The 52,608-nt window shown below is 39.1% G+C and overlaps 2 protein-coding genes across 2 annotated transcripts; one reads left to right on the top strand and one right to left on the bottom strand.

Annotated features, from left to right (window-relative positions):
- Positions 1–924: 924 nt before the first annotated feature.
- Positions 925–15,152, top strand: MTERF2 (mitochondrial transcription termination factor 2). The gene is made up of 2 exons (XM_022599974.3): positions 925–1,024; positions 8,058–15,152. The coding sequence occupies exon 2, from the start codon at positions 8,086–8,088 to the stop codon at positions 9,271–9,273; it is 1,188 nt and encodes a 395-aa protein (XP_022455682.1). The 5' UTR covers positions 925–1,024; positions 8,058–8,085; the 3' UTR covers positions 9,274–15,152.
- TMEM263 (transmembrane protein 263) lies at positions 13,399–29,532 on the bottom strand. The gene is made up of 3 exons (XM_022599940.2): positions 29,325–29,532; positions 19,819–19,888; positions 13,399–16,723 (listed from the first exon to the last, which is right to left on the bottom strand). The coding sequence occupies exons 2-3, from the start codon at positions 19,880–19,882 to the stop codon at positions 16,437–16,439; spliced, it is 351 nt and encodes a 116-aa protein (XP_022455648.1). The 5' UTR covers positions 19,883–19,888; positions 29,325–29,532; the 3' UTR covers positions 13,399–16,436.
- Positions 29,533–52,608: the final 23,076 nt, after the last annotated feature.

The raw sequence follows: 52,608 nt of genomic DNA, 5'->3' as shown, positions 1-52,608 counted from the left end.
CTTGGTTTGTCATTGAGTTTCAGTTGACAGATACTGATTTTGTTTCTGTGGACGAAGTTCTTTGCTGGGTACAGGGGATAAAGTAGAAGAGCACGCAGACCCTGCTTTCCAGGTGCTTGCAATCTGGTGCAGGTTGTTCATAGACTGCAGGGTGCTCATGAACCCTGCTAAAGTCTTTTGCAAGATGTGAGTATGGGTCCTTTTCTGGAAAAGAGAGGGAGTGTGGCTCACACCGTGTTCTCTGGTGGGTCTGTGATTCAAAGGTATGAAGAAACATTTTAGCAGAAAAGCTAGTATCTAGCATAACGCCTGACACACAGAATGAGCCAAACAAACAAAAACAAAAAAAACTGGTTGAATGAATGAAGAACTTACAGGAGTATAAGTGCCACAGTAGGGTCAAGAGCAGGGTGCTGTGGAAGAGCACACATGAAAGTCACCTGCCCAGGAATGCCTCCTAGAGTCAGCAGTGCCAGCCAGGTGAAAGGTAGGGAAGCAATTCATTGGAACATGGCAGTAAACGTTTCTGCCCTCATGGAGGGTGAGACAGAAACCACTCATGAACAGCTGCAGCTATGACAAGTGGCACATAGGAACAGTCCATGGTGATAAGAGAGCCTGTCAGGGGGACAGGAAGCCTCATCTATTCATGAAGGGCAGGGAACTTTCCCTGAGAAAGTGACACTTAGACCTAGGAGTTAGAAGCATTGCGGGCATGGGGGGTAGCCCTCAGTCTTCAGAGACCCAGTGATGGGAACAGGTAAAGCACCAGGGGCAGAAAGGAAGCTGGTGCAGCTGGTGTAGGCAGAGGGGGACAGGAGATTTGGGTGGTGACAAAGCCTAAGACAAAGAGGCCTTGCAGGCCATGGTAAGGCTTTTTTACTTTGTGTCTTTATCCTAAAGTGCCATCGAAAAGTTATTGCAGGGAGGTGACAAGATCACATTTTGAGAAGAAGCTGGAAAGCAGCCCAAGTGGATTAAGAAGCCCCGGACGAGGACAAGATCTCTGGGGAGAAACTCGAAGGTAAGAAGAGGAGAGGGCCTAGAACCAAGCCTTGAAGATGAGCCTGCAGAGGAGACAACTAAAGGACAGTCAGGAGTGTAGGAAGGAAGGAGGAGAACCAGGGGAGTGGGAGGTTTTGGAAGTCAGGTATGAGTATTTCACAGAGAAAGTGGTCACCTATGCTGAAAACTGCCAGTGTCAAAAGAGGGAGGAACTAAAACTACTCATTGGCTTTAATCACATGAAAGTTGTCTTTATGGGAAGTTGTATACCTAGGAAGAGAGGAAATGGAAAGAAAGAAGGAGCTGCAAGAATTAACCTGAGGGGAAGAGAAAAATGGGATTTTAGTTGGAGGGGCAGTGAGAGAAAGAGCCACTGAGGTGAAGGGTGGGAACCTCAGAGAGGAGGATGCAGCTGAAGGAGTGAATACATGAGAAAGAAGGGCTCTAGACACTTCAGGCCAGAGAGGCTGGGATCAGCACAGGAGCAGGAATTACCCTGCATGATGAAAGATGTCATTGTAGGGAAGGGGAGATAGCAGAAGGTTTATGTTTGGAATGATGAATTGCACTCCTTTCTTTGTACAAGTTAGAGGCAAGGATATTGGTTGAGAGTGAAGGACAGAATGGGTGTCAGGGGAAGCTGGAGGTCTGAGTTGAGAAGATTTGACATAGTTGTTGGGGGATGTGGAAGAGTGAGTTGACCAGAGATTGTTTTAGGATGGTCTGGCAGAGGGAGCCAAGTATACAGCAAAGGCCGGAAATTAGCCACCTGGCTCATTCAGGGAATGGCAAAAATAGTAGGGGAGTGAGGACAGAGGCTAGCTAGAAACAGAAACTACATTAAATACAGTATAACAAAGGAGGCATCACAAATCATGGGGAAGGAAAGGATTGTTCAAACATGGTGCTTAGAGATAGCTAACCTATTGATAAAATCTATTTACATTCTTAGCTCACAATCAGAAATTTCAAATGAATTAAAGGAGCTAGCTTTTAAAATTCAAACAAAGGTCAGGTGCCTTCAATGTGGCAGAGGAGTAAGACGTGGAGATCACCTTCCTCCCCACAAATACATCAAAACTACATCTACATGTGGAACAGCTCCTACAGAACACCTACTGAATGCTGGCAGAAGACCTCAGACTTCCCAAAAGGCAAGAAACTCCCCACATACCTGGGTAGGGCAAAAGAAAAAAGGAAAAACAGAGACAAAAGAACAGGGATGGGATCTGCACCTCGGGGAGGGAGCTGTAAAGGAGGAAAAGTTTCCACACACTAGGAAGCCCCTTCACTGGTGGAGACGGGGGGTGGGCATGGGGGGGAGCTTCGGAGCCACAGAGGAGAGCACAGCAATAGGGGTGCAGAGGACAAAGAGGAGAGATTCCCGCACAGAGGATCGGTGCCGACTCTCACCAGCCTGGGAGGGTTGTCCACTCACCCGCCGGGGCGGGCGGGGGCTGGGAGCTGAGGCTCGAGCTTTGGCGTTCAGATCCCAGGGAGAGGACTGGGGTTGGCTGCGTGAACACAGCCTGAAGGGGGCTAGTGTGCCACAGCTAGCCGGCAGGGAGTCTGGGAAAAAGTCTGGAACTGCCTAAGAGGCAAGAGACCATTGTTTTAGGGTGCGCGAAGAGAGGGGATTCAGAGCACCGCCTAAATGAGCTCCAGAGATGGGCGCGAGTCGCAGCTATCAGCACGGACGTCAGAGACAGGCATGAAACGCTGGGCTGCTACTACAGCCACCAAGAATCCTGCGTGCGAGCACAGGTCACTATCCACACCTCCCTTCCCGGGAGCCTGTGCAGCCCACCACTGCCAGGGTCCAGTGATCCAGGGCCAACTTCCCTGGGAGAACACATGGCACGCTTCAGGCTGTTGCAATGTCACGCCGGCCTCTGCTGCTGCAGGCCCGCCCCACATTCCATACCCCTCCCTCCCCCCCAGCCTGAGTGAGCCAGAGCCCCCTAAGCAGCTGCTCCTTTAACCCCGTCCTGAGTGAAGGACAGACGCCCTCAGGCGACCTACACACAGAGGCGGGGCCAAATCCAAAGCTGAACCCCAGGAGCTGTGCAAACAAACGAGAGAAAGGGAAGTCTCTGCCAGCAGCCTCAGGAGCAGTGGATTAAATCTCAAGTGCACATGGAACATTCTCCAGGGTAGATCATATCTTGGGTCACAAATCAAGCCTTGGTATATTTAAGAAAATTGAAATCGTATCAAGTATCTTTTCTGACCACAACGCTGAGACTAGATATCAATTACAGGAAAAAATCTGTAAAAGATACAAACACATGGGAGGCTAAATAACATACTACTAAATAATGAAGAGATCACTGAAGAAATCAAAGAGAACATCAAAAAAATACCTAGAAATAAATGACAATGAAAACATAATGACCCAAGACCTGTGGGATCCAGCAAAAGCAGTTCTAAGAGGGAAGGTTATAGCAATACAATCCTACCTCAAGAAACAAGAAATGGGACTTCCCTGGTAGCGCAGTGGTTAAGAATCTGCCTGCCAATCCAGGGGACACGGGTTTGAGCCCTGGTTCAGGAAGACCCCACATGCTGCAGAGCAAATAAGCCTGTGCGCCACAACTACTAAGCCTGCTCTCTAGAGCCCGCAAGCTACAACTACTGAATCCCACGCGCCTAGAGTCCATGCTTCATGACCAGAGAAGCCACCGCAATGAGAAGCCTGCCCACCGCAATGAAGAGTAGCCCCCGCTTGCCACACTGGAAAAAGCCGGCACGCAGCGAAGACCCAAAGCAGCCAAAAACAGAGAAAGAAACAAGAAACATCTCAAATAAACAACCTAACCTTACACCTAAAGCAATTGGAGAAAGAAAAACAAAAAACCCCCAAAGTTAGCAAAAGGAAAGAAATCATACAGATCAGATCAGAAATAAATGAAAAAGAAATGAAGGAAACGATAGCAAAGATCAATAAAACTAAAAGCTGGTTCTTTGAGAAAATAACCAAAATTGATAAACCATTAGCCAGATTCATCAAGAAAAAAAGGGAGAAGACTCAGATCAACAGAATTAGAAATGAAAAAGGAGAAGTAAAAACTGACAATGCAGAAATACAAAGGATCATGAGAGATTACTATAAACAATTATATGCCAATAAAATGGACAACCTGGAAGAAATGGACAAATTCTTAGAAAAGCACAGCCTTCTGAGACTGAACCAGGAAGAAATAGAAAATATAAACAGACCTATCACAAGCACTGAAATTGAAACTGTGATTTAAAATCTTCCAGCAGACAAAAGCCTGGGACCAGATGGCTTCACAGGCGAATTCTATCAAACATTTAGAGAAGAGCTGACACCTATCCTTCTCAAACTCTTCCAAAATATAGCAGAGGGAGGAACACTCCCAAACTCATTCTACAAAGCCACCATCACCCTGGTATGAAAACCAGACAAAGATATCACAAAGAAAGAAAACTACAGGCCAATATCACTGATGAACGTAGATGCAAAAATCCTCAACAAAATACCAGCAAACAGAATCCAACAGCACATTTAAAGGATCATACACCATGATCAAGTGGGATTGCAATGCTTCTTCAATATATGCAAATCAGTCAATGTGATAAATCATATTAACAGAATCCAACAGCACATTTAAAGGATCATACACCATGATCAAGTGGGATTGCAACGATTCTTCAATATATGCAAATCAGTCAATGTGATAAATCATATTAACAAATTGAAGGAGAAAAGCCATATGATCATCTCAATAGATGCAGAAGAAGTTTTCGACAAAATTCAACACCCATTTTTTGATAAAAACTCTCCAGAAAGTAGCCATATAGGGAACTTACCTCAACATAATAAAGGCCATTTATGACAAACGCACAGCCAGCGTCGTTCTCAATGGTAAAAACTGAAACCATTTCCACTAATATCAGGAACAAGACAAGGTTGCCCACTGTCACCACTATTATTCAACATAGTTTTGGAAGTTTTAGCCACAGCAATCAGAGAAGAAAAAGAAGTAAAAGGAATCCAAATCGGAAAGGAAGAAGTAAAACTGTCACTGTTTGCAGATGACATGATACTATACATACAGAATCCTAAAGATGCCACCAGAAAACTACTAGAGCTAATCAATGAATCTGGTGAAGTAGCACGATACAAAAGTAATGCACAGAAATCTCTTTCATTCCTATACCCTAATGATGAAAAATCTGAAAGAGAAATTAAGGAAACTCTCCCATTTACCACTGCAACAAAAAGAATGAAATACATAGGAATAAACCTACCTAAGGAGACAAAAGATCTGTATGCAGAAAACTATAAGACACTGATGAAAGAAATTAAAGATGACCAAACAGATGGAGAGATATACCATGTTCTTGGATTGGAAGAATCAACATTGTGAAAATGACTCTACTACCCACAGCAATCTACAGATTCAGTGCAATCCCTATCAAACTGCCACTGGCATTTTTCACAGCACTAGAACAAAAAAATTTCACAATTTGTATGGAAACATGAAAGACCCCGAATAGCCAAAGCAACCTTGAGAAAGACAAACAGAGCTGGAAGAATCAGGCTCCCTGACTTCAAACTATACTACAAAGCTACAGTAATGAAGACAGTATGGTACTGGCACAAAAACAGAAATATAGATCACTGGAACAGGATAGAAAGCCCAGAGATAAACCCACGCACATATGGTCACCTTATCTTTGATAAAGGGGGCAAGAATATACAATGGAGAAAAGACAGCCTCTTCAGTAAGTGGTGCTGGGAAAACTGGACAGCTACGTGTAAAAGAATGAAATTAGAACACTCCCTAAAACCATACACAAAAATAAACTCAAAATGGATTAAAGACCTAAATGTAAGGCCAGACACTATAAAACTCTCAGAGGAAAACATAGGCAGAACAATCTGTGACATAAATCACAGCAAGATCCTTTTTGACCCACCTCCTAGAGAAACGGAAATAAAAACAAAAATTAAAAAATGGGACTTAATAAAACTTAAAAGCTTTTGCACAGCAAAGGAAACCATAAAGAAGACGAAAAGACAGCCCTCAGAATGGGAGAAAATATTTGCAAACGAAGCAGCTGGCAAAGGATTAATCTCCAAAATATACAAGCAGCTCATGTAGCTCAGTATCAAAAAAACAAACAGCCCAATCCAAAAATGGGCAGAAGACCTAAATAGACATTTCTCCAAAGAAGATATACAGATTGCCTTCAAACACATGAAAGGATGCTTAACATCACTAATCATGAGAGAAATGCAAATCAAAACTACAATGAGGTATCACCTCACACCAGTCAGAATGGCCATCATCAAAAAATCTACAAACAATAAATGCTGGAGAGGGTGTGGAAAAAAGGGAACCCTCTTGCACTGTTGGTGGGAATGTAAATTGATACAGCCGCTATGGAGAACAGTATGGAGGTTCCTTAAAAAACTAAAAATAGAAGTACCATACGTCCCAGCAATCCCACTACTGGGCATATACCCTGAGAAAACCATAATTCAGAAAGAGTCATGTACCACAATGTTCATTTCAGCGCTATTTACAATAGCAAGGACATGGAAGCAACCTAAGTGTCCACTGACAGATGAATGGATAAAGAAGATGTGGCACATATATACAATGGAATATTACTCAGCCATAAAAAGAAATGAAACTGAGTTATTTGTAGCGAGGTGGATGGACCCAGAGACTGTCATACACAGTGAAGTAAGTCAGAAAGAGAAAAACAAATACCATATGCTAACACATATACATGGAATCTAAAAAAAAAGAAAAAAAATGGTTCTGAAGAACCTAGGGGCAGGACAGGAATGAAGACACAGACATAGAAAATGGACTTGAGGAAACGGGGAGTGGGAAGGGTAAGCTGGGATGAAGTGAGAGAGTGGCATGGACTTATATACACTACCAAATGTAAAATAGATAGCTAGTAGGAAGCAGCTGCATAGCACAGGGAGATCAGTCTGGTGCTTTTTGCCCACCTAGAGGGGTGGGATAGGGAGGGTGGGAGGGAGATGCCAGAGGGAGGAGATATGGGGATGTATGTATAGGTATAGCTGATTCACTTTGTTATACAGTAGAAACTAACACACCATTGTAAAGCAATTATACTGTAATAAAGATGTTAAAAAAAAAAACAGGGACTGAAAAATAAATTTCAAACAAAAATATAGAAGCAAATAGGGATGAATTTTTATCTTCTCATCTGATGCATAAAAGCAGTAGGAATCCTAAAGGAAAGGGAAACTTCCCTGATCCTTTGACCAATTAAAATTAACCGATTTGTCCTGACACATGGTACACAATGTATGAAGCTTGAAGACATTATGCTAAGTGAAATAAGCCATGGTCACCATTCCACAGCTAACCTGATTTTCTATGGCTTCACTAGGGCAGTCACATGGCATTCCTCATTTTACCTGGCTGAGACGTATTTTAATTCTAGATTTATAAAAAAGTTTTTCACATAATTCTCATAAAAAAGCATATATTTATTCACTCATTTTAGAGGAAACAAATTCACTGACTTATTTTGATAATAGTTATTTAGCAAAAGAATATTTACTCTAAAATATAAAATTAGAGTTGACACCCCTCCTTAAAAAGTATTTGCTTCAGCTAAACATCAGCTTGAAAATGTAAAATGTTAAAACAAAAAAAAGTGGGTGTGTGTAAATAGCGTATGTGTCCTAAACCTGAACGTATCAGAGTTGAAAGGGAATGTGTGTCAAAATAACATTTGAGGTTTGTGAATCTTTGAACTCCTTGTGGTTTTGCTACTGGTCTGTAAAATGGAACTAACTACTGCACGAGGTTGTTGCAAAACTCAGACAATGTATTTATAAAGTTTAAGGTGTGAAGCAGTGTATTACAGTTACCTCATCAATTATTTAAGAGACTCTATTTAATATACTCCACAAGAGTTGTCTAATTTAAGTCCGTTTTATTTCCATGCTTACTACTTACAGCTCAAATTTGTGTTTGTATTCTGAAAGTCAACACCCTTTATGTTAAAAACCTGTATTTTCTTTGATATAGGTATGATGAGTACCTTCTGAGTCTCAGGATGGTGGGAATTAGCCAGTGGATTGCAGGCATGTTGTGGAAGTTGCTGATGAGATCCCAGCCCTGCAGGCCCTGTTCTTTCAGAAAGATGCTATCAGCTCCAAAATACACACCTTTTCTAGCATCCTTCACCTATACAACTGATAATCAGTCAAATAGAGAAAATAAAAAGACAGTAGAAAAGCTCTATAAATTGTCAGTTGACATCAGGAAAATTCGAAGATTAAAAGGATGGGTACTTCTGGAGGATGAAACGTATGTTGAAGAAATTGCAAATATTTTACAACAGCTAGGTGCCAATGAGACTGCTGTAGCCAGTATCTTGGAACACTGCCCAGAAGCAATTATCTGCAGTCCACCTGCTGTTAACACCCAGAGAGAACTCTGGCAGTCAGTTTGCAAGAACGAGAAAGAGTTAGTTAAGTTAATAGAACAGTTTCCAGAATCTTTCTTTACTGTTCAAGACCAAGAAAACCGGAAGCTGAATGTTCAATTCTTTCAAGAGTTGGGATTCAAAAATGTGGTCATTAGTAGGTTTTTGACAACTGCACCTAATATTTTTCACACTCCTATTGAGAAGAATAAGCAAATGATAAATGTTCTTCAAGAGAGTTATCTAAATTTAGGTGGCTCTGAGGTCAACATGAAAGTTTGGCTACTAAAATTATTAAGCCAAAACCCATTTATTTTGTTAAATTCTTCTGCATCTATAAAGGAAACACTAGAATTTCTCCAGGAGCAGGGTTTTACAAACTTTGAAATTCTCCAACTTCTCTCCAAACTCAAAGGATTTCTGTTTCAACTTTGCCCAAGAAGTATACAGAACAGTATGTCCTTCTCTAAAAATGCTTTTAAATGTACTGATCATGACCTGAAGCAATTAGTTTTGAAATGTCCTGCCCTTTTATATTATTCCGTTCCAGTTTTGGAAGAGAGAATTCAGGGATTATTGAAAGAAGGAATTTCCATAGCTCAGATAAGAGAGACGCCAAAGGTTCTTGAACTAACGCCACAAATAGTACAGTACAGGGTAAGGAAACTGAATTCCTTAGGCTATAGAATAAAGGATGGATATCTAGCATATCTAAATGGAACAAAAAAAGAGTTTGAGGCTAACTTTGGTAAGATTCAGGCCAAAAAAGGAAGGCCATTATTTAATCCTGTGGCACCATTAAATATTGAAGAGTAACTTGCTGACTGATGCTTCTTTCTATCAGTGCTGAGTAAAACCGAGTAGCAAAAACTTAAGTGATTCAGGCATATTGTGGGCACCAGTAATTTTAAGAACCTACTTAGCTTCTGAGTTGTGTTTAAATGACCTCTAAGTAGAAAATCTCTCACTCAATTGCTGTACTTAAAAATATAAATTGCATTTATTTTAAATAAAGTTTGTAATTTTGACCTTGAGCTATTTTAAAAAATTATTAAATGGTCTATCAGTGTGATATTTTATAAGTGAGTAATTTCTAAGAAACTGACAAGTGCACTCCATTCAAAGTATGGATACATTTTTACTCATATAGCACATTTCACCTGGGATGCAGACCCAGCCTTCTTTCTCACCACCAGCTCTGAAACATCACTCTACTATGGTGTGAATTCTGTAGCTTAGTGTTTAGTGAAACATTAGCAAACTTCTAATACATTTTTGTGGAGAAAGTTGATTTCATCTCCAGGTTGGAATAAGGGAATATCTTTGAGAACCAAGTATTGCCCATCAAAAGGAATAATTAGAGCTTATTTGTGTGGTTTAAAATTGACTATTTTATCTCATGAAACACTTTTATGTGCATTTATTACTTTCCCCTTTTTATAGATGAGGAAACAAGCTTAGAGAGCCATCCAGCTGCCACATGCCAGAGCCCAGATTTACTAAGATCTCTCTTCTGTTCAAACCTTGTGAACAGAAAAAGGATTGCTTATGAGTTGGCATAAGAAAAGTCACTCCTACCTGACGTGCTAAAAGAGTACCAACTACAAATTTAGGGATTTTTATGAAAACATCTCTGTAAAATTCCTTAAATTTGAAATGATCTAATTTGTATAAACTTTCTGAAAATCCAGGTCTGACTGTAAAATATGAAAGGTAAAGTGTGTGATGGTTGGTACTGATTTTAGTTAGGTTTCAAGTTTCTATTTCTAAACTTTGTTCCAAGATAAATATTATGCAAATAAAGACTGGCTCACTTTCAGCTGAGGAGTTTGAACTCTAACAAATACACAAACAATTGACTCTTGACACTCAAACATCTGCGCTATGTGTGCGTGGCCTTAAGTGATGAAAAAATTATGAAAAACGCAGGCCACATCTTCACTCTATTCCTTCATTCAGCAAATGCAGGTAACTCTCACTCTCCCAATCTGTTAAGTTCCTTAGTTAGGAAAGCGAAAGGTATCTCTGTGCAGCACCTACTAAGTGCTGGGCACATTGTGCTTTACAACTCTAAGAGCTGAGTACCACTGTTTATTGTTCTAACAGATGAGGACATTCAGGCACAGAGAAGGTAAGTCACTTACTCAAAGTCACACAGAAATGTCTGTTAAAGAGAAAGCATGGCAGCCAGTATAGTCGGGGCAGAGTTAAGTGATGGGAAGAGTGACACAAGATGAGCATCACAGGTCCATCTAAGGAACAGGATCTCATTCTAAATGTGATGGGAAACCCTTTGGCAGATTTTAGTTTATGCTGACGAAATTATCAGCAGTGTTTTCACCCTCAAAAGTATCTCAGTTTGGAATACATTACACATTATATGGTCACCTTGGTAGTTCTATGTTAGATGTCAATTTTGAGATGCCTACAAGAATCTGAGCAGAGATTTCAAATAGAAAAATGGTGAAGTCTGAAGTAGTGAGAAATCAGGACTGGAGATACAGATAATCAGGGATCATCTGCATATCTATGGTATTTAAAGCTATAGCTCTGGGTGAGACTGCCAGAAAGAAGATAGATTTGGAGTAGTGGCTGACCAAGCCTAGAAAGGATTGACCAGAGTAAGTCTGCCAAGAAAAGAGGGCATTTTCAATAATATTGAATACCATGGGGAGGTCAACTAAGATAAGGAGAAGTGACTAGTGGATCTGGCTAAAGGGAAATCATTGGTTGGCCCTATCAAGAGTGATTCTGGGGGATTCCCTGGTGGTGCACTGGTTAAGAATCTGCCTGCCAATGCAGGGGACACAGGTTTGAGCCCTGGTCCAGGAAGATCCCACATGCTGCGGAGCAACTAAGCCCGTGCGCCACAACTACTGAGCCTGCCACGAGCTCATGAGCCACAACTACTGGAGCCCACGTGCCTAGAGCCCATGCTCTGCAACAAAAGCCACCGCAATGAGAAGCCCACATACTGCAACAAAAGAGTAGCCCCCACTCACCGCAACTAGAGAAAGCCCACGCACAGCAACGAAGAGCCAATTCAGCCAAAAATAAATAAATTAAAAAAAAAAAAGTAATTCTGGTGGAATGAGAAAGGTAAGAAGGCAGCTAGAGTGGGTTGAAAGAATAGGAGATGAGGGCTTCCCTGGTGGTGCAGTGGCTAAGAATCCGCCTGCCAATGCAGGAGACATGGGTCAGAGCCCTGGTCCAGAAAGATCCCACATGCTGCGGAGCAACTAAGCCCATGCGCCACAACTACTGAGCCTGCGCTCTAGAGCCTACAAGCCACAACTACTGAGCCGATATGTCACAACTACTGAAGCCTGCGTGCCTAGAGCCCATGCTCTGCAACCAGAGAAGCCACTGCAATGAAACCTGCACACTGCAACGAAGAGTAGCTCCCGCTCGCCGCAACCAGAGGAAGACCGCACGTATCAACAAAAACCCAACGCAGCCTAAATAAATATATTTAAAAAAAAAAAAAAAGAATAGAGGAAGAGTCAGAGACTAGTTTTTCAAGAAGTTTTGCTGCAAAAGGAAGCAGAAAAATGGAGATTATGAGATTAATTTTTCTTTAAAGAAATAGTGGAAAATGTTTATATGCCGATGGATATGACCCAAGGAGAGAGAGATGGATGAGATGGAAAATCAATTAATTTTAAGGATTAATATCCTTGAGGAAGTGAAGGTGGACTGACTTCGGATAAGAGCAGAGCTACTAGTCCTGGTCCACAGAGCATGGGAACAGATGCAGGCAGGTTGATAGAGTGTGCATTGTGAGAGGCAGGAGTCTTGCTGTCTGGTTGCCTCTTTTTACAGAGAGATTTAGAATGGGAGGAGGGGAGTATAGCAGGAGAGATGGAAAGAGGAGGTATGAAATAGTCACTTTGAGGAGTAGGAAAGTAAACAAACACGAAGGTACATAAGAAAATTTAGCAGAGTTGAGTGGCCATGTGTGCTTTGTGGCCATTAAGAGCTTTGTCAGTATAGCAGCAAATGGGGCAGTTATGGTTACAGAAATGCATTTGTAGCTTACTCTAACTTGAAAAGTTTAAACTAAAATAAATCCACATTCATGGTCAAACATGCAGTATACTGACCTGTCCTTTAGACCAAATCCTAGTCCGTTATCTTTTAGCCCTTGTACCTCTGCCTTTTTCTATTCTTGCATTCTTACTCAGATCTTCCTACAAATAAAATTTTAGATTTTCAAAATCAACGTAACAGGGGGAGATATCCTTACATAAAACACTAGAGTCAAATTTCATTTCCTCTGTGAAAAAAAGGCTATAACAAAATACATGATTTCCTTTAAACAGTTTATGTATAAATTCATATCTGTGGCAAAATGTAATTAGCTGCCAAAGTAAATATGATCACCCAGAAGACTTCCAGTGAGCTCAAATCAGACAGCCTGGTAAATCAAGCATACAGGCAGCACTAATGCCAGCAGCGGAATGAAGGACTAGCTACTGAGTTGTCCCCTTTGTTTCTGGACATAAGACGGAGAGGTTCTGACTTACACAAATTCAAAAGTGTTACGGGAAATTCAACTAACACTGGAACTGTGCTTGCTCCATATTTGTAAAAAGGGAATAAAGATACTTTTCCTCATAAGGTCCTCATACTGATTAAATCAGAGAATTTATGGACAGTACCTGGTAGGTAAGTAGATGCCCAGTAAATATCAATTTTCTTCCTTCCTCCAACTGGTTCCCATCCCTTGGAGTCACTTCTGGCCAGTAAGAGGTCTAAGTTGGTTCCACAGCTGCTTAGGACAGAGGGAAGTGTGCTCCCTACTTTATAATTCCTCCATCAGTTCCCAAATTTTAGACTGCAAAAGAATCACCTGCAGAGGTTGTTAAACTGCAGTCTTGGATCCCACCCTGCAGAGATTCAGCAAATTGCAGTCAAACCCAGAAATCTGCATTTTTAATCTTTGAGTTGTTTAAAATATATTTATTTCATTGTTGTGTTGGCATCAAAATTCATATTTGGAGATGTTCTGTCATGTTTGTGCATTAGTATCAAAAAATTTAAAAACTGGCTACAGTACTTTCTGAATTTCTGTATAACTAAAATTTTAAGACTACCCTGTTTAAAAATTTCCTTTATTTCCTTAGATCTTTATGAAACAGTTCATCTTTTGCAGATCATAGTGCTTTATTAAAGATTCATGTCTTCTTTTCCCATTCCTTTAATACAAAAAAATTTATTCAATCATCAGTTATTTTCATCTGACATTTCACTAAGTACAGGATTCATAACGTCAACATTATTAGATCAGTCATTCAGGTGGGTCACACAAGTTTATCCTCATTGTGCTGAATACCCACTCAAAAGATAAGCTGAATAACAGATGCCTCCAGGTGTATACAACAACAACCTTATTAGCTTCTTGAAGTGAACTAGTACTGTTTAACAGGTCAGATTGCTAGTCTACGAAATAAACAGAAAAAGACTCAAGTGTACAGCTTTACGTATCATCAAATGTCAAGTTCATTTCAACAAGAACGTCTACAACTAACTTCATTTGTACAAGTTCTCTGCTATCATTGCAAAGCCTCTCCTGAACAAAGTTATAATTTAAAATTTAAAACAAACTTGATGAGATAAAATGTACCAGGTGGCTTTTCTGTAGCAGAAATTAATTACAACCATTTTTCCTCAAGCAATTTTAAAGACAAGCAAAGTTGAAAATAAATATTCAAGCATACAGTAAACTGAAGTCTATATTTAGAAATTCAGGTACAAAGCACAGCAGAGCCGATGAAGATAAGAAGATAATTTAGAAATATAAGCTAGCAATGAAGCAATAATTTCTTTCAAATAGCAGGAAACAAATTCTCCAATACCATTACTTAGATCATTATTTAGCGTTCATCCATTAATTTTGTTTTTTTTTTTTAAATCCCCTTGCTAATTATGACATTTGACCAGATATACCAACAAATATACCTTTAATCATACTGGATGAAATAAACAACAATTTAATTTTTGATTAACTCCCTAATGACTTTCCAGTGTTGTATATGGTAGAAAGGTTCAAGAACCTTTGTGGATTTACTTCAATCTCTGCTGGTATTTATGAAAGCTTTTAAAAGCTAAGTTTTGTTCTTACCCATTTGTTGATCCACATTATTAATGTAAAACTCTTAGTGGGTTGCAAACAAACCCTTAAGCTTTGGGTGTTGGAGTGATCTAAGTTCTCAGGAATGCTGTTTTGACTTACTCCAGAGCATCACCTCCTTTCTTCCCCTTGCTTGTTAAAAAAAAAAAAAAAAAAGTCTGCAGAATGGTGGCAGATTTCCAAACTTAAGTGAAGGAAAATTAAGATTTTTCAGGCTGGGATTAAACCCTTGGTTAAGAGAAATGCCACTTTTAAAATTTTTATGAAACTGAACATGAAACAAAAAAAGGATGAATTCGGGCTTCCCTGGTGGTGCAGTGGTTGGGAGTCCGCCTGCCGATGCAGGGGACACGGGTTCGTGCCCTGGTCCGAGAAGATCCCACATGCCGCGGAGCGGCTTGGCTCGTGAGCCATGGCCGCTGAGCCTGCGCGTCCCGAGCCTGCGCGTCCGGAGCCTGTGCTCTGCAACAGGAGAGGCCGCGGCAGTGAGAGGCCCGCGTACCGCAAAAAAAAAAAAAAAAAAAAGATGAATTCCAGCTAAGTCATATTCTTTTAGAATGAATGAGACATGATGAGACGTTCATGAGACACAACACACTTATCATCCGTAACCAAAAAATTCAATTTCCTGCCTGAAGTTGACTTGGAAAGTGGTACAAAGTTTACAGCTGCTTTAAAGGAGTGTAAGATGACATTTTAAAAGCCTGTCAAACAGAAAGCAGTTACATGTATTTTACATTCAAAACTAATCTATGGAGCCCATTCCGTTCAATTTAAGAGTCAGCCCCCACACATCTGTGGCTGCTTTCACTGTGTTTTTTGAAAGGGGTACTGCTAGTAATTTAAGCCATCCTGGAGACAAAATAGGTGTGAAGAATTTTTTATATCTTGGATGCTTTAGGTAATTCTTAAGAACTTAAAATGATTTATGTTTTCCTCCTTAATATGAAACTCTTTTATTAACACAGCTTCTGACCAGCAAAGAAATGTTCCTTAGGCACTGTGAGGTTTATTAATGATGGAGCATGAACCCAGGTTGAAGTGTACAATTGGGTTATAACTACTGACAGTTATCAAACACTATCCTAATCTGCTGAGAGCAAGAAATGCCTTTATGTCACTAATCCTGAGACTCTTGAGGGAAAACTAATTTCACAAACAACTTTTGAAAGAATCCATATATAATAATAATCCTAAGAACTGCACATATTCAGGGTATTAGAAAAGATGTTTTCTTTTGTAAGGCATCAATGATTAAATTAATATAATGCCTATCTAACAAAAGATGGTTAATACTCATAAAACCATGAATCTTTTCTTTTAAACTTCTCTAGTTTCTGCTACTTTTACCATCTTAAATAAGAAAAGAATGCCTCTTCGTCTAATCAACTATGGTTATTAAAAAAGCTAAGACATCTGAAACTATTAGGCACATCAAAGGTACGTTTATGTAGGTCAAGGTTCCCTTCTTAAGGGGCAGATGAGTTACCTGGCACATTATACATATGGAACTGTAAAGATCATCCACTAAATTCAACTTTCACATTTTTAGTTAAACTGAAAGACTTATGTAGTAAATATTCAAATATACCTTATCTTTAGTTACAACTGAATAAGTGTAACATTTTACCAGATAAAAAGCTGGAATTTAAGTATGAGAAACCTTCATACACTGTGCTAGTATTGGTCTCTTCCTTTTAGACAAAAGCCAGTCAGTCATCAATACTTTCAACACAGCAGTTAGAAGATAAACGTCCAAAACAGGTGACTTGGTTGTAGTCTGTAATTTAGCAATTCAATGCCACTGGCATCATAATGCTGTGGAGAGCAAGTGTATCTCCATATTTTAGTCAGATTTGTCTTTCTTCTTTCCTGTTAAGGGCACTTTGTTTACAACAGCAGAGCCAACAGCTGTAACACCTCCAGCCACAGCAGACATGCCCCCTTTCACCAGCCCTATTCCCATGGAAGGCACAGTTGTAACAGCTGTTTTGGTCACCTCCAGACTCTTTCCACCAATCCAAGCCACACCACCAATGGTGGCACCAACGGCTCCCTTTGTAACACTGAAGATACCCCCAGTCACACGGGACAGCATGCCTGGTTGCTGCTGTGGGTGATCTTTCATTGAACCTAGTAAGAGAAAATATCATAAGACAGTCAAATGTAAGTCTTTATAAGAACAGTACAAATCACTGAGTAACCTTCCTAACAACCAGCAGATTGTACTGAAAAGGTCAACCACATAAATACATATCTGATCAAGACATCAAGAGCTCTTCCCTCAAGGGTATAGTTGTACATGTTTTTAAAACATCTTGGTCCAATGCTAAGTCTTAGTATCTATGAGAAGAAATCCTTTAGAGACTAGACAACTTTAATAAAATGGAAGACTATTTTAAATGTCTCCTTGATTTATAGTTTTACTTTTAATAAAAACATCTTTATTTTATATCCTAAAAGGAGCATGAAAAAATAAAAAGATATATATATTTAGCCCTTATTTCCTTGATAGAATTCAATCAGTCATTACTGAAACAACCTTCTTCATTTAAAGCACTGGTTCTCAGGTACGGTCTGGAACCCTTGAGTATCCCGAGTATCCCCAGGACCATTTCGGGGTAAAAACTGCTTTCATAATAATATTAACATGTCATTTGTCTTTCACTTTCATTCTGTCACCAGTCTAAAACAGAATTTTCCAGAAGCTAAATGATGGGCAGTAACACAACAGACTAAACACAGAAGACTAAACTGTGAGAATATAGCTCTCTTCTATTAATCCAAATATTAAAGAGATTTGCAAAAATTTTAAAACCATGTCAGAAATTCTCTGGTGGTCCAGTGGTTAGGACTCTGCACTTTCACTGCCAAGGGCCTGGATTTGATCCCTGATCGGGAAACTAAGATCCCACAAGCCACACGGTATGGCCACAAACAAACAAATCACCCTGCTCACAATTTTTTTTTTGTATTGGAAAATAGTTTCATATTTTTCAAAAAATATGTTAATTATGTTAATATGTAATGGGCCTACTGAGTTCTTTTCATAATAAAATATTTAATTTCTGTTTTTATTGTTAATATGGCAAATATCAACAAAGACATAAGCTCTTTGGAATCCTCAATTTTTTTTAAAGTAGAAAGCATCCTGAGACAAAATAATTTGAGAACCACTAACTTAAATATATTTGGGTTTCTATTCTATGTGCTCCTTAATAATGTATTTAAAGAGCTAATATTATATGTAAAAATAGGAAAATTATTCATCACTTAAAATCCTGTTACCTACATATAATCTTTTTTGTAACATGGAGAAACCAGAGCTATGGTTAATACTTCCACTGCCTCAGTAATTTTTATAAAAGAGAGTATGTGATTTAAGTATCTAGTTTGTAAAAACTCTTCATATACTCCCAGAAAAGGTAACATCAGTATGAGATATTCAGATTTATTGTCATGAGTCTTTTCTCTTTGGTTTCTTTGTTTGTTTAATAGAGGCACTCAAACTGGCATGTAACCCCAAACTCCAAAATAAAATGACTAGCAGGAAGATTTCATAAAAATTTGCTTCTGCCAGCCTCAAACACACACAGACCTTTTCTCCTTCATAATCTAATGACTCAGGCGGCAACAACACATAAGCAATAGTGTTATTTTTTTAAACTTCATGAAAAAATACTTGGTAACTATATAGTTCAGGCTATAACCACTAAAAAGGTATAATCTCACACAAGAAAGGTAAATTCTTGGGTACGTAATTTCAACTAAGACACCCAAAGCTACTATAACCTAGCAGAATGTGGTTATCAGAGAAGGTAACATTGGAAAACCAACAATATTTGAAAGAGAAAAAAAATCTGAAAATTGAGTTTCTTTAAAAACACAGACACAAATTTACCTTGAGTAAGATTTTCTTTTCACTGTTTGGAGATTTTACATCCTTTCACAGGAAGAAAGTCTCATTGATTAGTCAAAATAGCTCACTGATGAAGATATAGCAATGGCTAAATTTATAAAACCAACTGTTTAATTGAAACTGAGTAATAAACATAGTTAATATAAAAATTTTTAAATAGCTGAAATAAAAGGCTTAAGACATAGATAAGCATTTGAATATATTATAAAATTATGATGGAAAGGATTACATAAGTGGTCATTCTTTTGTAATCAAGGTTAGTAACACTAGGAAAAGGGGAAAATCTTGATTTGAGGATAAAGCAGATAACTACCTCATGCTGAGTATTATCCTGCTATGCCAAATTTGGTGTACATGCATTTAATGAAGGCAATTTTTCTTAGTGAAATCAGATACATACTAATGCTGTTGATCTCTTAATTACAGTGTACTCTTTTTTAAAAATTACAGTGTACTCTTAATTACCACCATATAAATTATCCACTTTGCAGACTACTTTTAACAGGTTGCCAATATAAAGACATCCCTGAGGCTGTTCTCTTAACAATCATGCTCCTGGACAGCCTTTATCTCTTTCCTGACTTCTTTCTCATAAGTCCTTCCTAACTTTCTCACTGAGCCCTAACTTTTCTTTTCAAAACTCTAGACTACTAGTCCTTAAAAATAAAGGGAGAAAATAAAGAAAACAGCTACTCTGTTTCTGTACATAGTGAGGACATGCATGTGTGCATTTAGTGTTTCCAAAGATTTTTGAAGGTAAGAATAAAATGATTCCTGATGTCACAATTTTCACACCAAAAAATAAATTAAGCAGACACTAAAACCATGTATTAAAAAAGGAAGAGTTACCCATTATAGTGTAATGAATAGCAGGAGTTTAACAACAAATCTCAAGTGCCTCTTGAAGTGAGTTTTCGTATGCATGACATAACCTAGTCCATCCTTCCTCTGCACCTCACCCAACTCTTTACAAGTGAAAGGATACTCGTGAAATGGTCTTAAAAGAGTAGCAGAAAAATATTGATAGACCTTATATAAAAGTTACATTATGTCCCCATTTACCAATATCTATGCTTTCTTATTAAAAGCTAAAAATGTTTAAGTATTTTTGGAACACATTTACTGACAAGGAAAACAGGTTATGTTACTTTAAAGTTAATGAAAACAATCAGAAGTTTAATTCACTAGGATTTTTTTCATTCTTACTGACAAGGAAAACAGGTTATGTTACTTTAAAGTTAATGAAAACAATCAGAAGTTTAATTCACTAGGATTTTTTTCATTCTTAGTATCACAGATGCATACTTACCTTCTGGTGGTTCATCACTAAGGTATGATGGGATTTCTTGTTGATTTTTATCTGTCTGATTCATGATCTCCTAAAAAACACACACATTTCATTTTAATTTCAACATCTGAGACTACCTCTTTTTATATGCTTGATCAAAACTTAATCAACTTTATTCAGATAAACAACATTTTACTTATTTTTTTTTATTTTGGCTGAGCCGCACAACCGGGGATTGAACCCCGGGCCACAGCAGTGAAAGTGCAGGATCCTAATTACTAGACCACCAGCAAACCCCTGATAAACAACATTTTTAAAACAACCATAACAAGACTACTTCACCTTGTCTGTCTTCTACCTTGTGGTGTTTGAGAAATACTTTCAATTATACTAGTGCACAACATAAATCTTATCTCAAATCAAGCAAAGATTGGCAGGCATGGTACAAGCTTTCCTATGTTGTTACTGCTGCTTCAACTGAAACTGAAAATTACCAACTGAAAGAAAGTTGGAAGGTGGGGATTAGCAGACAAAAATTTTAAGTGCCTCCTCCTACGGAATTTATTTCACAACAGACTCAAAGAAAAACCTATACTATGAACTAAAAAACATGTTCTATCTGAAAATTTCCTCAAAAACATGACATTCTTCTCCTATAAAGATGACAGCACCAATATGAATCACTAAGAGAAGGATTTTGATTACTTTTTTTTTTCCCCCCCGGTACGCAGGCCTCTCACTGTTGTGGCCTCTCCCGTTGCGGAGCAACAGGCTCCAGACGCGCAGGCTCAGCGGCCATGGCTCACAGGCGCAGCCACTCCACGGCATGTGGGATCTTCCCAGACCGGGGCACGAACCCGTGTCCCCTGCATTGGCAGGCGGACTCTCAACCACTGCGCCACCAGGGAAGCCCATGATTACTTTTTAATTGTTACTTTTAGAACTCGTATGAACAGAAATAGCAAAAGAATTCAAAATCCACTATAAAATATATATATATATATATATACTATAGACTACGTCTAAGTACAAGTAATAATGGAAACTGAGAAATAAAATAAGCTATGTTGGGATGAAGAACACATAAACTTTCTTTTCCCAATCTCCTTACTTTCTTAAAACATTTGATTTTATATTCCATTGACTTAAGTAAAGACTAAAACAAGTCAAGATTGGTCTAAAAGCTTTCTTGCTTGGCCAGAAAACTAGGGTTGTGATCCCAGTAGTCAACTAAGTATTTCTTAGTCATAAAACCATGAAGCCTAAATTATTGTATCTGTACATATAAAATACAACAGATTTTAAAGGATATTGTAAAATCCTGCCATCTGCAAAACAACATGGATGAACCTTGAGGACATTATGCTAAGTGAAATAAGTCAGACACAGAAAGACAAATACTATATTATGTCACTTATATATATGGAATCTAAAAAGGCCAAGCTCATAGAAAGGTGGTTACACGGGGTGGGGGGTGTGGGGTAGGGGAAATAAGACGTTGGTCAAAGGGTACAAGCTTCCTGTTACAAGAGGAATAAGTTCTGAGGACCTAATGCACAGCATGATGACTGTAGTTAAAACTACTGTATTGTATACTTGAAAGTTGCTACAAGTAGATCTTAAAATGTTCTCACCATAACAACAAAAGTAATTATATGAGTTGAAGGATGTGTTAACTAACCTTAATCTGGTAAACATTCTGCAATATATATGTGTATCAAACCATTACATTATACACCTTAAACTTACACAATGCTGTATGTCAATTATATCTCAATAAAGCTGGGGGAAAAAAGAATATTGTGAAAACTACCAATGTACTTTAATACGCTGATTAAAAATTTATTGAGTACATACTAAGGGTCATGTTTTAGGTGCATAGGATATAGCTGTGATCAATACAGACCAAAAAAATCTCTGCCATCATGAACATTCCATATTGGCTAGTGGGGAAGACAATAAATACATATTCAAAGAATATACTGTTTATCAGATGGTGTTAAATGCTATGGAGAAAAAGGCATGAAGGGGAAGAGGATGTGATATTTTAAATGGGAGAGTCTGTGAAGGCCTCATTGTGGTGACATCCCAAAGGAGGTTAAGGATATAAGATATCCTTTCTGCCTTGAGGGCTCTTGGGTCAAGAGCCCTCAAGACAGAAAAAACAGTAAATGCAAAGGTCCTGAGGTAGAAGCTTACTACAGACAAGAAGGAATAGCCAGAAAAATGTGGCAGGGGCTGCAGCAAAAGGCAGTAGAAGAAGAGGTCAAGGAGTGAGGTCTGGATGACATAGGCCCATACAGGCCATCGTGGCAATTAGCTTTTTAACTCTGAGATGGGGAGCCAGTGAAAGGCACTGACCAGAGGGGTAATGTGTTCTGATTTACACTTTTTAAAGATCATTCTGGCTGTGTGGGGAGAACAAGCAATCAGAAAGCAAGAACAGAGACAGAAGGACCAATTGGGAGACTTAATGTTTTCAAGGCTCACACGTATTGCAACGTTTATCAGAACTAAATTTAAGTGGTCAAAGAAGGGTCAGGGAAGTTCCCCTTTCCTTTATGACTCCTACTGCTTTCAGCACCAGATGATCAGATAAAAAGTCATGCATATTTCCTTCTATATTTCAATAATTCAGGCAAAAAACACTGGTGGCAAATGAGGGTGGCAGAGGTAGCAGTGTGAGAAGTGGGATTTTTCAAAGGTAATTTAACTTCATGTAATTCAACTTGAAACATCTTTAAAACCTAAACCCTGTGTAACATGGGACCTCACTGCACCCCACAGCATCCAGCAGCATACGTCCTGTGCTTAAATAAATATCTTTTAGTTGCTCTAGTGAAAACCCTGACTCAGACCACTGATCAAGAGCACCTAATCTTATGCTGGTCTGGTTTGTCAATTTAGCATTATCATCCCATATACAGTTAAGATTTTAAAAGTAACAGTAAAGATATGTAATCTCTGACAAAAAAAACCCCAAAACCTGAGAGTATCAGCTGATGCATTACTGGGAGAAAGAGTTCCTGATTGATTTGCCTTAATTTTAAAACTCCCTTAAGCCAGAAATTAAATTAATTAAATTTATTTCCATTCATATTTATATTTCTTTAATTTATCATCATGGTAAGATCATGAGAAATTATACAGCGTAGTGTTTAAAGTTCTGGAATCAGAGAGCCTGCAGCTGAATCCCAACTTGACTATAAACTATATGGCTGAGGACAAATAACTTCATCAGATCCTTGCTGTTCAAGAAATAGAAATTAAAGATATTCTAGCCCTAACTCTAAGATGAGAATACTATTTAACAATTCAAAACAAAACATGCAGAAGCTCCTGGCAGAATGGCCAGAAGTGTGTGTGTCCCTTCCTGAAGAATAACTATTTTGGAGTCACTTTCTTCCCCAATGGACTGTTAATTCCAAAAGGAGAGACACTTTGTCTACCTTACTCAGCACTGTGATCCCAGTATCTGTATACCAAGAGATCATCTGGCTGATCAACTAATCAATAGATATCACAGTATTCTGTACAGAAATATAGGGATACTATATACACACATACATCTTACATATTTTAGCTGGAGTTTTAAAACAGGTGTGCTAGTAACTGCATACATTTTAAAACTGCTTTTCTGTATATATCCCACAAATCTCTACCAAAAGTCTTAACCTTTTCCTAATACAGAATCCCTTTTTTTAAAAAAATAATTTTTCCACATATATCTATCTTGTAATTTAAAAAAGAAAAAGACCATCATTTTAAAAGAGTAGAGCTGCGGACAACTACAAAATCTTTTAACTGGCCTCCAAGCTTCCGCCTGTGCTCTTCCTTCAGTCTAGCCATATCATACTCTGCTTAAAACCCTCCAACTGCTTCCTATTTTGCCCAGAATAAAATCCAGAGTCCTTCCCTTTGCCTTTGAGGGCCCAACATCTAATACCCCGATAGCATCTCCTACCACTCTGCCTCTTGCTCAATCCAGCTTGACAACATAGGCTTCCTTGCTCATCTTTTCCTGAAAGGCTCTTCCCCAGTATATGTACCTGACTTGATTCCTTACTTCCTTCAGGTCTTTGTGCAAATGTCCCCTTCTCAGAGGTCTTCCCTGACCACCTTATAATAGATTAGCACCCTCCTTTCCCTATCATTTTCACCTAACACACTGCTCTATTTTCTTCATTGCTTTTATTGTCACTTGATATATATGTTTACTTTGTGTCACTCACAATTAGAATGTAAGCTCTATTGGAACAAAGCTTGGTTTTGTCACTGCTCCATTCCCAGAGCCTTAATTAATGTCTGATGTGTGAGGATACTCAAATACTTGACTTTTTTGTATGAAGTAGAACATAACTTGGGTATTAATGTGCGATAAAAGGAGAATATAGGGTGTAAAATTTCTAGCATGAGAAACTAAATAGAAATGATGATGAAGACAGGACTGGAGAGGAGAAGATGGACATTTTTTTAAATGTTTATTGCGCCAAGAACACTTAACAAATAAGTGTACACAGTATTGGTGACTATCGTTCAGTGAAAGGACTTGTTCTTGAACAGCTCTTTGAGATGCCTTCAGGCCATCTACAGGAGACTTTTAGCAGGCAATTGTATTTAAAAGGGCCTGAAAGTCAGCATGAAGTCAGAGTAAGAGTTGAGGTCCTGAGAATGGTCTGAAGTGATACCTGAAGCTGCAGGGGGTGAGTGATATGATCAAGGAAAAGAGCAGTAAGAGAGCAGACCGATAAGCTTATATGGACTGTTCATGTTTAAGAGGTGAGCAAAAGAGAAGCCAGCAAAAACAAACATAATACACCTGAAGATAAATAGTCAAATGAGACAGCCTCATGGAAGGCAAGAGATGAATTTATAAGCTTCCTAAAGATACATACAATGCAAACATTAAAATAATTTATGAAGATCAAATACTATGGATAAATGTTAATGTTGTATTTAGAGGATATAAAAGGCATATATCATGAGATACTATTTTTTTTTAAGTGCGCATAAAAAGACTGAAAGTAAATATACCGAAGTGTTAACAAAGATTGCCACTGGGGGTAGAAATTATACATATGGGGGGAATAGATATATAGTATTTCTACATAGAGAGAAATATATATACTTAACATCTACATTTTAATATTCTACCATAAACATGTATTGATCTTGTAATTAAAGAACAATACATATTTTTAAGTCTTAGAAATCAGTGATACTCATAAAGGATATTTTTAAAGATGATACAGTTCATCTACCTAGTTACTGTAGGTATTGTTATCCTCAAATCAAGTTGATCACCTAAAAAACAATGTTCCTGAATCACAAAATGTTGACTTGAAGAAAAGATCACCCAGTTTTATTCACGGTTATGTTCCCCCACCCTCCCCCAGCCAGCTCCTGACAGCACACAAAGACCTCCACTCTTACAGCTCTTTTCCCTGATTTACAGTTTGAAAATCTTATTTATACTCTTACCATTTTTTTCTTAAGTACATGTTTTGGTTGTAAGCTGACACATAGTATTTGTGTAATAAATGGGATAAAAATATCATCTGTATCCACATTAACTTGAAGCATCATAAGATGCATACCAATAGATGGTCCAAATTTTTGGCTTAAAAAAAAAAAGATAACTTCAAGCTAGATTCATGCTCTTCAAATGTACTTCTTTAAGAATAGGCAGTGCTATTCCTGGGGCTTCAAGAACCACAAGAGAGACACGAATTTTACTACACAGTAATTTAAAATAGTTTTGCTTTTAAATACACACTAATTAAAAAGTTAAATGAAAAGTGCTTGGGAATTTTTTAAGACAACTAGACTTTCAAGAAATTTCGTTCTTGCCTGGAGCCTCTTTAGGGTATACTCTCAGATTCACCAGCTCTCTCTTCCCTGCCCAACCACGCTCCCACCTCCCCTGAGTTTATGCCGCTCTTAAATTACATTCACAGTTACGTTTACTAGTGTTACCAAGAGTTGCAAACGGGATTATCAATAAAGTAGAAAATCTGGAGTTGTGTAGGCCAGAAGCCTGGCTACCTAGACCAGGAGAAATTGGCTTTGAAAGCCCTAAGAGGCCACAGAGATTGATTTTTGTTTTGTATACATATATTTTAATGTTTAAGTTTCTTGTATATCACTCGTATTAACAGCAAGTATGTAGTATTCAAATTCCTACAGAACTCTTAGGGTAATAAGAATTATGCAAAAGCTCTAAGTATATGGAATATATTTTTCTGAATCCCTAATTTGATCATAAGACACCAAGTTACCTTATAAAGGTATTTTTGCTAAAATCCTTAACTATCTGTAATGCCATCTATGCTTTTTACTCACACAAACCTTTCCCAACCTCTACATACATATATGTGCCAAATTTTTAGTGATATTACCTCTTTAGGATATTATCACTTTATCACTAGGAGAAATGCTTTTTATATTACCACGCTGTTCATTATCATCATTACATTTTTTTTCTCTTAAATTAGGAATTGTGAAGACAAATATGGCCCTAATCTAAAACTGGAAGAGGTAAATAATCTGCTTAGTAAAATTTTAAAGCACACACGTAAATACAAATAACAACTGACAGTAAAAGTATCAAAAAGACCATTTAAAAATGTTACCCTTAAACAACATTATTAAATTCTATGCAAACCATCTGCCCTAAACTCAACATATACTTGGGTCCCTGCTATGTGCCAGGCACCCTGATGGGCACTAAAGGTTTCAGTGTGATTAAACACACAGAGGACTACACTAAGCCAGAGTTTACAATCCAGTGGTTATATACTTTACCAGCGTTTATCAATTTAGTTGCATTCAAAAACAAAAAAAAGTCTGCTCTATAGGAGGAACTCATAATGCACAGAAATTTCTATTAAAAAACATAGTTTCTTAAGGAAGGCAATAAAAACAGAAAACAGCCTTGAGATCAGGACAAATAATTTAACTTACTCTATGGACATAAATCAGTTTTACCATTTGGTCCTGACATGTGAACAAGCCATTACAGTACCAACAAAAACTGGTCATGTTTTTTTGTAAAGAAATTATGAAATGTGAAAGAGTTCTTTGCTATAGACTGCAATTCATCAGCAGTTCCTTTAAGCATTTTAGGCCAGGGAGAAATAATTCTTGTCCAGCTGGTAAATATATTGAGCAAGGATTTATAACAACACTATTCCCTAGAGGGTAATTTCTTCTAATAATAGAAATAAGTAAACAATGGACCCACCCTTTTTTTAAAGGAAAACAGGTGAATCAATGTTGTTTGTGGATATCTGTAACATTTTATATATAAAGTTTTCATTAATAATAAAAAGAAAATCTGAAAACAGTACTCAAGTGTGCCTATGGCAACACCCCTCTGTGTACCAAGGGAAGTTAAGAAGCACTAATACATTGTATATGAAGCCTAACTACAAAATACAATGCACAACAGTTTACCTTCAAAGCCACTTCAAAAATTTCTTATTAAACAGTAACTGCCAATTTCCCTATAAGAAAAAGACTATAAATGAATTAGCTAAAATTTTCTACATATTTTATATATAGGAACTTCGCCACATCCTCACTCCTATGCTTTAGCTTCTTTGCCAAATAACTATAAGGAGCTTCAAAAAATACATTTATACAGAGCTTTAACTCACATACACCAACAAACTGCGCATATTAAAACACCAGCTTACTGTTTTTAGGCTTCTCTAGTTAACCAACTATCCTGAACAGGCTGCTTTTAAAAATGGCCCCTGCCCATTAAATCAACAGCAAGTGAACTACAAGAAATGCACTGAATGTGGCAGGAAAGAAAAAGTAATCTGTCAGTAAAACTTACACCTAGTGACAAGTAACAACTGACAGTATCAAAATGGCAATTTTTAAGTGTTGCCATTAAATGAAACATTAAGGAGAATTACAATAACCTATCAAACCAAATAACCAGTACACCAGTCATTTTCACTACATTATACCTCATTAGTTCAACAGATATTTGTGTCCCTACTATGTGTCAGACACTGTGTTAGACAGTCTGAGGGTGTTTATATATAAACCAGTAAGATACCTTCAGGAAGTAGCAAAACAACAACTACTCAATGACTAAAACAAAGAAAGGTAAAGATTTTCCTGGAGTTTAAAAGAAAAAAAAAAGCGAACCACACACAAGAACTACTTATACTTTTCTAACGATGTTCCTCTAAGTAAGGGCATATTTTTACTGAGCTTGCTTTCTAGTACATATGTTATAACAAAGACTAAAGAAATGAAAGTGAAAAAAATCAAAATAGGATGCATGAGTTTATTAAAAGTTACTTCTTTCTTTAAAAAAACAGACATGGACACATAACACGCAGACATATACCTGTTGATGTGATATCAATATTCCTGGGGAGCCCTTTAGAGCACCCAAACCAGTGGAAGTTTTAAAGGTTAAACAACAGTATAGAACAAATAATCACAGATAGTAAATAAAGTGTTTCCATTTGGAATTAGTTCACAAGGGCAGAATAAATCAAATAAACTCTCCTCCTTCTCTAGGTGTTTCTAAACCTTTGCCGGTGGCCCCTTCCGGAGCCCCCCTGCCCCCCACTGATCCCTTTGGGCACTAGCAAGTTTTCTTTTTTTTTTTTTAAGCAGAGGGAGTGACGTGGCAGGAGAGGCAGAAAATGACCCTGTAGGAGCCCTGGCTAGGACTGAGCTCAGCACCTCCTCCCTCCGCTCCACGCTGTACACCCAGCAAACCCCACTCCCACAGGGTTCCAGAATTCCTATGTCTTCTAACGTACAAGAGGCGATCTGTTTAGGAGAGGGGACCTAATCCTAAGTGGGAGCCTGGGGACCAGTCTTGAGGCTGCGTGTGCATAGCAGGCACGGTTTTTATTTAGACTCGGGAGGCAGTGATGGCACTGGTGGGTGCTCCAGCAGTCCCCCAGTCACCCCCTGGCGCAGTAAGCGCCTCTCTCCACTGCTACACTTCCAAGTTCAGGTTAGGTGTGGGGGTAGGGCTACCTGGGAAGAACACTGAGACGGTCCACTGTTGAAGGATCGTGTACTTGAACCCAAGAGAGTGGTTTATCAACAAGTTAGGAGTTAATGGGGCGGGGAAGCCCAGCACGCAGCCCCTCTGCCGCATCCCTCTCCTCTCGCAGGCTGCTGGCGCCCTCCCACCTCCATTTCCCCGCTCTGATACCCCAGGAGCTAAGAAGTCAGGCGGAAGCGTCCAAGGAGGGTCCCCAATCTCAAACCACGGCGGGTGAGTCAGAGACACGTAAAAGGGGGTAACCCGGCCAGCGAACCTCCACCCGCCCCCAACATCGTCCAGCCCCTCCCCCTTCCCCGCTAAGCAGCAGCCCCCCCCCCCCCGCCAAAAAAAAAAAAGGCCCCGCTCCGGGCACCCAGGCCAGGGCAGGGAGACGGTAAGGTGCAGAAGAGCTAACAGAGCTAACGGAAAAAGGCAACAGAGAGGAGGGCAGGAAGAAGCCGGGACGGCGCCCCCTACCCTCCCGGCCCGACTTACTCACCGCCGGGTCGGGGGCCGGCGCCGGGGCCGGGCGGAGGAGCGGGCAGCACCTAGGAGGGCTGAGGCGGCCTGAGCGGCGGGCACAGCCTGGGGTAACTGCGGGCTCCGTAGACGCCTCCTCTGGCAGTGGAGCCAGAAGACAAGGTTGGCGACGGTGCCTCCTGGCTGCGTACGTGGCGCCGGACGCGACCCACCCCCCTCCACCGCCTCCTCCGCCCCCGCCTCCTCCCGCGACTCGCGCTCCGACGCGCACGCGCACCCCGAGCCCCTCCCGCTCCTATCCGGCACACGCCCACCCGTTTCTCGAACTGCCCAGCCCTCCCAGCCACCCCCAGCCTGTCGCCTCCCGACGTGCGCACGCGCCAGGATCCCTCCCGCCCCGCCGGCCAACTCCCGCCCCTTCGCCTGCCTGGTGGCACCGCGAGAACCCAGGGCCGGCCTGTGCGCACCTCCTCCTGGGCCTCCCGCCCCTTTTCCCCGCCGTCCAATCAGATCGGGCGAGGGGCACGGGGCCTCGAGAATCCGTAGGCGGCTGCCCTGCGGACCGAGCAGTAACGACTGAGGCTTCCAGAAGTTCCCGTTACGCCGCGAGTAACGGTCGCTCCGAATTCCGAACCTTCGCCCTAGGGACGATGAGACGGTCGCCAGTTTCTCAGGCTCTTCGTCCGGGGCCTCGACATTCCCTTACCTGCTTCCCCTAAGGAGAGAGACGAGCTAGGCCTGCTCTCCGCCCTTCTCTTTGGGGCTCTCTACGAGCCTCTGTATACTGTCCAGGTGACAGGGGTGACAAGAGAGACAGTGCTTACTTATTATTGTTGTTGTTGAGAGACATTACTCATTTATTGTTGTTGTTGTTACCATTATTATTATTTGAAATCTCCTCTGCCCTAGAATTGAGCTTCTTGAGAGTAAGAACTCCGGTTCGTCGTCGTCACCCACCGCTTACCGCAGTGCCGAGGGTTCGCCAGGCGCTAGCAGTTTGCTGAAGAGAGTGGGTGTTTATAGTGAAAAGAGAAGTGAGTTGGAAATTAGAAAACCTGGCTTCGCGCGCCTCCCTCGCCATCTGCCGCCTGGCGCGGCGCCTCTTGAGGTCTCCCCGCCTAGGCCGAGGCTCTGCTCGCCGTTCTGGAAGGTGTTGAGAAGAGTGTAGCGGTAAGAGGATAGTGTCTGGACCTAAACCCCTTGTGAGGTGAGGCATCTGTTAACTTTTCTCTGCCTCTCTTTGCACACCTATAAAACGAAGATGACAGGAAGTCCATCATAGGTTTTTCGAGAGAATCAAAGGAGATGGTGGATGTGAAAGGGGTCTGTAAACAATTCCTGTGTAGGTGTGAGATCTTCCTTCACAATTCGGTTAGCAAGACAAAACATACCCTCATGTGTGTAAATAACCTTACAAAGTGTTTCTTCGAATGCAAAATAATCAGGGAGGGGCAACTGAAGGATATGTATTGACAAGACCCAGAAAAGGACATGTTAACCAAGGAAAGCTGCCTTTGAGCCAGGTCTTAAATAGAGTGGACCAAATATAGTCTGTGGTTCCAGCCTAATGACCGACTTTTCAAAGCAGCGGCTTAAATCCACTTAGACCACTGTTCTGAGACTGTCAAGATATTTCAGTTTTCCAGACCTTAAAGGAGAAATGAAATAATCTTGTTACCTTATGATTTGGATGGTTAGCAGGATCTGTGGTTTGTCGTGTTTACCCAGCATGTGAAGAGGTGCGAAGCAACTCTATTTTCTTGTTATCACAGAAACCATTTAATATGTGACCTTTCCAGCATGAATGCTAGGCAGACTTTACTGGCACCATTACCTGGACTATTTTTGGTTTTCCTTTTTCTGCCCCAATCCTTCTTAATCTTTTCTTTGATATAATAATGATAACTAAGACTTATTTAACGTTAAGTTTCTAACATGTACTCCAATAATCCAATGAGGCAAGTACTATTATTATCCCCATATTCATATAAGGAAACTGAGGCATAGAGAAGTTAGATAATTTACTCAAGGGCCCACAGCTAGTGGAAGGCAGACCCTGGAATCAAACAATTTTTTCTGACTCTGGGGCCTTAACCACTATATTCTGAGAAAGAGAAAAGCAGTCCCTGACATCGAGTAGCTGGAATGGTGCTATCAGCTAGGTCTTTCTGTTGCTAGGAGCTGGCCTGGCACAGCTAGGCTTTGGTATCTTCTGTTGAATATAAACTGTTTCAGAGAACATCAGCATCAGAAAAGGCCATTTCATGATTGTGATGGATCAGGACAAAAATAAGACTACTCCATAATCATATCTGAACACAGACAAAAACATGAACCTTATCTAAGCCAACAGATGAAATACACAGACTGGAAATATCAGACTATATGAGGGGCTGTTACTTCTTTACTAATTACAGCTTTATCCTCATTCTAGCCTTCCCTTTTTCTATATAATATTTATTAAGGGGGACTTCCTTGGTGGCGTAGGGGTTAAGAATCCGCCTGCCAATGCAGGGGACACGGGTTCGAGCCCTGGTCTGGGAAGATCCCACATGCTGTGGCGCAGCTAAGCCCATGCACCATAACTACTGAGCCTGCACTCTAGAGCCCACAAGCCACAACTACTGAAGCCTGCGTGCCTAGAGCCCGTGCTTCACAACAAGAGAAGCCACTGCAATGAGAAGACCGCACACCGCAACGAAGAGTAGCCCTGCTTGCCGCAGCTAGTGACAGCCCGTGTGTAGCAACGAAGACCCAATGCAGCCAAAAAAAAAAAAAAACCTCTAAAAAAAAGATTTATTAAGGTACCCAATTACAGAATTACCCCTGCTTCCTGACAGCATCCAATTTAGAGCAAATCACCCAACAAACCCAAATCTTAATGTAAGTCCTTTCTAACACCCTCATATTGAGATGCCTCATGGTTCCCCATAGTGTGTGTTCTCCCTTGCTGCAGTGAGTAGTAAGCTTAGCTTGTTCAGCCACCGGTGTGTTTCTGGTGTTTGGCTAGAGAGCATTGATAATTCTTTCTGGACTGTCTTATACCATGCATGTATATGGAGTGGAAAGCATACTGCTTAGCCATTTCTCGCCACAGAAATTGGGAACTGCCCTCCCATCTCCATCCATTTGATTTTCACACCAAAGCTAGAGGGTTACCTTTATTTTTGTAGATTCTACATAGATTCTCTGCTAAACAGAACCTTATCAAAAGATAGTGAAAAGAAACAAATGTTGCTGGAAAGTTGCACATCATTTTGCAAGAAGAAAAAAACTTCAGCCTGTTAACCCATACTGTGCACCATATGCAAAATAACTCAAAATAGATTATAAATTTAAATGTAAAATTATAAAATGTTTAGAAGAAAACTTGGAAAATTTTTGTCATCTCTGGTTAGGCAAAAAAATTTCTTAGCTACAACACCTAAAGCACAATCCATAAAAGAAAAAAAAATTTTAATTTATAAAAACTTCTTTGGATGATAGTTAAGAAAATGAAGCAGCAGACTAGGAGAAAATATCTGCAAAACATATCTGATAAGTGACTGTATACAGACTATACGAAAAACTACAACTCAATAAAAAAGGCAAGTAAACTAATTTTTTAAACATCGGCATAATTGAATGACCACAAGAAATGGTGCTCAGTGTCATTAGTCATGAGGGAAATGCATATCAAAACACAATGAAGTATCACTACGTAGTTAAAATAATTCCAAATGCTGTTGAGGATGTAAAGCAACTGGAATTCCCAGACATTACTGGTGGGAATACAAAATGATAGAGACAGGAAAACAATTCAGCAGTTTCTTTTAATGTTAAATATACACTTGCCATAAGACCCAGCAATCCCACTCCTAGATATTTACCCAAGAGAAATAAAAACTTCACAAAAAACCTGGACACACATTTTCTAATAGCCAAAACCTGGAAACAATCTAAGTGCCCATTAATTGGTGAATGGATAACAAATTGTGGTACATATATACAGTGGAATCTACTCAGCAATAAAAGGAGCAAACTACTGATACAACAACATAAATGATCTCAGATGTATTATTCTAAGTGAAAGATGTAAACTCAAAAGTACATATTGATGCTTCCATTTATAGGACATTCTGGAAAAGCCAAAATTATAGAGGGGAAAAAAACAGATCAGTTGTTGCCTAGGCATTGGGAGGGGTTGACTGCAAAGGGGCTTGAGTGGGCTTTATGCGGGTGATGGAACTTTTCTATATCTTGAAGTATGATGTGGATTATATAATGTGTGCATCTTTCAAAACTCATAGAACTGTACACTAAAAAGAGCAGTTTTGTTGTATGTAAATTATATTTCAGTAAGCCTGACTTTAAAAAGAAAAATGTTGAATGGGAAAAAAGTTGGGATGAGGCAGGGCCACCCAGTACCATGAATATGAAGACATTAACAGTAGCTCCCCAGATATTAAATTCTAAATCTGAAAAAAGAAAAGATAAATTATTAGTGGATAATCCACATCATGAAAGAACTTGTTCTTTCCTTTTTGTGCAGTAACAAAGTTCATAGAACATTGAAATTTTTTTTACAAATGAGGAACTCCTTGGTTTATAGTGGAGTAACTTAAAACTGAAGTTGAAAGTCACTGCTGGCTGATGGTCAATCACAGATGAATATAAAACATCTCTGATATCATCAGAACTATGGGAAAATAAAACTGCATTTCAAAAACTCTTACAGTTTTTCAGGAACATGTTTATTGCACAAATGAGGTTCCTGTACTATACTGTAGAGGTAAGGGCATTTGAGAGCAGAAAGTAACCAATAGTGGTAAATAGTGGTGAGCAATTAGGCAAAAACGTAAGAGCAAATAGAGCATCTTTAAACTCAGGTCATAATTACTGAAATTACCATGAAGTTGTGCCCTTTAAGAGCATAAATGGCTGCCCTGCTTTAGACCTTGGGAAAGGGAATGAGGATGAGAGGGAATAAACTAGAATGATTTAAAATGTGCAAATATATTTTGTAACCCCTATCATGTGATTTAGAGATCTAGCAGAGATACAGGTGGATTAATTTGAGATTAATTTCACAGTTCATGCTAATAGTTCTACTATTGGAAGTCTATAATAGTCTCTGCCACAGTAGACAAAGTTCTCTCTGGCTAGTAGAAACAGCCATCTTGGGCCTTACCCATCAGTTCTCAGAAGGCCTGTTGTTGATGGACTTTCTAATTTCCTGTTTCTCTAGTGGCAGTTGTGGCCACAGTCTTCATTCTGCTTAAGTGCCCCAGGCTCCTAAGAGACCCTTAGAGAAGACAGCATAGTACCTGGAAACCTTCCAGTTTCAATTAGAGAATTCAGTCTCACTCATAGTTCCCTGGGTGAGTACGAAACTTCATCAGACATGCCATAGAACGGTCTCTCTGCTTAAAGGGTCTCAGTGAGCCAGGTTGGTTTATCTACCAACTCTTCTAGTATCAGTAGCTACTGTTGTCTTTGTTTTCCTGAAGTTTCTTAAGGACTCTGCCAAGGTAACTTTTTCCTGATGCCGTAAAACTTTGGGGTCAGGGATTGCATATCTAGGATGTCTTTGGGGTCAACCGGTTGCACTTTCATATTTTTCATATAGCCATCTTTAATTTGTATAATCCTAATCAGGGACTCCATACCACCAGACTTCCCTAGCATCTCTTCCCCATGCTCAGCCACAGTGAACTGTAAAAAACTGCATCTTATTTACTCCCCGTTTTTTAGTCATGAGTTCAAGTTCATCTTTGGCATTAGTTCTGTTTCCAGCTCTGCAATTCTCTCCAAGTCTCCTAACCTGGACCTGCAACAGAGAGTCTTTAATTGTTGAAAGATGCTCTCTTATCCTTTCTGTCAATTGCTAAGTTTGGTCTCCCTTTCTTCTTTCAGCCGTGAAGGTTGTCTGGCTCATCTCTCCCTATGACTTCGAATTTTCTCAAGCTGGGTGTGGTCTGCATCTTTCGCGTTCCCTCCTCTAACCCCTCCATGGTCAGAAGAGACAGTGCAAGCTACAGTGTGTACACTGAAGGTGATGTTCTCTCTTCTCAATAGTTCCTAAAAGGAGGGATTTCAGTTATGAAAGGTAAAAACCAATTTTAATAAATATCATGGTTGGGTTGAAATAATTTGGGTGCTTTAATAGACTAATGCTGTATTGTGATCTTAATAAGGAACCATTTTATAGTAGGGAATTGGTTTATAGAAACATTTTATTTTTACATTTTATTGTAAGAAAGAGAAACCCATTTCAGCTAGAGTCAAAAAGGAGGTGGAATTGAGGGGATGACTGTAGATGTCTCACTGAATGCAAGGGCACTAAGTGCAACGAGACCTCATGAGCGTCTATAACCATGAACCGGTAGGCATTCCATGGTCAAGGAAACTAACCTCAGCTTTTCTCAGTCTCACTCCTAGCTTCTCTTTTGAGAATTCTCTCTCATTCCCACTGTCATTATGTTTCCATATCCTTTACCGTATCAGCTTCAAACCAGCTTTCCTGCTAGAATCATTGGGACCCAAGTCTGTATGCCTGGGAGAAATAACCTAAGTACCCCAGCTTGTATTTGGTCTTTACCCCGGTCCTACTTTCTACAGTGGTAGAATACTAAATATCCTATAGCCTGATTCTACTACAGACCCTGCTCTTCCTATGGGCTATTTCGCTTTGTCTGGTTTTTCTTTCAGTAGTCTCCCTCATTACTTGAGGGAACTGTAGCCTTTGTTTCTTGTAGCCAGGAGAATCTAAGCAAAACACTGAGCATTTCTTATATACTATTCATGTGTCTAGCACTAGAAGATAGGTGACATAAATCTCATCCTTTAAAGAGTTTACACTCTTAAGAAAGACATGCACATCAAGCATTTATGTATCATTCAAGGATAATATATATTAAGTAAGTGCCAAAATGAGTGGTCAGAAAATGAGGACTGATTGAATGCAGAAAAGATAGATATGGATATGGGCTGCAGAGAGCATCTGGGACAGGAAGGGAGGAGGAAGTTATCTTTTAAATAATTATTAAGTACCTACTTTTATAAGGTCTTGAGCTGGATACTTCGAGTAGAATGATTACTATTTTTCACCTATATCTAGTATAGGTGTTAGACCCATGGAGGGGACTAGTAAAAAACTTAAACTACTTCACCTTTTGGGGCAAAGCACCCAAAATGATAATATAGTTCACCAGGCATAAGTCTTTTCAATGGTAAAGAGTTAAATGGAGATTAGTGAAGATGGGCAAGGTGGAGCTTTAAAAAAAAATACAAAGTAGAACCCAGAGTTGAACCATAGGGTCTTTATTGTCATCTGGAATAGTCGGATTGAAAGAACATGTATGTTTACCATGAGATGGGAGACTTACTGTGTTAACATTTTTCATGTGACCCCAGAACACAATATGGTTTGCCTGGGATTTGTGTGAACTACACTAAGGGAACTTCTCAAGTAGCCTGTGTTTGGAAACAGTTGCCCACCTATGATTTAGGCAATGCTGTATGTGTTCTAAGGGGTATGGTCCCTCTTTTTTTAGGTGAAGAGAAAGCCTGAGGATACCTAGCATCTTAAATCAAGTCCTCTGTAACCAGGGTAGGTGGATTTCTCCTAACATGAAATGCTGATATCAAACAATGTGCAAAGGCAAATGAGTTCTAGGAGGGGAAAACCTGTTTTAGGGCAACTTTTAAAATCTGTCCTTTATACTAACATTGAATGTGAGGGAAAGAGCCACAGATATTTCACCAAAGTGTAAAGGAGCCAACATTAATCACTTACTAGATCTAAAACTGTCCAGCTAAAATTTGTCATCAGTGACTGCTTGACCTACTTTCCTTCCCTGATTTGAGAGCACATTCTTACATGGGGTCTAATCATTTATTTGCCGAGAGATTAATTAGCTTTTCAGAGCCTCTGTGCTAGTTAATAGTCCCAAAATAGACCACTAGTCCCACTGCCCATTGCTTCTTAGGAGGACTGATTGTAGGAGTGACAGAATTTGAGCAAGATATGTCTGTCAGTGCCTCTATACTTGTGGAAGATGTGACTTGCAACCCTCTTGACTCAGTTGGTCTCTGTTGGGTCACCTTAATTTTGCCCCTCCCCCCTTCCCTCAAGATTCCTGGAGTCTTGAGTAGATTAAACCTGGGTTTCAAGGTGATGTGACTAGGCAATATGATACGGTGAAGCAAAGTCCAGGTGCTGTAACCAGACTGGGATTTTAATCATGACTCTGCTGCTTTGGTCAGGTTACTTGTCTGTGCTTCTTTTCCCTGATCTCTAAAATGTGGATTAATAATAGTCTTCATCTCCTAAAATTGTGGTGATCATCAGGTAACATAATGTATTAAACTGCTCACCCACAGAGTAAGTACTCGGTACGTGGTAGCTGTTTGTATTGTGATAGCCAGTTGAAGGCACAACATCATCTCCCTTCAAGCTGTTGAGGCCTGTGAGTAAATTAGATCTTCTAGGGCTGTCAGAGATTCATAGGGCCTAAGGAATATGGATGTCTTTGATCACATAGTCAATTAATATAGAAGAATCTAAATTTTGCATACTATACTTAAATGTTTAAAACATATAGCACCCTATTTTCTGTAACTTGCCTTAATGCTCCCATTCCCTTTGATGGCAGGGGGAAAATCACAAATTTGCCAGTCATTAAATGTAACCTAGTCTCTTTCCATTATAAAGAGTCTTTTTAGAGTCAGTTCAGCCTCTTTAGGGATACTTAGTCTTTCAGGGTAGCCTTCCCCACCTTTCCCCTTCTCAAAAGACTATCCTCTTATTGTACAGGGTCTCATGGCAGTGTAGAAGAGGAGGCTGCTCTGTGAATGGGTTCTTGGGCTCTCCACTGGGTCCTCACTGGTGTTTCAGGTTCTATCTGTATTTCATGTTTTAGTGCCTTTTCTTTCTGACTTACTAAACATTTGTGTCCCAGGGCTCAGGCTTCAGACATCTTAATGGAAAGTAACTCCCTAGATTGAGTAACTAAAGTTACTCATCTAATTTTAGTATTATGGCTTTAAATATTATGAAGGTACTGATTACTTCTAAATATATAACTAGTCCAAACCTCTCCCTTGAATTCCAGACTATATGTATAATCAGTTGTCTACTGGAAGTCTCCACTACGATGTATGACAGGCATACAAACTTGATTTCCAAAACCTAATTCCTGATGTTGCCCCTCAAACCTTGTCCTGCAGCAGTCTTCCCCCAACTTAGTTGATGACAACTGCATTTTCTAGTTACTCAGTTCAAAACCCTTGGAGTCATCTTGAGCTCCTCCTTTTGCTTATGTCCCATATCCAATCTTCGGGGAAATCCAGTTACTTATACCTTCAAAGCATATTCTGAATCTAGTCATTTCTCACCACTTCCACTGCCTATAACTGTGATCCAGGCCTCCATCATTTCTCACCTGAATCATTGCAGTTGCCTCCTAACCAGTCTCCTTACTCTCACCCTTACACCCTTACAGTCAGTTCTTAACAGAGTGGTCAGAGCGATCCTTCTAGAATTTAAATCAGGTTGTCAGCTCCTCTGCCCGCAATATTCCAGTGGTTTCCCATTTTATTCAGAGTAAAAGCCAAAATGCTTTCACTTCCTACAAAGGCCTTAATTGGAACTATATTCCTTCTCCCTTGCCTGCACCTTGACTTCATCTTCTATACTTTCCCCCTTAAAGACTCCATTCCAGCCAGATTGGCCCTCAGCTCTTCTTCAAACATGTCAGGTATTCTCCTTCTTCAGGGTCTTCATACTTGCTCTTCCCTCTCCTAGAATGCTTGGGATTTCTGGCTTGCCACTTCACTTCCTTCAGGTCTGCTCAGATGTACCTTAATTAGGGAGATCTTTTGGGACAAACCTGTTTGGTACTGCAAAATCTAGAAGTTGCCCTCCTCTACCCTCCTTAGGAATCTATAGCTAATAGATGTTTTCAGAAAATCAAATACAATTTTAAAAAGTCCTCACAATGAAACTGTAAGAAAATGATGGAAAGGGGCAACAAAATGTCCCTGAGGACAAAGAAATTCAACAGAAAAATGTTGACCTAAAGAAAAAGAAAATGGGGGCTTCCCTGGTGGCGCAGTGGTTGAGAGTCCGCCTGCCGATGCAGGAGACACGGGTTCGTGCCGCGGTCCGGGAAGATCCCACATGCCGCGGAGCAGCTGGGTCCGTGAGCCATGGCTGCTGAGCCTGCGCGTCCGGAGCCTGTGCTCCGCAACGGGAGAGGCCACAACAGTGAGAGGCCCATGTACCGCAAAAAAAAAAAAAAAAAAAGAAAGAAAATGAAAATGATTAGATTATCCAGCATCCCAACATGAACTTTGAAACTTAACGTTTCAATTGAATCTAAGAAGGAAAATCACACAGCAGAAGTAAAAGACCTCAGGAAAGAAATGGCCAGGTAATAGAAGGTGACAGGTAGATGATGGAAGGGGGTGAAGCATAAAACAATAGATGTCAAAGGAAAAACAAGGAAAAAACAAAGCCACTTCAAAAAATAAAGATTAAATTATAAAAAGCACAAGGAAAACTAAACATAACCAAAAAGCAGTTAGGGACAGAGTGGTTAGTAATGAGAAAAAAGAATAAATATCCAAATATCAAAAAAGGATTATAGAGAAAATGACAAATAATAGAAGATAGGCAAAATATTTAACTGAAGTCCCCTACAGAGAAAAGCAAAACAATGGAACATACAAATATTTATAAGCAAAATTTTAAAAAATATTATGCCTGAAAAGAACATTTAAAATTCTACATTTTGACTGGTACGTCATAATCTAGGGGAAAATTTGCTCAATAATGGCCAACATAATATTCTCCTAAAATCATTGGATTGTAGATAAAGACTATAACTTCTAGGAGAAAATTCTCAGGAGAAAATTCTCATGACCTTGGGTTAGACAAAGTGCTCCTAATTACAACACCAAAATCACATTCCAGAAAAGATAAAACTAGACTTAATCAAAATTTAAAACTTTTGTACTTCATTAAACACCATTAAGAAAATGAAAAGATACAATAGCCAAGACACGGAAACAACCTAAATGTCTATCAACAGATGAATGGTTAAAGCAGATGTGGTACATATATAAAATGGAATACTACTCAGCCATAAAAAAAGAACAAAATAATGCCATTTGCAGCAACATGGATGCAACTAGAGATTATCATACTAAGTGAAGTAAGTCAGAAAGAGAAAGACAAATACCATATGATATCACTTATATGTGGAATCTAAAATATGACACAAACAAACCTATCTATGAAACAGAATCAGGGACATAGAGAATAGACTGGTGGTTGCCAAGGGGGTGGGGGTGGGAGGGGGTTGGAATGGGAGTTTGGGATTAGCAGATGCAAACTGCTATATATAGAATGGTTAAACAACAAGGTCCTACTGTATAGCACAGGGAACTATATTCAATATTGTGTGATAAACCATAATGGAAAAGAATATGAAAAAGAATGTATATTTATGTATAACTGATTCATTTTGCTGTACAGCAGTAATTAACACAACATAGTAATTCAACACTACTTCAATAAAAAATAAATTAAAAAAAAAGAAAATGAAAAGACAAGCCCCAGAAAAAATATTTGCAAATTATATATCTGATAATGGACTTGTATCCAGAATACAGAAAGAGCTCAATAAGAAGACAATCCAATTTTAAAATGAGCAAAATATATATATTTTTTAATTTTAAAAATTTTTTTTTTTTGCGGTACGTGGGCCTCTCACTGTTGTGGCTTCTCCCGTTGCGGAGCACAGGCTCCAGACGCGCAGGCTCAGTGGCCATGGCTCACAGGCCCAGCCGCTGCGTAGCATGTGGGATCTTCCCAGACCGGGGCATGAACCCATGTCCCCTGCATCGGCAGGCGGACTCTCAACCACTGCGCCACCAGGGAAGCCCCTAAAATGAGCAAAATATTTTAATAAACATTTCACCATAAAAGATATATGAATGACTAATAGGCACGTGAAAAGTTGCCCCAAATCATTAGTCATTAGGGAAATGAAATAAATACCACAGTGAGATACTACTTCACACCCACTAAAATGGCTATAATCAAAATGTAGGCTATAAAAAGTGTTGGTGAAGATATGGAGAAACTCAGACCCTGAGACATTGCTGGTGGGAGTGTAAAATGTACAACCACTTCAGAAAAGTTTGGTGGTTTCTTAAAAAGATAAACTTACCATATGACCTAGCAATCCTACTCTTAGGTATCTGCTAAAGAGAAATGAAGGCGTATATATCTACACAGAGACGTGTATACAAGTATTCATAGCAACATTATTCATAATAGCCCAAATGTAGAAACAATCACAATGTCCATCAACTGATGAATAGATAAAATATAGTACAGTCAATTCTCATTATTCATGGAGTCCACATTTGCAAATTTGCCTACTTTCTAAAACTTACTTGTAACCCCAAATCAAGACAGTGATTTCCTGGTCATTCTCAGACATACACATGTGCAGAGAAGCAGAAAATTTGAGTCACCCAACAAATGTTCCCATCTGAGGTCAAACAGAGCGACACTCTGCCTTCTTATTTCAGCACTTTTGCTGTACACAAGTGTTTATTTTACAATCTATTTAGTGGCATCTTTTTCACATTTTTGTGCTTTTTGTTGGTGATTTTGTTTAAAATAGCACCCAAGCATAGGGCTGACCTGCCGTCTACTGTTCCTAAACACAAGGTTGTAAAGTACCTTATGCAGAAAATACATGTGTTAGATAAGCTTCATTCAGGCACAAATTATAGTGCTGTTTGCTATGAGTTCAGTGTTAATGAATTAACAATATATATTAAATAAGGCATCTTTAAACAGAAACACACACAAAACAAGGTTATGTATTGATTAGTTGATGAAAATGACATTTTGCAGGAAGCTAACCCTGTATTTCCTCTAGGGGCAATAATTCAGGATTCACTAATTCAGTGTTTGAAGCAACTTTATAGAACATAACTACCAGGAATAATGAGAATAGGTTATATATCCTTACAATGGAGTACTGTTCAGCAGTAAAAAGGAACAAACTGCTTATACATGGTACAGAATACATGAACATCAAAAACATTTTGCTGTTTATGTAGGAGAAATAAGAGATTGAGGCCCAAAGAAACATGCCAATTCATAAATATAGAATTAGATAAATTTATTATTGAGCAAAAAAATACCAGAGTGTATGCAAATTACTCAAAAGTGGCCATAAAGCTATAGTGGATTTTCAGTTCTGGAATTAAAGGTACCGTTATTACACATCATCCAATTTTTAATAAACAGAAGCAGTTACATAGAGCTTACTCTGATATCATCTTTTTCATAATTCTTTATCAAGCTTACTCTGATGTCCTGATTTTCATAATTTATCGGCCTTACTCCAATATTTTGTTCCTCATAACTCTTTATCAGTACCTCCTGTCTGCCTCTGCATGTAGGACATATGATTAGTGACATGCTTTGGCATTGTTCAGTAATGTTTTCCACCTGTGAAAGAAGCCAGATGCAAAAGACTGTACTATATGATTGCATTTATGTGAAATTTCCAGAAAAGGCAAATTTTTTTTTTTTTGCGGTACGCGGGCCTCTCACTGTTGTGGCCTCTCCCATTGCGGAGCACAGGCTCCGGACGTGCAGGCTCAGTGGCCATGGCTCACGGGCCCAGCCGCTCTGCGGCATGTGGGATCTTCCCGGACCAGGGCACAAACCCGTGTCCCCTACATCGGCAGGCGGACTGTCAACCACTGCGCCACCAGGGAAGCCCAGAAAATGCAAATATTTTTTAATTGATTGATATATAGCATTGTATTAACTTTAGATGTACAGCATAATGATTTGATATATGTATATAATATTGCACAATGATTACCACAATAAGTTTAGTTAACATCATCACACATAGTTACATGTTTTTTCTTGTGATGAGAACTTTTAAGATCTACTCTTAGCAGCTTTCCAATGTACAATACAGTACTGTTAAATACAGTCACCATACTGTATATTACATTCTCAGGACTTATTTATCTTATAACTGGAAATTTGTACCTTTTGACCACCTTCACCCATTTCACCTACCTCTCCCACCCCACCTCTGGCAAAAAACAATCTATTCTCAATATCTATGAGTTCAGTTTTTTTTTTTAAGATTCCACATATAGGTGAAATCATACAATATTTGTTTTTCCCTATCTGGCTTATTTCACTAAGCAGAATGCCCTTAAGATCCATCCATGCTGTTGCAAATAGTAGGATTTCCTTTTTATGGCTGAATAGTATTCCATTTTGTATATATACCACATTTTCTTTATCCTCCATCCGTTGATGGACACTTAGGTTGTTTCCATGTCTTGGGTATTATAAGTAATGCTGCACTGAACATGGGAGTGCAGATATGTTTTCAAATTAGTATTTTCTATTTTTTGAATATGTACCCAGGAGTGGAATTGCTGGATCATATGGTAACTCTATTTTTAGTTTTTTGAGAAACCTCAATGCTGTTTCCCTTGGTAGTTGCAACAATTTACATTCCCCCCAAGAGTGTACAAGGGTTCCTTTTTCTCCCATCCTCGCCAGCATTTGTTATTTGTGTTCTTTTTGATGATAGCCATTCTAACAGGTGTAAGGTAATATCTCATTGTGGTTTTGATTTGCATTTCCGTGATCATTAATGAGCACCTTTTCATGTACTTGTTGGCCATTTGTTTGTCTTCTTCAGAAAAATGTCTGTTCAGATCCTCTGTCTATTTTTTTTTGGCTGCACCTCGCAGCTTGGAGAATCTTAGTTCCCTGATCAGGGATTGAACCTGTGCCATTGGCAGTGAAAGCGCAGAGTCCTAACCACTGGACTGCCAGAGAATTCCCTCTCTGCCAGTTTTTTAATTGGATTTTTTGTTTCTTTTTTCTATTGAGTTATATGTGTTCTTCAAATATTTTGGATATTAACCCATTGTCAGGTATATGATTTGCAATTATTTTCTCCCCTTCAGTAGGCTGCCTTTTCATTTCATGGATCTTTTCTTTTGCTCTGCAGAAGCTTTTTAGTTTGATGTTGTCCCACTTGTTCATTTTTGCTTTTGTTGTCTTTGCTTTTGGTGTCAAGTCCAAAAAATCATCACCATCATCATCTTTTTTTGTAATAGAAAAGACTGGAAGCAATCCAAATACCCAGCAATAGGAGACTAGTTGAATAAACTTTGGTACATCTACACAATGGAATCATAAGTACCTGAGAAAAGGAATGAAGATGATCTCAGTATACTAGTATGGAGAGATTTCTAGAATAGGTCATTAAGGGAAAAATGCAAGGTAGAGAAAAGTGTGCACTTTAATATATGACTGTTTAAGAGAGAAATACAATTAAACATTTACCAAAGACTGCTAGTGTCCTGTCAGAAAGACTCAGGAGGCAGACTGAAGAGGCTTGCACTGACCAAAGGTGAGACAATTTGAGCATCAATAAAATGACAACTGCAGTGGAGTAGAACACATCAAATACCATTAAATCTGTGAGGTTATCATGTTATTCAAACCAAAAAACTCATAGTTGTTTTTGGAGGTTGCTAGTGAGCCAACTAATCTTCTTGAAAATTAGTAAATAAGCAGAAAAAAATCAAGCATTTAACCTGTGTTTGTTATATGAGCAACCAAATAGTTGATGAAGGAAAGCTTTTCTTTATCCTGGCTAAGAAAGGAAGGATTGATAGAAATTAGAATATCACCATTCTGCAAGCCATTAATAAAATAATGGGTCTACCAGTGTTGATCATTAATGGCCAGTAACATTACAAAAAAAAAGACAACAAGCATTAAATGCCTGCTGATGGAAGTATACACCTCCACCTTTGAAGGAGGATTGTTGCCACATAATCAAACCTGAATCTGATCAAACCTCCAGTTCTTGCCAGATGTTTTCAAGAACAGGAACAGAGAAACATGTTAAACAAGAGCACATGGATGAGATCAACAAATCCAGACTGTGAGAAGTTGTACAGGGAAAATGACCCATTTTGTCAATTTATTGCAAGGGAAAAAAGAAACTGAGTCATATCAACCAAATGAAGTTATGGACCTTGTTTGGGTCCCATTTTAAACAAACCACTGTTTAAAAAATTATAAGACCCTAAGGGGAATTTGAACACTGACTGGATATCTAATAATATTAAGGAGTTACTAATTTTTAAGTTGTGATAGTGATATTGCGGCTATGTTTTTAAAAGCCCTTAATCATTTCACAATACATATATGTATCAAATTGTCACATTGTACACTTTAAGCTTGCACGATGTCATATGATAATTATATCTCAATAAAGCTGGAAAAAAGAGTCCTTATAACTTATTACCTCCTATAACTTTTATGAATTAAATAATGTATATAATGTCTGGGATTTACCTAAAAGTAATCTGTGGGTAGGGGAGTCCTGGGGGTGTAGATGATACAAGACTGACCATTAGTTGATAATCATTAAAGCTGGATGATGTGTACATGAGGGAATGTGTTCTATTCCTTCCACTTCTGTGTATGTTTGAGATATTTTATAACCATTTTTTTAATTTAGAAAGAATTGGAAGTCAATTTAAAGCGATTCTCAATGGAAAAGATAGGACAATTTGAACATCAAAAAGATTAAAACTGTTCATATATTCATTTAACCTGATTCTAATAAAAATATCCACCATTTTTTAAAGTCTAGGCAAATTGAATCTGAAGTTAATATGAAAAAATACAGAAAAGTTACCAAGAAAACTCTGAAAAAGAAAACAATGAGAGGAAACTGGTCCTATCAAATATTAAACATGCTATGAAGCATCAGGAACCAAGGAAAGAAGGAGTTATAGGAGTGTGGGAGAAAGAAGCAGATAACAGTAGTAAATGCTACAGAAATAGCAAAAATGACAATTGTCAGCTTCCTTTGCACACTGGTAGCTTAAAACAAAGCAAAACAAAACCCGAGACCCAGGTACTGCCCAAGGCTGCTTAAATCTGAATTTCTGAGGCTAAGGGCCAAATCTCTGGTAATTTTAACATACAGTTAGGATAGAGAACCAGTTGTGCAATTGTTAAGCAGACCTTTTTCTGTCACCCAGGAATTGACAGTAGGACCTCAGCTGAAAACTAGACTCTAGCTCTCCCCTGACAGAGGCCCCCCAAGTTGGGGCTAGACCTCTAGATCCCTTCAGTAGTAGGAGTGGAAATGCAATGGTTGTGGGGAGATGCTTTCCTCTTCCTAAAGCCAGGAGAGGGGTAGTCTCAAAAACCACTTGTAAATATCGAGGTGCCTGCAGTAAGAGAAGAATAAAATCTTATTCCCACTCTTTCACCTGCTTAGGGAAGGCTTTACCGATCCTTCCCTGGGCCTACCTGACAGTGGGAAGAGAATGGAGAGGGCAGGTTTTCCCCTCCATGAAACAAAGAATTGCTTGGAAGTTTAGTTGCTGGGGTAGGGGGAAGAGGTCCGTGAATTGTCCATACCTTTCCAAGCATCACTTCCTCAAGGAAGCCTTTTGTGTTCCCCCCAGTGTAGACTAGCTTCTCTTGTCACCTATTCTCCTGGAACAATTTTCCTCTGGAGTATTTATCCTTTATGATTATTTGTATGTTTCTTCTAGACTGTTAGCTTCACAAGGGTGGTGATCATGTTGTTTTTGTTTCTGTTTTTGTTTTTTAACCTCATCCATTGTATCTCTACGTGGCACAAAGTAAGCATTTGCTAAATTTAATTGAATAAATGAATTAATTCTAAAAGGAAAGGAAGTCTATTGTTTTGACAAAAGTTATATATAAAAGTACAAATATGTACACAATACAAGCACTAAAAATACTTGACAGATATGCACAAAATGTTACATTGATTTTGTTTTAGTTGTAGGATCTCAAGTTATTTTTATTGCCTTTGTAATTAAAATTTCTACAAAGATGTTAAGTACTTTTCTAATCAGAACAAAATTAAGCAAAGAATACACCAGCTGCGGGCCTATGTTAATGTTAATGTTTAGGAGCCAGAAAGGACTGGACTTGAGTTCTGCCTCTGCTACTTACCACCCATGTGACCTGGGGCAGGTTATTACCTCAATGACTATCAGTTTCCTCATCTGTGAAGTGGGGATCATCAAAGAACGTTGGCTTAAGGTGGATGTGAGGATTTAAGTTGGAGAACACATGCAGCACTTGGTAATAAATGCTTAAGAGTTGACTGTTGTTATTACTTTGGAAGAAAAGACCTCTTTCCCTTGGCACTATAATGAGTTTCTACTGTAAATATGTGTGTAAATCCATTAGGTTATAGTTAATAATATTTTAATACTTAACTTCAGCTTTGTTTAAAATTTAAAATAATTTAATGCATCACCAACAGGTGGCAGCATATCATGGTTTCTTCACAATATTGGGCCTGCCTGGGTGTACCTTGCTGGACAACTTTACTTGTTAGAATCTGTTTTAAAAGGAAGAGACTGTTTATCTCATTGGACTCCTTCAATTTACATATATGGAAACCTGGAGATGAAGTAAAAACAAAGAGCACAACCTATTCATTTGCCAAAAAGGGTGGGTTTGCGGGGAGAGATGGTGAGAACAGTCTCTGTGTGTACTTCACACTGAATTTGGGCTATTTCCACAGTATTCCTTTTAGCTAGTCAAATAAACTTAGAATATATGGCAGAAAATATTTTTTTCTGTTCTCAAATGGAAATATGAATTTGGGGAGTAAAGAATATGTTTCTTAGTCATGCAAAATAAATGGTTGATGAGCCTCAAAATATGGAGATTCCCCTACCCCACCTCCTTTAAAAAATATTTTCCAGTTGACAGAGGCATTGCCCTTTGTTAATCAATAAGGGGGAATGGTTATCATTTCTATTTTACAGACTAGGAAATGGAGGCTCAGAGAAAAAAATGCCCTCATAGGCAGAAGACATGAATTCAAATCCAGCTCATTCATTCATTCATTGAAAAGAAGCATTTATTAAGCTCCTGGTTTGTGCCAGTACTTTGTTAGCTTCTGGAGGTGCATAAGCTAACAAGGAATACACCTCCAAAAGGTCTTGGTCTCTGTCCTTATAGGACTAGAGTGTCTGAACTTCAGGACACCAAATTTCTGCCTCTTTCCACCACACACACATCTGCACATTGCCCTGCACACATAGTTGACACCCAGCAAATACTTGTTAACATTGAGCAGCCTGTTCACGCCCCCCAAAGGCCCTTGAGGCCAGTGAATTGCAGTGAGGGTTTTACCGTTAGTCAAACATTACAGGCTCAAAACTATTTTTTAAAAAAATTTTATTCAATTTACTTAAACTAAAAAAAAAAAACAAACCCCAAAGCAGTTCACTCATTTCTCCCACCCCCCACTCCCCACCTCTGGCCACCACCCCCCACCCCCACCAGTCTATTCTCTGTATCCATAAGCTTGGTTTTTGGTGGGGCTTCTTGATTTGTTTTTTTGTTTTTAGACTCTACATATAAGAGAGATTATATGGTGTTTGTCTGTCTCTGTCTGACTTATTTCACTTAGCATAAGATCCTTGAGGTCCATCCGTATTATCATAGATGGCAAGGTTTCATTCTTTTTTATGAATATATTTATACATATATATGTGTATATATATATTCACAAGTTATTTATCCATTCATTCATCAGTGGACACTTTGGTTGTTTCCACATATTGACTGCTGTAAATAAAGCTTCAATGAACATGGGAGTGCGTATATCTTTTCGAATTAGTATTTTCATATTCTTCAGGTAAATACCTAGAAGTGGATTGTATACTAGTTCTGTTTTAAATTTTTTTTTTTTTTTTTTTTTGCGGTACGCGGGCCTCTGACTGTTGTGGCCTCTCCCGTTGCGGAGCACAGGCTCCGGACGCGCAGGCTTAGCAGCCATGGCTCACAGGCCCAGCCACTCTGCAGCATGTGGGATCTTCCCGGACCGGGGCACGAACCCGTGTCCTCTGCATCGGCAGGCGGACTCTCAACCACTGCGCCACCAGGGAAGCCCTGTTTTTAATTTTTTGAGAAAACTTCATGCTGTATTCCATGGTGGTTGTACCAATTTACATTCCCACCAACAGTGCACAAGGGTTCCCTTTTCTCCACACCCTTGCCAACACTTGTTAGTTCTTGTGTTTTTGATCATAGCTGTTCTAACAGGTGTGAGGTGATATCTCATTGTGGTTTTGATTTACATTTCCCTAATGATTAATAATGTTGAGTATCTTTCATGTACCTGTGGCCATCTGTATGTCATCTTTGGAAAAATGTCTATTCATACTTCTGCCCATTTTATAATCAGATTGCTTGGGGTTTTTTTTTTTTCTCTATTAAGTTGTACGAGTTCTTTATATTTTGGATATTAGCCCCTTATCATATATATGATTTGCAATTATTTTATACCATTCAGTAGGCTGCCTTTTCATTTTGTGGATCTTTTCTTTTGTTGTGCAGAAGCCTTTTACTTTGATGTAGTCCCACTTGTTTATTTTCGCTTTTGTTTTCTTTGCTTTTGGTATCAGATTCAAAAAATTATTGCCAAGACCTATGCCAAGGAGTTTACCGCCTGTGTTTTCTTCTAGGAGTTTTATGGTTTCAGGTCTTACATTTAAGTCTTTAATCCATTTTGAGTTAATTTTTTGTGCACAGTGTAAGATAGTGATTTGGTTTTATTCTTCTGCATGTGGCTGTCCAGTTTTCCCAACACATTTATTGAAGAGACTCTCCTTTCTCCATTATATATTCTTAGCTCCTTTGTTGTAAATTAATTTACCATATATGCTTGGGTTTTTTTCTGGGCCTTGTTTTCTGTTCCATTGATCTATGTGTCTCTTCTTATGCCAATACCATACTGTTTTAATTACTACAGCTTTGTTATATAGTTTGAAATCAGGGAGCATGATGCCTCCAGCTTTGTTCCTTCTCAAGATTGCTTTGGTTATTTGGGGTCTTTCATGGTTCCATACAAATTTTAGGATTGTTTGTTCTATTTCTGTGAAAAATACCATTGGAATTTTGATAAGAATTGCATTGAATCTGTAGATTGGTTTGGGTAGTGTGGACATTTTAACGATATTAATTATGGAGTTTTTCCACCTATTTATGTCTTCTCAATTTCTTTCATTAAGGTGTTGTAGTTTGCAATATACAGGTCTTTCACCTCCTTGGTTAAATTTATTCCTAGGTGTCTTACTCTTTATGATGCAATTGTAAATGGGATTACTTTCTTAATTCCTCTTTCTGATAGTTTCTTATTACTGTAAAGAAAAAGAACTGATTTTTGTGTATTGATTTTATATACTGCAACTTTACTGAATAAATTTATTAGTTCTAACAGTTTTTTGATGGAGAACTATTTTTTTAATATCTAAGGATTTATTTATATAATCTCTGCTGCTCCAGAAAGCACTTAGGGACTGCAGGATATCTGTATATCCAACGAAGTCTTTGCATGTTTTTTTGGGGTGTTTATTTATTTATTTATGGCTGAGTTGTGTCTTTGTTGCTGTGCATGGGATTTCTCTAGTTGCGGTGAGTGGGGGCTACTCTTCGTTGCGGTGCACAGGCTTCTCATTGCAGTGGCTTCTCTTGTTGTGGAGCACGGACTCTAGGCACGCAAGCTTCAGTAGTTGTGGTGCTCGGGCTCAATAGTTGTGGCTCACAGCTCTAGAGCTCAGGCTCAGTAGTTGTGGCACACAGGCTTAGTTGCTCCGCGGCATGTGGGATCTTCCCAGACCAGGACTTGAACCCGTGTCCCCTGCATTGGCAGGTGGATTCTTAACAACTACGCCACCTGGGAAGTCCCATTTGCGTGTTGAATAATGGCCCCAGACTTCTTATTAAATGTGCAGGAAAAGCTGGACCCACACGGTCCCAGTTGGACTGCTAGGTGGCAGTAGAAGCACATGCTGTCTTTAGACTCTGGTCAATAGATCTCACAGAGAGGAAGGGGCTTTCAGGGGTAGCTGGTTCATTCCCTGCCATTTTACAGGTAGGAAAGCTAAAGCCCCAGGGAAAGACACTGACCAAGGCTAGGTAGATAGCCAAACAACCTAAATTGTATACAGATTGCTGAATTTTGTGATTTAATATTTGTAGGAAAAATTTCCTTATGGATTCATTTGAAAACTATTTAAAATATCTGGTGTAAAACAATTTTTTTAAGTAGCAGTACAAACAAATAGAAATGAGATTAAAAGTAAGTCTTCCTCCTACCTGAACCCCATATTCCTACAGGTGTCTTCCCCAGAAACCCTGCTGCTGACAAGTTCTTGAACAACTATCCAGAGATATATTTAATTACACACACACACACACACACACACACACTTGGCTGTGGCACATTTGTAATATCCAGACTGTGTGTGTGTGTGTGTGTGTGTGTGTGTGTGTGATCAGATGGATATAATGTGTGCATGGAGTATAAAATAATATGAACAAAAGTGGGGAAGCTGTGGACCCCAGGAAAATGTCTCCTTCACCTTCTCAATCTTGCTGGAAAAAAAAAAAGAAAAAGTTCATGAAGTGGTTTCTAAACTCTGGAGTGGCTTTATTTTTACCATTTCTCTGTTGATTTAACAGATTAAAACTCTGCCAGAGGCACCTATAGTATCGATCTTGGTAAATCCTGCCTTCTGAAGGTCTCCCTGATGTAATTAAATTACTGTAAATACAATTAGAAGGCCCCTCTAGGTGGTCTGTGTGAAACCAGCCTTAAAGGAATTGTCTTGAGATATTTGAACCGAAGTAAAGAGCAAAGTGGCGGAATCCCCTTAATCTTTGAGGGTCAATCCTTTGAGGATTTGTGGCCATGAAATAACAGGCAATCAGTTTTAGACGTGGAAAGCAGCCCTTTCAGGAGATATTTTTCACAGCCCTCACTGGCCTTCAGGGTCAGTGTAGGGGCTCCAGCCCCTGTTGCCAGCTTCCTGACTCCCCCAAATCCCTCCACCAATGATTTGCAAACTCTGCTTCCAATCTGGAAGAGGAAAGTCTGAGTAGTTAGTACTTTGCATCCAACACCTTTTGCATAGCGTTGGAAGCTGTTGCTATGTGGTCCACGTGTGTTGCTCAACAAGCTTAAACTTTGCATAGCCCGTGCTAAACTAATTTGCGTCAATTTGTCTACATCACGCCAACAATCGTCCTGAGAGTCTTGAATAGAACATACAAGGCTGCTGATAAAGGCCCTCGGAGCAGATGCCGCCGGCCATTCTATGGGGCCTCACTGTGGCTAGTTCTTCACCATGGTTTCTTCATATCCTAGTGACAATGTTAGTTT

Source organism: Delphinapterus leucas, chromosome 11 (assembly GCF_059928025.1).
Source record: "Delphinapterus leucas isolate spDelLeu-1000000601 "Yukka" chromosome 11, BTC_Dleu_Yukka2, whole genome shotgun sequence".
Taxonomy (NCBI): Eukaryota; Metazoa; Chordata; class Mammalia; order Artiodactyla; family Monodontidae; genus Delphinapterus; species Delphinapterus leucas.
The sequence above is the reverse complement of the archived record's forward strand: the minus strand, read 5'-3'. Positions and strand labels throughout refer to the sequence as shown.

Excerpts from the sequence above, each read along its gene's own strand:
- MTERF2 (XM_022599974.3), top strand. The coding sequence starts at position 8,086 with ATGGTGGGAATTAGCCAGTGGATTGCAGGCATGTTGTGGAAGTTGCTG.
- TMEM263 (XM_022599940.2), bottom strand. The coding sequence starts at position 19,882 with ATGAATCAGACAGATAAAAATCAACAAGAAATCCCATCATACCTTAGT. Across the intron at positions 16,724-19,818 it reads TAGTGATGAACCACCAGAAG|GTTCAATGAAAGATCACCCA; the intron begins GTAAGTATGCAT and ends TTCTCTTACTAG.